General features: G+C 38.3%; 1 protein-coding gene and 1 non-coding gene across 2 annotated transcripts; both read right to left on the bottom strand.

The window, feature by feature from the left end:
* Positions 1-15,051: 15,051 nt before the first annotated feature.
* On the bottom strand, positions 15,052-42,651 carry Slc5a7 (solute carrier family 5 member 7). Its single transcript, XM_069988437.1, has 8 exons — positions 42,474-42,651; positions 38,289-38,402; positions 37,441-37,596; positions 31,621-31,769; positions 28,290-28,433; positions 23,147-23,300; positions 18,945-19,162; positions 15,052-17,511 (listed from the first exon to the last, which is right to left on the bottom strand). The coding sequence occupies exons 1-8, from the start codon at positions 42,649-42,651 to the stop codon at positions 16,882-16,884; spliced, it is 1,743 nt and encodes a 580-aa protein (XP_069844538.1). The 3' UTR covers positions 15,052-16,881.
* Positions 42,652-65,885: 23,234 nt separating this feature from the next.
* On the bottom strand, positions 65,886-66,011 carry LOC138804397 (U6atac minor spliceosomal RNA). The gene has a single exon (XR_011365232.1). It is a non-coding gene; the product is annotated as a U6atac minor spliceosomal RNA (small nuclear RNA).
* Positions 66,012-72,089: the final 6,078 nt, after the last annotated feature.

The raw sequence follows: 72,089 nt of genomic DNA, 5'->3' as shown, positions 1-72,089 counted from the left end.
GAATTATGGGAGGCATACTGGTATTGGAACTCCACAAAGCCACTTCATAGTGTTACATAATTTTCTTTTCTTTTTCCTCTTTTTTAAATTGTGAAAATACTGTACAGAGGGGTTACAATTACATGGGCAAGATAATGAGTACATTTCTTATCAAGCATTGTAGCCTCCTCCTTTGTTTCCCCTTCCCATCCCTTCCCAGCCTCTCCCTGTCCCCCCGCCCAATCCTCCCCCCCCAAAGTTGTAAAGTTCATTTTCGACACGACAACTTGTACTTCTCATTGTTGCAATGGGTCTACCTGTATCCTTATTTAAACAACTTGTTTTTCCCATTCCCCTCCACAAATTATACGGACATCAAATACAGTGAAAGCAGGGGTTATACTGTGGGTGAGGGACATACAAAATAACAAAGAAATAATCTTATAAATGCGTTAGAAACAAATGCATGAAAGAAAAAAACATTTAAATACATATCTTAGGGTTCATTTTCCTAACATCACCTTATCTGACCTTTTCTGCTTGACTCATACATATACTAAATATTGCAAATAAGGGAAACCATGGGACCTATGTTTCTTTGGGCCCAGCTTACTTCCCTTAATATAATTTTTTCCAAGTCTTTCCATTTTCTAACAAATGGGGCAATGTCATTCTTTCTGATGGAGGCATAGAATTCCATTGTATATATATACCACATTTTCTTGATCCATTCTTCTACTGAGGGGCATCTGGGTTGGTTCCATATCTTAGCTATAGTAAATAATGCTGCAATAAACATAGTTGTGCTGGTAGCTTTAGTGTGGTCTTGTTTGTAAACATGCTACATAATTTTCAAGTCTTGGCTCTTTTAACCTTGAGACAGAGCCATTGATCACAAGTGAGGCTGTTCAAACAAAGAGGTAGGATTTTATTCATTGTTCAGTGAAAAGCAGGAACCAGGTTTCAAATTCTGATCAGTTCTTCTGTAGCATATGAAAGAAATAGGGGGAGATGCTGCTTTGGATGGCATGACCCAGGCAAGTAGATGGCAGAAGATTTCTGACTTCCAGGAAGAAATCTCTATGTCTGCAAGAATTCTGTCCAACCCTTCCTGCTTACCCATGTCTAGCCAGTTCTGGGAGTTTCAGCAGAAATTGTACACTGTCATTGTGGGCAGGAAGTTTATTATGGAGATGTATTTTAATGAGGTAGTAATGACACAGAATGGCAACCACTGGTGGCAGCCAACAGTTTTAAGTGGCCTGAATTGTTAGATCTAACACATTGTTTATCATAGAAACTCCCCTCTATGAACAGCCATTCTTAGTGTGTGTATTGGTCCTAGAGAGCTGCCCACATTAGGGCTCAGGAAGGGAAGCAAGGGAGAATGGTTGTGAAAGAAGACAGGGCAAGGTTGCCTGGGAGGGCAGGGGAAACATTTGAGCTTCAGCCAGAAGGTTCTGATATGGCCAAATATGGAAAATATATACATATATAATATTAATATAATGGCAATATGGGCCATGGAGGCAACTACATCACTAACATTTTCTTTAGATTAATGCTCTAATCTTTGTGGAAAAATGGTCAGAACTCACCTTTTAATACACATTCTAAGATATTTAAACAAATAAGTATTTCAATAGCCTTATTTCTTTGTATTCCTGAGAATATAGAAAGCTATAAATGGTTTATATAAATATATATTGAAATATTCATATACTTATATGTATAAATTATATTTCTATGGATTCTGGATAAGACCATACCAGTAAAAGCTTTTGTATGCAACTTTTATAGTAAAATTGAATTTTCAGTGGAGTGAGATCTTAATATCATAGAAAACAAATAGAGGTTTGAAAGTTCACATTAGTTAGAACCAAACAATCTGGTAGAATTAAAAAGAAACTCCTAACTTCCATTGGCTTAATGACAATTGGCCATGCAATGTTATTCTCTCTGTAAATCAAGCAAAATTGTTCTGGGAAGAAATAACATCTGACTTAAGGGGTCTTTATAGGACTTAAATGCATGTAGATTCCAGGATTGTTTCAATAGCGCAGATGATAAATTTGAAAAGACAACCAACAGTTAATATTCTCTGTCTGTCTGTCTGTGTGTCTGTGTGTCTGTGTGTCTGTCTGTCTGTCTGTCTGTCTGTCTCTGTCTGTCTCTCATCTATCTATTTTTCTGAAGATTTAACTAAAAGCTGGGCCCTGGTAGCTCCTGCCTGTACTCAGGTGGCTGAGATTTGAGGATGATAGTTTGAAGTCAGCCTGGGCAAGCAAGTCTGAGAAAAACTTATCTCTGGTTAACCAGAAAAATGCCAGAAGTGAAGCTGTGGCTCAAGTGGTAGAGCACCAGCTAGGACAAGGGGAGAGGGAAGACTTGTCATCAAAGATTGAAGGATAACTTCCATCTTTAATTCCCCACTTAAAATATGTACATTTCCATTTTGTATAGTTATAAACGTTATTCAATTTTATATACAGATTGAATATCCATAATTTGACAATAAAAATGCTTCAGAACCTGAAACTTCTATTTTTTTGGTTGGTTGTGGGGCTTGAACTCCAGGCCTGGGCACTGTCCCTGAGCTCTTCAGCTCAAGGCTAGTGCTCTACCACTTGAGCTACAGTACCGATTCTGGCTTTTTCTGCATGTGGTGCTGAGGAACTGAACTCAGGGCCTCATGAATGTGAGGCAAGCACTCTACCACTGAGCCACCTTCCCAGCCCCAAGAACCTGAAACTTTTTTTTTTTTATTGTGAAAATACTGTTCAGAGGGGTTACAATTACATGGGCAACATAATGAGTACATTTCTTATCAAGCATTGTAGCCTCCTCCTTTGTTTCCCCTTCCCATCCCTTCCCATCCTCCCCCTACCCCCCCATTCTCCCCCCCCACCAAAGTTGTAAAGTTCGTTTTCGACATACCGACTTGTACAACTCATTGTTGCAATGGGTCCACCTGTATCCCTATTTAAACGATTTGTTTTTCCCCTTCCCCTCCACAAATTATACTGACATCAAATACAGTGAAAGCTGCGGTTATACTGTGGGGGGGGGGACATACAAAACAACAAAAAAATCTTATAAATGTGTTAGAAACAATCGCATGAAAGAAAAAAACATTTGAATACATATCTTAGGGTTCATTTCCCTAACATCAACTTATCTGACCTTTTCTGCTTGACTCAGACATATACTAGATATTGCAAATGAGGGAAACCATGGGACCTATGTTTCTTTGGGCCTGGCTTACTTCACTTAATATAATTTTTTCCACGCCTTTCTATTTCCTAACAAATGGGCAATGTCATTCTTTCTGATGGAGGCATAGAATTCCATTGAGTATATATACTACATTTTCTTGATTCATTCATCCACTGAGGGGCATCTGGGTTGGTTCCATATCTTAGCTATGGTAAATAAGGCTGTAATAAACATAGTTGTGCTGGTAGCTTTAGTGTGGTCTTGTTTGTGAACATTTGGGTAAATGCCCCAAAGTGGGATTGCTGTGTCATAGGGGAGCTCTATGTGGAGTCTTTTGAGGAACCTCCATACTGCTTTCCAAAGTGAAGAACTTGAAACTTTTGATCATTAATATGACTGTTGAGTTGACACCTGGTTCCACATGAAAGATTGCACTTGAAATATGAAAGTGCACTCAAAATACTGAATGAAATTTTCTGGGATCTCTATGTATAAGGTATGTGTGAAGTATAAATTCACTTTGTATTTAGACCTGGTTATCATTCCAAAGATAGTGATTATGTATATATAAATGCCCCCAAATTGGAGTATCTGTTATATGAAACAAACATTTCCAATGAGAGATATTCAGCAGATACCAGTGCTCACACCTCTCATCCTTGCTACTGAAGAGGCTAAGATCTTTGGACTGTGGTTCAAATCCATCCCAGTTACAAAAGCCCATGAGACTCTTATATCCAATTAACCAGCAAAGAGCTAGAAGTGGAGGTGTGCTTCAAGTGACAGAGTACCAGCCTTGAGTGAAAAATTCAAGTATGAGTAAATCCTCAGTACACACACACACACACACACACACACACACACACACACACACACACACACAGAGAGACAGAGACAGAGACAGAGACAGAGACAGAGACAGAGACAGAGACAGAGAGAGAAGTGCCCATTGTATATATAAAGTTCAAATCCTAGATTTAATGCTCCATACATTAAAAAAGAATGTCTACTTTTATTAGTGAATTTAGAACATTTCATGCTAAAAAGAGCTAGCTATCCATGAGTCATTTTCAAAACACTGTCTCCCTGAGAGTGCACTTAAGAAGGAAGGGGTGGTGGTGTCTGGTACCAGGGCAGAGTACCCAGGCCTTTGCCATCTTCTGCTGTGTGGTGTCTGGCTTGCTGAATGAGCGGATCTTCTTAGGTCTGTGAAAGGCAGCCTCCACTTCTGAAGGACAGAGAGGATTGGGCATGCCTCAGAAACATAAGAATCCTCTGGAATACTGAGCTAATAAGCTATTTTGAAAGACATTTTTGAAGGTTTTTCACATATTTTGCTACATAACATTAGATTTTATCCTGAGCTTGAGAGGATCAATAATTTTAGGTTAGACTTGGCTTCATCAGGGGAAAAAGTATCTACAATATCTAACAAATCCGAAGTTATCCTTCTTATCCAACTGGATACTGTATCCATCCATTATTCCCAATTCTCCAAACTCTTTTCAGCCTTTTGTAACCACCATTCTATTCTCTACTTCTCAGATCATATACAGTAATTAAGCTCCATGTATAAGTCAGAACATACAGTTATCCTGATTTGACCATCACCTAGTGTCCATTATACAATTTTTAAAGTCCTAGGTCTGAACTCCTAGGCTTCTTAGACAAGGAAGCAAACTAACCAGTGTAAAAAAGAGCTGGACACATGTCTCAGTGGTAGAGTGTCTGCCTAGCAAGCATAAAATCCTGAGTTAAAAAACCAAACCAAACCCAACCAAAACCAAAACCAACAATAAAACCAAAACAAAGATGGGAGCAGGGATGGTAATTTTTTCTTCTACTTTTAGTTAACTCCTGGGCCCAAGTAAGGAGTTAGTACTTGACAGCAAAAGCAGGTTAAGTACCTGATCTTACTCATCAAACTGTATGATTATGTACCAAATGAGAAGACTAAAAATTCATAAATGGAATATATTTTAAAGTATAGCAGAATCTTACATTTGGGGAGTTGAGGGTTTAGTTCAATGGTGGCAAGAGTAAAACAAAAAACAAACTGTATATTTGCTGAAGCCAAAGAAACAAACAGATTTCTTTTCTTCTGACAAGGAAAATTCTCCTCTCAAAAGGATGAGATCAAGCCAAAATACTTACCTTTCCAGGCATGGGACTTTTTTATTATTATACTTATGGACAAATCTTAGTTACACCAGAGACAAATAGCATTTTTAATAACGAATGAATATAGGTCTCAGGGTATCTTACCAGCTGGGCGAAGGTGACAGTGGGAATTAACAGGTAGAAGTAGTTGTAGTGATGGTGGTAGTGGTGATGGTGGTTGTGGTGATGATGATGGTGGTGGTGATGATGGTGGTGGTGGTTATGATGATGGTGATGGTAGTACTGGTGGTGATACTGCTGGTGCTACTGCTGGTGGTGGTGGTAGTAATGGTGATGGTGGTGATGGTGGTGGTGCAGGTGGTAGGGTTTTAGGACCCCAGTTGCTGTCTATGCAGCAGAGGTCTAATTCTCGGTGAGGAACTTTACAAGTGATACTGTTTTGGTTTGGTTTGGTTTCTCATTCTATAGATATCTCCTTAAATATAGATCAAAATTTAATTAAAAACTATATAATAGCATGTACAATGTGCCAGGACATATTTCAAATACTTTATTATTATTGTTATTAGTATACACTAACTGTACATGGGAAGAGGTGTTTCATTGTGACATTTCCACAATGAGTACAATGTATCCTGATCAAACTCACCCTTCTATTATTCTTTACTACTCCCCTCTGAAACTATGTCAACATGTTTCATTCTTCTAAATTCATAGATGAACATAAACTACTTGGACCATATTCATCCTCATTTGCCTTCTCCATTCACCTTCCCTCATCCAACTGACATCCTTGTGAGAGAATCTCTTACTTTGCCATCATACATTTTTAAGTGTGTGTTAATTATGCCAAGGAATTTTGCCATGGTATTTCAGATGTGTGTATACTATATTTTAATCAGGATAACCCTCTCTCTGTATATCTTTCCCCACTATTCAGCCATGTATTGATCAAAAAATTTTACTGAAATTCCTTGTGCTATCTTCCTACCTGGTTGCAGTGTATTTTGAAGTTATTAATTCACCCTCTATTGCTTTCTCTCTCTCCTTTAAGCAGTCCCATAGTTAGATTCATGTCCTATTGTTCTACTTGTATGTGTGTATGTATGTATGTATATATATATATATAAGTATACATATATATTTATATATATGTATATACATACATAGACACAAGTACATATCTTTTAGGTCTGTTTCCACAGATTAGTAAAAACATGAAATATTTGGTTTTTAAGCTTGGCTTATCTCACACAACATCATCTTTTATTCACTTGTTTGATCAACATGGAAAGTATGGCAGAGAGAATGAAAGTATTGCAATAACAATGAGCAGATTGCCCAGTCATTCTGTGAATGGTAGCCAGCCTCTAGCATCCATGATTTTAACTATGCCACTCTGTGTACATACAAAAGCATCATTTAGAAAATTTTAAACACATACATTGAACTTCACTATTAATGTATGAATCAGTTATGGCTAATCATTTTTGGTCCGTCTGGTATTAGGATTTGAACTCAGAGCCTTGAGCTCTCAACTCTTTTGCTCATAGATGATGCTGTACCACTTAAACCATGCCTCCAGTCTATCATTTTGCTGGTTAATTGGAGTTGGGGTCTTATAGACTTTTCTTCCCATGCTATCTTTGATCTTTGAACCTCAAAGTCTTAACCTCCTGATTAGATAGGATTATAGGCATGAGCCTAATTTTTAAGGGTCAGTATTTTGTAAGGTTTAGCACTAGAAGTTTGTAAAAGTTTGTTTTGTTCCAATTAAAAAATGTAACCAGCAATTGTGCAGAAAGCAGTGAAAAATCAAGGACAGAATTCAAAGTATCCACTGTGTATACTAAGGACCATCTCAGAGGAGGTATTCTAGGTACCCATGTGGACCAATCTAAGCTCCGAAATTGCAAAAGTTAAAAACACTTTATCTTAGGAATTGAAATATATAGAAAATAAGATTCAAGCTGGGTGCCAACAGTTTACACCTGTAATCCTGGCTACTTAGAAGGCTGAGATCCAGATGGTCCAAGTGATTCCATTTTTGAAGTAAAAAGTTGTGCTACAGGTATGGCTCAAGTATCAGTCTAGCAAACAAGATATCCTGAATTCAAACCCCAGGACTAACAGAAAGAGAGAGAAAGACAGAGAGAGAGAGAGAGAGAGAGAGAGAGAGAGAGAGAGAGAGAGAGAGAGAGAGAGAGAGAGAGAGAGAGAGAGAGAGAGAGAGAGAGAGAGAGATTCTGATAATCCTAAAGCAGTGTTCTGAAGAAGGAAAGGTTGTTCTATTGAGCAGACATTGTTTATTTATTACAAGGCAGTAAAAATTTCTTTGTGGGGAAACTTCAGTTGGAATCAAGATCATAAGCAGGTGTTTTGCAACCAATAGGAGACAAAGAAGACCATAAAACAAGAGTCTCATAATCTCTTGAAATGCAACTTGAATCTCTGGGCACAACATCAGGTGGTAACTGAGTTCTTATGCTGGGCAGTAGCTGGAACCCAGCAGAGTCATGAGTCCTAATGGCCTCTAGTTCTATTTTGAAAAACTCTTTCAATGTCTCTGTCATTGTAATTTTTCTTTGTTTTCGTATAAGCATGACAAACAGCACATACATTTTCAGAAGGAGAGCAGTGCAGGTTGAGAGGTCAATTCCCTTTAGTCAATGTCTTTGCCTTTAGCATCACAATTAATGGCCTTGCTCTTTGTTCTTGTCTTCCCACTCACCTCTACCCAGCATCAGAGAAGTGTTGTGGAATATTTCACCAGAGGTTGAATATTCTAAGAGTAAACATGTCATTCAAGATTTACCCAGTGTCACTTTTCACTCATTGTCATTTCAAGTGATGAAAATATATCCACACTAAGAGTTGTTTCATAGATGTTTCTCAGAGGTGGAAAAAGGTCTTTATGGGCCAGGCACTGGTGGCTCATGCCTGTAATCCTAGCTACTCAGGAGGTTGCGACCTGAGGATCATGATTCAAATCCAGCCTAGGCAAGAAAGTCCATGAGACACTTACCTCTAATTAACCACCAGAAAACCAGAAGTGGAGCTGTGGCTCAAAGTGGTAGAATGCTAGCCTTTAGCAAAAGAGTTCAGGGACAGCACCCAGGCCCTGAGTTCAAGACCCACGATTGAGCCCTTCCCTCTCTCAAAATCTTTATGAACATATTGGATTTGTTGATATGTGACTTATAATTTATTCTACAAATTTCACAAAGGTTATGACTATATTAATGAAAATATGGATACCAAGGAATCCTGATGCCTGGATGACAGGTAGGAGGTTCTGATTTATGAAATATGGAGAGAACTGGGGCCCTGGAGTTTCACAAAACATCCAAAACTTTTACTAGGAAATTGTAATCTGCACACCAGCAAAGAACCACAAACATATGAACCATGATTCCTAGATTCCACCACTTTCAATTTATATTAACAGCTCAAACGGATCTCAGTGAACCTCTATGTATGTAAGTTCCATACTTGTTGATGTTGACTACGAATTGAGACAAAAAGGTATGTTTGTTAAACACATATAAATTTTGTTTGTATCATTCTATAAACATCAGAGTATAAAAAGTGTTTTACAGTTATACTACATTAGTATTGGAAGCCCTCTGGAAATAGTTTAAAGTGTATAGGAGGAGGCACATAGTTTCTAGAACCTATGGCATCATGTAAATGTTTAGAGTGCTGTTTAATTAATCATGTCCAGGTGAAATTATTATTATTATTTTTTACTATCAATTGGGTTTGCTTGTAGATTTATAGGCACATTCGAATGAGTATATGAGCAAAACCGTGCCGCCTATGTTTTTTGGGGTCTGGCTTACTTTGTTTACTGTAATTTTTTTCCAAGTCTTTCTATTTCCTTAAGAATGGGGCAATGTCATTCTTTCTAATGGAAGCACAGAATCCCATTATGCACATATTTTCTTGACCCATTCATCCATTAAGGGTTGATCCCATATCTTGACTATGGTAAAGAATGCTGCAATGAACATGGTCATGCCAGTGGCTTTAGTTTGGTATGGTTTGTGATCAATTGGATAAATGCCCAGGACTGGGATTGCTAGGTCATAGAGAAGATACCCTTAGGAGATTATCACAGGGGCTCAATAGCTATGTGCATATGAACATACAAAATGATGGTTATTGAAATGAACTCCAAGAAATGGAGGCAAGAGATTTTTTTTATTGTACTGTTTGTGGTTCTTGCTTCCCCTTGTTTCTTCTTTCCCTTTTTCTTCTTTCCATTTTTGTTTGCTTTATTTCCTCCTGTTGCTGTTTATGATTTCTGTACCCTTTGTCTTATATATAAATGTATCTGATTTGGGGAGGGGAAAGGGAAGCACAGAAATGGTGGGACAAAGGATGAACAAATTCAGCAGTGAAACCACTAGACATTATGCTGGAAATGAACCACACAACGTTGGGAGGAGGAAAGTCAGGAGGTGAAAAACTAGGAGAGAATGAGGGAGGGGATGAAACTATTCAAAAGGAAATGCACTCATTACCTGGCTTATGTAAGTCTTATCTCTCTGTTCATCATCTTTACAACAATTTTTTTTTTTTTAAAAAGAACCGAGGACATAGGTGCCACTTTTGCTACAGGGATGGCCATCCAGTCCTTTTGGCCTTTATACAGTGGTGGAGGTCAGGGACGCTGGGACGAATCCCTGGGTGAACACCTACTGAATCACCCACTGCTGCCCTGCCCCCATTCTGGTTTTCTCATGCATGTCAGAGAGCTTGTATCCCAATTAATGGGTAGAAATATTTGGAGTCTGACTCCTGCTCTCTGAGAAGCTGCTTTTTGTGTCTCTAATACCTTCTCTCCTTCCCATGCCCAGCAACACTGCCCTCATTCAAATCTTGTTCTGTCTCCTCTTCCACTCTACAATTATTTCCATCAGTGTATACTTGTTCAACCACTTTGGAAAGTAGTATAAAGATTCCTCAAAAGACTCCACATAGAACTCCCCTATGACCCAGCAATCCCACTTTTGAGCATTTACCCAAACAATCACAAACACGGCCATACTAAAACTACCAGAACAACTATGTTTATTTCAGCATTATTTACCATAGCTAAGATATGGAATCAACCCAGATGCTCCTCAGTAGATGAATGGATCAAGAAAATGTGATACACACACACACACACACACACACACACACACACACACACACACACAAATGGAATTCCATGCCTCCATCAGAAAGAATGACATTGCCCCATTTATTAGGAAATGGAAAGACTTGGAAATAATTATATTAAGCAAAGTAAGCCAGGCCCAAAGAAACATAAGTCCCATGGTTTCCCTTATTTGCAATAACTAGTACATGTGTAGGACAAGCAGAAAAGGCCAAAAGCTATGTACATATGACCATTTAAGATGATGTTACGCAAAATGAACCCCAAGATAGGGACACAAATATCTTTTTTTCTTCCTTGCTATTGGTTCTAATGTATTTATAATGCACTATGTGATTTTTTTTGTTGCTTTGTATGTTCCTCCCCCACGGTATAACCCCTATTTTCACTGTATTTGATGTCGGTGCCCTGAATCTTATAAATACAGTTCTCTAATTCTAGGAGGGGAAGGGAAAAAACAAAATGCTTAAATAAGGTTACAGGTTGACCCATTGTAACAATGAGATGTACAAAACACTATGTTGAAAAGGAACTTTACAACCTCAGCGGGGGGGTAGGGGGTAGTTGTGGAGGTGGGAGGGAAGGGATGGTAGGGGGAAAACAAAGGAAGAGGTAATTGCTCAATAGGAAATGTACTCATTACCTTGCTTATGTAACTGTAACCCCTCTGCACAACATTTTTACAATAAAAAACATACAAAGAACCCAATTATTTCCCATCTACTACTCTACTTTCCCCTTTTTATATTCCTAATTTGCTCACATGCAGTTTTTTTGTACCAGTCCTGGGTCTTGAACTCGAAGCATGGGTGCTGTCCTTGAGTCTTGACACTCAAAGCTAGCATACTAGCACTTGACCCACAGCTTCTCTTCTGGCTTTTTTTTTTTTATTAATTGGAACTAAGGTTCTTACAGATTTTTCTTGTTTGGGGTAGGCTTTGAAGTGTGATCCTTAGATCTCAGCCTCCTGAGTAGCTAGGATAACAGGTGTGAGCCACAGGCAAATGTTCCTACCTGGCATGTAAAGTGGTAAAAAGTGTGACACATTACTGTTGCAGTAGAACTAAGGAAGTGTGGGAGGGAGAGGTTGACCAATACGGTTGTTAGATTTTAAGCCCAAAAGGTGCAGACAATTATGTTATTTACAGACTATGACTTGAAACCAAGAAATGCAAAAATCAAACAAGAGGTGAAACCAGGACAAGGGCATCATCTCTCCTCAACTCCAGGTTCAGGAGATGAAAGCCAGGCATCATGGGGTCTCAGCATGCATGCTGAAAACTGACCTTTTCATTTAATTTCACTTTTTGAGTTTTATTTTTTTATCTTAGACGATGGAAGAGAAAATAATGTTAGGGTGCTTTGTTAAGTTTTAGGTACACTTCTAAATAATTGTGATATCAGATTTTTTTTTATAGACTAAGTAGAGAAAGATAAGGAGCCTGAGTCAAATGTATATCCTAATTTGGTGTTCTAATTTTATTTTTTATACCTCTAGCTTTAAAATATACTTTTTGGGTCTTTGTAGTTGTCTTTGAAAAAAACGAAATGTAGAAAATGTTCATGAAATTTGTTATTACTTAATAGACATTTTATATCAACTAAAATAAAATGCAAAGAAAGTTGTTGTAAAGCTGAATGCTATGTAGGTTAGATTTTTTCCAAGGGCTAAATTTGGACTTAATGTTGATGGGCAGAAATGGGATTGTGTGTGTGCTCAAGCTCTGTGAACATGAACAAATGCCTTAAAACTGTGATGGATTTGCCTGGATTCAGCCCACATTGTTCTCTGTACTTAAGCCAGAGCTCACATTTTATGCTGGTGGCCATGTTTGTACCTGGGCCATTTTAACCTAAATAGAGTAATATGATGAGATACTTTCTTGACTTCAGTGTAATCACATGTCCTATTGATCTCAGTAGTCATCTGGAATTTATTTGCACTTCCCAGAACATAAATATTTATGAACTTTAAAGACCAAGCACTCTTGGTAGGTGATATTGTCCCCAAACCTGATATAAATAATGAGATAAACTTTGCTTGAGCCACTACTTGTTAAGTATAGTTTTTTAATAAAGCCACAGAAGACACATATGATCTAAAGGTGAATGTACTTAAAACATGACTCTACTTCCTTCATCCCTATGTCGTATCTGTATTGACAAAGACATGAATGTAAAACAAGATCCAGAATCAAAATGACTTCCTCAAGAGCTAGGTTAGTTTTGCCACAGATTTTCCAGTTTTGTATTTCTATGCTTTTTAAGGGTTTTCTACCCTGTAACTTTAAATGTGTACCATAATTTACTATGTTAGTAAGTGCCACTCACATTAGAGAAATGGAAGCCGTAATTGGCTAAGACCATATGAGTGTCAAAGCCACTCAACCACTTGAACCATTCCTTCAGTCTTTTTGACTGTAGTTATTTTTCCAGATAGGGTTTTACGTTTTAGCCCAAACCATTCTGGACTGCAATCCTCTTGTTTAAGCTTCCCCATAGCTGGAATAACAGGTGAATGACACCGTGACTAGCTTATTGGTCAAGATGGGGTCTCATTAACTTTTTGCATCCCAAGTAACTGGGTTTATAAACATGAGCCACTGCATGTGGCCATTTCTTAATTCCAAAAATGCCCTGTGTAAGGTGGTAGAATGTCTTTCAAGAAAGATAATTTTTATCTTGTTTTGAGATGTGATAGTATATATTGCCCTGACTGGTGTGAGGCGCGATATTTTTTACTGGACATGTGAATATCCTTCAGCAATCAGACAGTTTATTTCAATTTCTCTGAATACTCCAACCATCAATTATATATACCATGAAAGATGGTCCCCCAATTCAAACCTAGACAATGATATTCCAAATTGCAACAGCACACTTTAATATAATATCATTACATTTAAAACATTTACATGTACAGGTAAATCTACTTATTTTAAGCATAGCTTTATATAATATTTTGACAGAGAAAAATATATGTTTTAGGACGATTATATGCATCTGTCTTCTCAGTAGCAAACTTAAATTATAGATTACAGCACACTTGTAATAAATTATACATTAAAAATTTCTTGAAGACTAAGAAAAAAGGTCACAATTTATCTTTAAAATATGTTAATTCATTATTTCCAAATGAAAAGCTAATAGCAATTACATTAGATTCACTCATTTCAAGCTTACATTCATTTGATGTTTAGATAAAATTCATTATTTATAAATGCAGTAATGAAAGTGTGTTTTGGCACATTTGAAAACTTATTGAATCCAGCTACAAGCTTGATGGTCTGATTGTATAAGGGAAACACATTAAAATTACACAAAGAAAATGTTACAATTACTGGTAAAGAAAATAAAATATTGATTTAATTCTAATGCTCTATCCACAGGTTTTGCCTTCAATGGTTAAGACAGCCAGTATCTGAACTGCTTGGCATATTTCATTTTCTCTGAGGCTGGATTTTGAAAATCAGGTCCCCAAAGTGGAAGTAAGAATTCTGGGCCTGGACGTGACCTGTGATGTCAACCAGAGCAGGTCTTCTCCATCCCATAGTTTTCCCACTTCCTTGGAAACTGGTGTGACATTTACCCATAAATTTGCATAAACAAAGATGTTGAAACTCTTGTTTTAGTCCTTGTGGTCATTTTGTTCTTTAAAATACTATCATGCTAACATTTAACAAGTATTTGTGCATTTGATAATAAATAAAGTCTGAAAATATGAAGGAAAGGAAAAGAAATTTAAAGAAACATTTTTTATTAAACTTAATTATTTTATCTAGTTGTAATATTTTGGACAGGATAAAATTTTTCCTCATATCTTTCTATTGTTATAAATGAATGTAACGTAAGAATTTTTTAGTATTAATAGTTAATTCTATTTTACTAGATTTATATCTAGTAAATTGGACAATTGTTGAACCAAGAAAATAGTATAATGAAATATCTATAAAGATATTATTTGACCCCCTGTTGTACAGAAGTGTAATACATAATAGAAGGAAGTGTCTCAAGTTGAAGAAAAATTAGTGGCGATGGAGCAGATAAGAGTTATTATTTGGGAAGTATCCTAAGAAACACAGTGTGTCTGAAACACCATGCTTGCTAGGAATTACACTCCCAGCAATTAATTACATTTGTATATTAAATGTTTTAATCTATTGTTTCTGTCATTGATTTCCTTTCCTCGACTCTTCCCTCAACCCGTGTCTGAGTACTTACAAGTACTCTGTGATACTGAGCTGATGCTAAACAAATTGACAGAAGTTTTTTCTTTTTCTCTAGGTATATGTGATGTTCAGTAAAGATTTTTGGATACAGTGTCATTGTCCTTATCAAGTTTTGGCAAAGCACTGCAAATACATACCATTACAATATGCAAGATTATTTAATTACATGTTGTAAAAATTATCCTGTCAATTCAATTCACACTTTTTTAACAAAGGAGATATGTTATTTGACGTTTTGAAATAATGTCAATTAAAACCTATAAAAAGAATTCTAGGAATCAGGAACACAACTTTTTATACTTGATGCTAAAAATTCAACTAACGTCATTTCATTTATGAATGGAAAAAGAAGAAATGCTATTGAACAAAAGGTGCTTTTGTTTCTACAATTCAGACTGGCTTCTTATACTGGATCAAATGTCCAGATAGTTTTCATCCCCTCTTTTCTCTTTAGTTTTGTGGACACAGCTCCAGTTATTTTTATTATGCTTGATTAAAGGTAAGCATTTGAAATTCTATAATAGTTACAAACCATTATGTGTGTATGTGTATGTGTGTGTACATGTATAAATATGTATATATACATACTGGTTTTAACTCCAGAAAAGTAGCAAAATAATACTTAATGATCAACCTCAAGAAAATTAAGTACATAACACATGTTGACATTTATGGCTTCTTCCTTTTCTATCACATTTTATAATTCAATAGGTACTTTTTGTGGTGGTGATTTGTCTTGGTCCTGAAACTGACTGATGTAAAAATATGTCACTAAGCAGATACTGAACACTAAACTTTCCTACTAGGGAATATCTAAAAAGTGAATGAAGTTTGTTTTTCTAGTTTTACTATAAGGAGGTGGTTTAGAAGCAGCTGGAAATAAATATTCAATGAAATATATGTTAATTTAGCAATTTGGCTCTCATCAACCATAACTTGTTAGATAGCTAGCTTTCTTTACATAGGTTCAATTTCACTTTCAATACTGATTTAGACAATAAGCCAAGACATGCAGCAAAACTTTATATACTCCTGCTGAAGATAAAAATCTGCCCTTCCTCTCCTATTTGTTGTAATATCCTTCTTTATTTATTGCTGGAAGTTCACCTGGTCATCTTTCCATGCTCCAGGTACTCTTAGCCAATCCTATTGGATTCTATTTCCTTATCAATTTACACATGAAAAATGCCACTGTACAATGATTTGTGGGTGTTGGCTTTGCTTATGTTCAGCACAATATACACTATTGTTAAAGAATAATAGATTGTGGGGCTGGGGCTATAGCTTGGTGGGGAGTGCTTGCCTAGAATGCACAAGCCTGGTTCACCCCCTGCCACACACACACAAATAATGGATTACACATTTAGCAAATGGTGTAGTTTAGACCATGAAAAAAGGGTTTAATGAATAAAACTCAGCTGTGTAATTCGATGTACTGTTTGTTGGCAAACCCATGAAGTACTCAATAGCCTACTGACTCAACAGTGCATTAGCTAATGAAGCTGATCAAGACTATCCAATCTCAAGTCAGGGGCCAGTTACTCATGTCTAGAATCCTAACTACTCAAGAAGCTGAGAGATCATGATCACAGTTTGAAACTTGCCTGGGCAGGAAACTCTGAGAGACTCTTTTCTCCATTTAACCAGCAAAAAGCTAAAAGTCGAGCTGTGGCTCAAGTAGTAGAGCAAAAACCTTGAGGTGGGAAAAGCTAAGAGACAGTGCCCAGCCCTGGAGTTTAAGCCCTAGTAATGGGCACAAAAATAAAAGGAAAGAAAAAAGAGAGACTCTATCCAATCCCCCTTTTCTAGCCTTGCCATTGTATTTTCTGTTTTCATAATAAAAATAAATACTGTTTGGTCACTTGTTTCCAATTGGGGTTTTGTTTGAATTTATATACCTAATACAATTATCTAGCATTAAAATAAAAAAGCTATGAGTGAGAAATTAATTTGTTGCTTTCAAAGCTGCTTTCTTGTCATTTGGCTTCCTTGTACAATTGCATGTGATCTTTCCTGAACTTTTCCTCTAGGATTTATCTTTATTCTCTGCAGGATTTTTGTCTGAATGTAGCTTCTATGTTTAAAATTGGTGGGTTAATATGCTGCACACACCATCTTTCCGTGACTATCCTATGATATGGGGAAAGCAGCATTTTGTTTAAATAGGGGTCATTGTAAATTATCTTCTGTCCCAGACCCTTCAGGACTGGAGTCCACGTCAAGCAGGGCCTCTTTATTGGTGAAAGTTGAGCTGAGGGTTAGGCTCTGTCGAGGCTTCACAGGTGCCAGTTCATCTAACTTAATATTTTCATTTCTGACCAGAATCGTCTTATCCATGTTTTCTTCACTGTGTCTTGCAACAACAGCATCAAATACATCTAATTTGGGTGGTAAGGTTCCACTTTCAAACAGGTATTTGGCTAGATAAGAGACACCAATGTTGACTAAGAATGAGGTAGCCATGGCGAGTGTTTTAAATGGGAACCGCTGGTTATAGATACCATTCTTATCAGGGTAATAACCTGGGTAGAAGATCAAAGGTTGCAGGTACAGGTATGGCTCCCCTCCGGTTATCCTCAGGAAAAGCCCAGAAACATAACCAGCTGCAGCCCCATATGTGTTGGTGCCCTTGACGAAGAGCACACACAGCAGCTGGGGAAAGATGATGATGTAGACCAGGTCAGAACTGAGGTACCAGAGCCCATACACCGTCTTCGTCAGCAAGGCCATGGCTGTTGCAGAAGCTCCAAACACAAACACGGTGATTCGCATGACCCAGACGATTTCTTTGTCTGATGCCTGTAAAGACACAGACATAGGGTCAACTTTGTACCCAATGTATGTATTCATGTAGGGGAAGGGAAGAATACATTTCTGTACTTGGAAATTGGTCTAAAGTAGTACCTGGGTCAAATGGCTCAGTCTGTGAGCCAACCTAACTGAAACCTGAAACACTGAAATAAACAATCTGGGTGGCTTCTCCTACTCCTGCTCTGTGGTCATTTTGGTGGGTATCTGTTTCTGTATGCATGAAGCTAGGCCATGGGAATCTTCCTTTGAAAGTATAGGGGTTGAGAGAGGATGAGTGAACAAGGTAGCATCCAAAGCTAATGAGACAAAGGTAGGATTCCCTTGAGGGAATCGTTCTGTGCCTGAGAAAGCTCAGAGCCCCTTACTGCATCCTTCATAGGCATGCTAGCATCTTTAGGGCTAACCACTGTCTGGTGCCATAGAGAGGCTTTTCCAGTGTATAGTTGTGGTTGTGGTGATTTAGGAGATCGAGAGAGGCCAAGCTCTAGTCAGGGAAAACTCACAGTCTTCCAAGAACCATAGTATCAAGTGGTTCTGCAACTGCTGGATTCAGGAAGGAGAATTTAACAAGAAGGAATATCTTGTGATAAAGAAGTACTTTAGAGTTTGAATGAAGAGTATTCTAGATTCCATAAAAGTATGTGTGAAAATTTACCATGCTGTGTCTCTGCCAGACTCCTCCCTCTCCTAATATGTATAATCAGACTAAGCATTTTCCTGCATAGTTTAAGTTACACTACTCTGTTATCAGAAAGAGAAGTTTACAACAACATGACTGACTTCCAGGGAAACAGTAATATGTTCCCTTTAGTATTAACACATATGATACCATGTATTGATAATACCCATTTATAGCATAAGCGGGTTGTATGCAAATGTAGTGTCAGATTTTAATATAACCTATTAAAACATACATATAGATTGAGCATCACTTAATAAATTTCTTGGGAACCAAAGTGATTTGAATTGCTTTCTTTCTTTCTTTCTTTCTTTCTTTCTTTCTTTCTTTCTTTCTTTCTTTCTCTTTCTTTTGTTCTTTCTGCATAGTAACATGCATAGTGAGATATCTTGAGAGTGAGATAAAAATTTAAAAATTTACATTTCACATACACTTGATGCACATAGCCCCAACATAATCTTATACACCATTTTGAATAACTTCATGCATAAAGTGAATTTTCACAATGTGGAATTTCCCACTTCTGGCATCATAGCAATGCTCATAAGATTTTTGGATTTTGTAGCATGCCAAATTTCATATTTTCAAATTTGAGGTGTCTAACAGCACTAATTTGAAATACTGCATATGATATATAAAATGAATAATATGAATACAAGAAATAATATGTGCACAATAAATATGATGATCATAGTAATACAACAACAAAACCAATAGATGACAAAGTGAAAAATGGTCTTACATTTTGTCTGAAGGAAAGCTGGTAGATATTCCGAGCAAACATTGAACTTGCTGACAGGATGGAAGAGTCAGCTGATGACATAACAGCAGCAGAAACAGCGCCAAGGCCAAAGAAGGAAATATACACAGGGCACAGGTATTGAAGCACAATTGGGAGAATCATGTCAGCTTCTTCATTGGTCTTGGGATCTGGAAACCCGTAGGTAGTCTGGTTCCAGTCTGTTGAGTAGAAAAAAAACAGCCATAGAAACAACTTTAAAAAAAATCAATGTGGGGGTTGTATCCTTAACCAGGTAGTTTTGAAAACTCAGAATCACATTTGCAAATCTACTCTGGTGGGCAGCCCTTGTGCTGGGCATGTGAAGGTGTCTGACTCATCCCAGCTTCTATGGGAGTTCGAGATCGTCTGCTTGGAGCCATTGCTGAGACATACCCTCCTTTTCTGCAGTAGTAGAATTGCCTTATGAAGTAAATGCTCTTAAACTGAATCACAGAGTTTTCTTTCCATCACTTAGGGCCAAAAGGACGTCATAGTCCCTTCCGCAATGCCTAGTGATCTGTGTATGCAGGGATAGAAAGCACAGTGACTCTCCTCACCAGTTCACTTTCTGATTTTAAATGTGGTTTTGGAGCTGCATCTCCATAATTTTCTCCTCACTAACTTCCATCATGTGATGTTAAGCTATGTTAAGAACAGTCCCTTTTATTGAATAATGTGCACTTCCATGAAGCTGAGGTTTTTCAAGCTGAGAATAGTAAGGAGACTTAAAACATGAATGTGTCTTTCATATTCAGCTTTTGTGCTGTTTAGTTATAGCCTCCATTGAGGAATACAAGGAACTTGTAATATACATTTTTGTTTGCTAATGTTCCTTAATGTTATCATGATAAGACCAAGCATAGGTGATTTCCTTTGGATTCTACAGTTTGATCTTCTGTAACTTCCCATTACAACTGGCATTAAAGCCAGGCTTGGATGATGCCAATTCTAAAAGCATAAATGAAAACTTATGAAATGAGAAATAACTCAGAAGGCATACTCAATACAAGAAGAAAAATAAATAGGTTTTATGCTGTTTTTGCCAGTCTGATATTCTAATACACACACACACACACACACACACACACACACACACACACACACACACACACACACACACACCCCGAATATATATATATATATATATATATATGTATATATAATCAGATCTGGCATGAGTATATATATCATATACAGTATGAGTCTTTTGCTTTTGAAATAAATACTATATTTTTTCTCCAAAAGTAGACACTGCATACAACCTCTATCAGTCCCCTTTTAATTTTTTTAATCATAGAAAAGTCCTTTTGGTGGTATCAAGGTTTGAACTCAAGATCTTCAGCTTGGGCCAGCACTCTACCACTTGAACCACGCTTCCATGCCATTTTCCCAGCTATTTTGGAGTCTTGTAAACTTTGCTATTTAGACTATCTTTGAACCTCAACCATCTGCTCTTATTCTGTGGAGTAACTAGAAGTATAGGCATGAACCACTTTTACAATACTGTTGGTTTATCTTGTGTGTGTGTGTGTGTGTGTGTGTGTGTGTGTGTGTGTGTGTGTGTACATGCAAGTGTGTGACAGTACTGGGCTTAAACTCAGAGCCTTAGGTTCTTGCTTGTCTTTTAGCTCATGACTGGATCTCTATCACTAGAATCATACCTCTTGTCTCTATTTGTTTATCTTTTGAGTGTTTTATTCATATCATGGATGAATAAATGGAAAGCTGCTTTTAAGAACTAATAGATCCAAAAAATCTCCAGATATACATCATTTTTATAAAACACAATGGGATGGAGGGTGGACTTTTCCTGACCTATTCAAATTATCTGTCCCTAGAGAACTGTTTTGAGTTTAGCTTAATATAATACATTTCCATTAAATGCTCTTAAAAGTAGTTTTATCTTAACATTTAAAATGTTTGTAAGAAATGTCATGTCAAAACCAGCTTTACAATGTCGGTGTGTGGGGGGGAGGGGGGTATAATTGGGTGTGGGGAGGGGGGAGGCGGGGAAGGGAGGTGAAGGGTAAACAAAGGAGGAGGCTGCAATGCTTGGTAAGAAATGTATGCATTATCCTGCCCATGTAATTGTAGCCCCTCTGTACAGTATGTTCTCAAATAAAATAAAATAAAATTAAAAAAAATAAAAAAAAATAAAATGTTTGTAAGGGGGTAGAGATGTGGCTTAAGTGGTAGAGTGCCTGAATTCAAATCCCAGTACCACAAAGTAATGTTATAAGTATGTCTCCAAAGTAGAGAAAATGCTCTACCTGCTGCAAATCTCAATAGCTCTCATTATGGTCATTATGGCATGAAGTTTAGGACTCCCTCAATTTATTGAAGTTCTAATTTTCAAGTTGATGATACATGTTTATCTTAACATATACTTATTGACTGATTCCTCTAAGGGAGGAACCCCTCTTAATAAACTAATTATTGAAAGTACAAAGCTGGAATATCAGGTTTAAGTGTGGTTCATAGGGGGTCCTGACGGCAGCAAGCACATATCTCTTGAGCTAGTGGCTCTTAGATTTGGCTTTCTCTCATCTCTCACTATCTGGCTCTGTCTTTTTTGTTTTTCATTGGCAGGACTGGGGTTTGAACACAAGGCTTTTATTTATTTTTTGGAAGGGTTCATTCTTTATTATATATTTTTTATTGAAAAGATGCTGAACAGAGGAGTTACACTTAAATGAGTAAGGTAATGAGTACATTTCCTCCCTCCTTCCCACTAAAATTGGAAAGTTTGTTTTCAACGTAGTGAACACAGGGCTTTTAAATCGCTGGCCTGTCCCTTTAGTCATACTCCCAGGCTACCAGGCTGTCTTTCTTTGTTTCTTTTTTTTTAAATAAGTTTTTTTATTGTGAAAATACTGTACAGAGGGGTTATAGTTACATGAGCAAGGTAATGAGTACATTTCTTATCCAGCATTGTTGCCTTCTCCTTTGTTTTTCCCCTACCATCCCTTCCCTCCTACCTCCTCAACTATACCTCCTGTCCCCCCCCCCACATCCCCACTCCTGCCTAAATTGTAAAGTTTGCTTTTCAACATAGCATCTTATACATGTCATTGTTGCAATGGGTCAACTTGTATCTTATTTAGACAGTTTTTTCCCTTCCCCTTCCCTAAATTATACCAACATCAAATACAGTGAAAACAGGGGTTATACCGTGGGGGAGGGACATAAAAGCAACAAAAGAATCACATGGTATCTTATAAATATGTTAGAAACAATAGCAAGAAAGAAAAAAAACATGTTCCTATCTTGGGGTTCATTTGTTGGCCTGGGGCTTGAACTCAGGGTCTAGGTGCTATCCCTGAGCTTTTTTTGCTCAAGGCTGGAACTCTATCACTTTGAGTCTCAGCTCCACTTTAAGCATTTTGGTGGTTAATTGGAGATAAGAGTCTCATAGACTTTACTGCCTGGATTAGTTTTGAGCTGTAATATTCAGATCTCAGCCTCTTGAGTAGGTACAGTACTAGGTGTTAGCCACTAATGCTTGGCCTGAACATCTATCTTTAATTATTAAAATAAACTCACTGTAGAGTGGGCAGAAGTGAGTATTTTTAATAGCCAGGTGATGTCAGTGGGAAACATGGTTATGAAACACTGCTGATAGCTCACATGAAAACAGTTGTATGCTTGGCACCAGTGGCTCAAGCCTGTAATCCTAGCTACTCAGGAGGCTGAGATCCAAGGATCTCGGTTCAAAGCCAGCCCGGGCAGGAAAGTCTGTGAGACTCTTATCTCCAATAAACCACTAGAAAACCGGAAGTGGCACTGTGGCTCAAGTAGTAGAGTGCTCGCCTTGAGCCGAAGAGCACAAGCCCCATGACTGACCAAAACACACACACACACACACACACACACACACACACACACACACACACACACACACACAAACAAAACAGTTGTGATTATTCCAGATTTGAAGAGGATGTGCTCACAAATGTCTTATCCTTGAATGAGCAATCAAAAGCTGTGGATACCACTGAACTATGATATGATTGGCAAATGCTAAAACAAGGGCATAGATGGAAGCATGAATGAGGAAGAATTACCCCTGTGGGGGTTCAGAGAGAAGTGTGACTGGGAGCGCACCTGATTGGGGGTGGGGCTGGGTAACAAACCAGCCACTTGGTAAAGATATATAGGTTTACCTGTTGATGCTCCAATGGCTCCAATGAGTATGGCTGGAAGAGCCATCACTAGGCACCCGAAGGCCGCCAGAAAGGACAGCACCTGAGCATAGGTGGCTGAGGATGAAGACAGAACTCTCTGGAAGTAGGCTTGCCATGGGATTCCACCCAGCATCTGCAGGAGAACCCAGGGATGCAGAGTGAATTGAAGGGAATTAATGACTATTGAATTATTTTAAGAAAGACATTCATAATAATTTATAACAGTCATAGAATAGGGCTGTGAACAGAAAATGCTTTGTAAGCCATAGATTTTGCTGTGATCTGAAGTTTTGTCTTTCTCCCACATTTGTCTGTTGCATTTTTTTTGTGCCAATCCTAGGGCTTGAACTCAGGGCCTGGGCATTGTCCCTGAGCTTCTTGGATAGCACTGTACCACTTGAGCCACAGTGCCACTTCTGACTTTTTCTGTTTATGTGGTACTGAGGAATCGAACCCAGTGCTCAGAAAGCACTCTACCACTAAGGCACATTCCCAACCCTTGTGTGTTGAAAATTTGAATTAGTTACTACATACGGGCCTTTAGGAGACAATTCCATTTTGAGGGATGAAACCCTCATGAATGCTAATAGTGCCCTTATATAAGAGACCCAAGGGAAGTTGCTTCCACCTTCTATCACAGCACAAAGGTTCCTTGTGTGAAGGATTGGTCCTTGTCAGACATTTCGTCTGTGAGTGCTTTGATCTTGGACTTCCAGCCTCTGGACTATGAAAAATAAATTCCTATAGTTTATAAGTTATCCAGTCAAAGACAAATTGTTATATCCTGAGCAGACAAAGATAATACTATTGCCATGATTCTGATTACAGTTTCCTCAAATTGTGTTTCTTTTCTATTACAGAGGACAATCTTGACTTTTCCTTAATTTACCTACTTGAATCTGTATTGAAATTACCTAGAAGTCTTCATTTTGTTCTTATCTAGAAGTTTCAACTATCATAAAGGATTTTCAGAAAAGAATTAAGATACTGAACTTGGAGCTATGAAGTGAAATGTAACCAGACTCTAATAATATAGAGGGTGATGTAATGATTTTAAGGGCACAAGGCATGCTTCTTAATCTGGAACATGCACTTCTTTGTGAGAATCAATGCCTTATGGTGTTTTCTAAAGGTGTATGTACAAGGCATTAGAGAGAATACAATGGGCTGTCAAAGGGATTACCAGAAGTTCTATTTATACTAATTTAATACTTATATCCTAATGCTACATGACATTAAAATTACATTACATATCATATGCTAGCACAGTGTATGCAAGCAGTTAAAAATGTATATGACTACACTGGAATTATAATTAACACACTAATTGTTAACATAAAATGAAAAAAAAATGAATACCACTAACTGTTACTTGAAAGGTGTCCAAGGAAGCCAACAGGAGGGGCAGATAGATGAAGACAGAAAGAGGAGGGAGGAAAATGCAATCATAATATTAAATATTATAATACTAGGAAATTAAGAAAACTGAGCGAAGAAGTTTGGTTGGGAAGGATGAGAGAGAATGATGACATGAATCAAGCACGATGAATCAAGATGCATTGTATGTATAAATTGATTTGTTGAGTTGTAACCCCTTTGTATAACCACTTAAAATAATAAAAAACAAAACTGGAGATATTGAACTATAATTTAATTGGATTGCAGAGGAACAAAAAATTGAGAAATAAAGATTTGGAGTGAAAGAAGGGGTGGCAAAAGAGGTGGTACAGAAACAGCTTCATGATAAGGAGGAAAACCTACAGAAATGGCCTCCAAACCTGTCCTTGGGCACTGATGTAGAGAAAAGACAGTTGCTGGGAGAGAAACTATGAAGACCTAAGAAAAGGACCACAATAACCAGGGAGCCGTAGGACCATTGCCCCTGCCTATGACCAGAGTCAGGATGGATAGCAGTGACTGGAGAGGAGGCTGAGGATTTCTGTGCTCTGGGTTATTGCTACTCCTCTGATTGACAGAGAGATGCTATCCAACAAATACTTGTTATATAAATTAGTGGATGGATGGAGGAGATTGCTGTGTGACCATGTTCTGAGGTTTCTTTGTCTGTCTTTCCTATTGAGCTCTAAATTCTGGGATGCCGAATGTATTTATTATTATTTTAACTGTATGAAGCAAAAAACATGACAATGAATTCAGAATAATAATCCTTCTATAAAAGCAACATATATTCAAAAGCAAAAAATAGTTAAAAGACATTCTAAAATTCATAATTCAACTACTCAAGTATATATGAATTTTTTAATTATGGTGTGTGTGTGTGTGTGTGTGTGTGTGTGTGTGTGTAAGTGTGTGTGTGTGTGTGTGTGTAAGAAAGTGTGTGTGTGTGTGTGTGTGTGTACCAATCCTGGAGCTTGAACTCAGGGTCTAGATGCTGTCCTTGAGATTTTTTTGCTCAAGGCTTATGCTCCTACCACTTGTGCCAGTTTCAGCTTCTGAGTGGTTAATTGGGGATAAGAGTCTCAAGGACTTTCCTGCCCAGGATGGCTTTGAATGGAGAACCTCAGATCTCAGCCTCTTAGGTGCCTGGGATTATAGGCATGACCCATGGGCTCCTGGCTCAATTGTATAGTCTTTCTAAAACTTTTCTTTCATTTTCCACCTTTTCTTTCATATTCCACCTTTATTTATATATCACTAACATCTTCCATGAACCATTGGATTGTAATTTACATGCCAATCACTCTGGACATTTAGGTCATTTGATGTTTTCAAGTAAGGTACAAGTTGACCTCTGTTTATGAACAGACTGAATGTGCTGCTCCTATGTCTTCGCTCCCAAACTTCACATGTTGAAAACCAGAATCCAATGTGATAGGGTTATGGCAATGTGTGTGGCTCTCAGGAATGGAACTAGTGTCCTTTATGAAGAGTCTAGGAAGTTTCCTTGCCCTGCTTTCACCGCTTGAAGACACAGTGGGAACCCAGCAGTCTGTACGCTGAATAAGGTTTTCACAAGAACCCAGACACACTGGTGCCGTGAATCTTGGACTTTCAGCTCCTAGAACTGTGAGGAATTAACTTCTGTTCATGGTACATGGCTGCTGCAGCTCTATGAGTTAAGGCTGGTGGGAATTTGGGGACTGATCTTGGAGGAGTGACAGGTGGGCAGGCTCCCAGCTGGGAGGCCAGAGAGAGGCCATCATAATAGGGCAGGTGAAGGGAGCCAGAAACCTAATACAGAGGTAATGCAGGAAAAGTGGGGCTGGAAAGGACTTTGACAGTATCATTAGAAGGACTTGATGACAATCACTTTCATGTAGGGATTCACCCATGACATCTGGAAGATCAAAGACCACTGGTGAAGCATTTCAAGTAAACAAAGGAGGAGGCTGCAATGCTTGGTAAGAAATGTACGCATTATCCTGCCCATGTAATTGTAACTCCTCTGTACAGTATGTTCACAAATAAAATAAAATTAAATTAAAAAAAAAAGAAAAAAGAAAAAAGAAATATACTCCCTACCTTACATATGTGACTGTAAGCCTTCTGTATATCACCTTGGCAATAAAGTTAAATGAAAACAATTTTTCCTTCTCTGTTTTTTTTGTCACACTCAGATTTGAATTCAAGGTTTTCACTTGTTGTCAGGCACTCTACCACTTCAGCCATACTTTTCAGTGGTCTCTTCCCTGATTGTTTTTGAGATAAGTTTTTGCTTTTTACCCAGGTTGGCCTGAAATTGAGATTATCCTGATCTTAGCCTCCTGCATAGCTGGGATAAGAGGTATACATCACCACACCTAGCTGTTGGCTGTAATGACATAGCTTGAACTTTTTGCCTGAGCTGGCATTGAACTATGATCCTCTTGATCTCTGCTTTCCAAGTAGCTAGGATTATAAGTGTGAGCCACCAGTGCCTGCCTGGTTCAGGACTTCATAACACAATTTGTTCATTCATTCAACATCTGGTATTTCATTTCAATGTGTCTCACATTTGGAATCATGAATGACTTAGAGCTAGGAGGCATTCAACACTGCATTTACTTAATTTAAGGAGTAGTCTGAGGATTTAAGTGTGGTATAGGGGAAAGAGCAGTGAGGTCTTGATATTCTGCTTTGACTCTCAGTTTGGGCAATGCTGTGATTGTCAACAAACTTCCTACCTTTTTGTATCATCTCCCTGTCATTATCTGTACTTGCCATTGTGTATTACTGTGTACAAACAGTATTGAACCCCTTATGCCTAGGGAAAAATCACAATTGGAAATTACTTAGAAAAAGGAAACCAAAGGATTTCTCAATAATCCTCAGGAAGAGAAACTCTATAATGGACTAGACTATTAGAAACATCTGCCCCCCTCCCAATTTCCTGCTTCCTTACTAGCAAATTACTTTGTAAGAAACACACACACACACACACACACACACACACACACACACACACACACACACACACACACACACCCTTTTCATTTTGATATTAGAAGTAAGCTATTTCTTATGTTGAAATCAAACACAGTATGCTATTGTCATGCATAACTTCTCTAATTAGCAAAATCACAAATCTGTTAGGTTCTTTCTTGTTTTCCCCTCTTCCTCAAAGTGTGGTCTGCTATGGTTTCCCCCAGGCCTTGCCCTCCCTGCCAACACCTTTACCTCAAGATGAGGCATGCTTTCAAACAGTCTCTCTCCCAAGGGCTTCTGTCTTGGGTATTTCCTGAGTGGCACCCCCTGCCCCAATTTACCTCATGCACCTAGGGCTCCAGCACCACTGAAGCACTTACTCTGACATTCAAGACTGAATGAGTTACTTATTTCAGCCAATTATCTTTCAATGCCTTGACCCAAAGCATAATAGAAATCTTTAGCTGATTGGCTTGCTGGTGGAGGTTCCTGGGCAGGCATGGATTCCTCAAGGTATATAATTACCTCACAACAGAGACATGGACACACCATCCCTAACAGCACAGTGCTGCTCCTTTCTGACCTCCTTTGCCACTGTTAGCCACATCATCAGCATGTGGCTCCAGTAGAGAGGAGTCAATTTAGAAATAGCCATAAGGCACAAAACAAAATTTAAAATATAAATATGGAAACCTTGGCGATGTCTTTGAGTTTAGGAACAATAAGATTGCACAGCTCAGGTCAGAGAATCACTTACCAACAACAGAAAACTATCAAGCCAAGTGTAGACTTCATAGGATTCAATGGTCCCCAGCCAGGGCTCCTGGTATTTGGCATGCACGGCGGTGAACCCAATGTCGCTGACTGCAGGGTGTGACAGCGCAAAAGGGACACTGATCCACTGGAATGAAGAGTGACATTGCAGGCTTAGGCTATGATCTAGTGTAGGCAAAATTTATATACTGGGTTTATTTTCTCATAGATGATATAGCTAAGTAGCTCCTCCTACTCATGCAGAATAAGGACTAATGTCATAGTTTCTGAGCACACTATGAAGTGTTAATTTGGGGGGGGGTTGGTTATGGGTCCTGAGCACTGTCCTTCAGCTCTTCAGCTTAAGGCTAGCATTCTACACTTGAGCCACAGCACCACTTCTGGCCATTTCTGCTTATGTAGTGCTGAGGGATTGAACCCAGGGCCTCATGCATGCAAGGCAAACACTCTACCACTGAGCCACCTTCCCAGTCCCTGAAGTGTTGATTTAAAATTTAAAACAACACTTGTCTATTTCTGTGCTTGATTATATCCTATCATAAGAGAAATCACTAGAAATCTTGGGGAAGAAAACATTCATTTGGCATGCACACATTTTTGTGTCTTCTCTGTTAAGGAATTAATGTGACAAGGGAAGAAAAATGGATAAATCTGAATCAAGTCTTCAAGGATGGCCCATTACTTGTAGGTACAAGAGGAACTGAAGGTTTGTGGTCTGGACTTAAACAGGATGGCACCGTGGTGAACTCATATTAAGATGAAAACCTGTAAGGTTGGAGATGCATTGAATCCAGTTAACCTACCAAAGTTAAGGCTTAGCACCAGAACATGCTGTAGAGTATTGGTAGTTTCTGTACATGGGGATGTCTGGAAGCTGTATCTTGCTGCGTTTGCTCGACTTAAAAGAGTATCATACTGTATTTTGCTAGTCTAGGAAAAGACTCAAAGTTACAATTCAAAATATGATTTCCACAGAATGCATTTGGTTTTGCATCACTATAAAAAAAGTGGTCATTTGAAAGTTGAGGACCATCTGTACATGAGTGTACAGATTGTGTAATATGTGTGCATAAGCCCACATCTGTTGAGTGACAGGTTTTGCAGGCATGGGCTTGGGAAAATTGAATTGATAAAGACAGGTGAGTTAAGAGAATTTTGAGTTGTAGGCTAAATAGAGTTGATTTGATGTTTTGTTTTATAGGAGTTTAAAAAGACTTCAGTGAAATGTTTTAATTTTAGTGTCACAGATATGAATAGCAGGTTTAGAAGACTAGAGGACAGTCAGAGGGCTGGAGATGGTCTTGATGCCGTCTGACAAAGACCTGGTGTCTAGCATTGACAAGGGGAATGGAATGATGCTGTGACTGAAGGGATAAATCAACAGCTTTTTAGTTATGGTAGAGATGAGAGACCAGAGGCAGAGAGGAAAAGCTAAGAGAACTTCAAGTTTTCCTCTCTGGAGCTCCAAGGGTGATGATAAAATTTACAGAAATAGAGAATTTGAGATGAGCTGGTTTAATGTACAGTTTGATTTAATTAATTATGTATGCATGTACAGCAATTAAAGCTTGAAAACAAAACATATTTAGTCAGTCAGTTCAACAGTGCTTTTCAGTAATGCACAGTACTTCACCTTATCAATGTGGTTACATTTTTTTATTGTGAAAATACCATAGAGAGGGGTTATAATTACATTTTGTAGTAGAAACATAGTCTATCATCTACCCATCCCTGTGTTTGCCCTGCCATCTTTACCCTTGCACACTTGATTTATGCACCTGTGTGTTTTAAGTTCTGGCTTCATGCAAAGCAATGAGACATCACATATATCATCAATGGATAGATTCATTCCCTGGGGTTGTGTTTCTTGGAATAACAAGTACATCAGTTAGGAGCACTGCCATTGCCAAACTAACCTTGCCTCTGATGTTTGGAAGAGAGATTTGTTTCTGCATCTTATTTTATTTCTGAAAATTCGTGATGATGCGAAGTAAAAATCACAATTTCTGTACTGTCAACTTGATTTTGGTAATTTAAAAAATTTGCTTTTTTTAAAAAAAGAGCAAATTAAATATTCTCAAATTCAATTACATATGAATGAAACTATAAAAATGCAAATATAATGTCCAAGAGAAGAAGTGAAAATATGGTTTTGCTAGTATATATAAATTTATAGTTAAACTACAAACCTAATTATAGTTAGTTTCTTTTTGTTTTTTCTTTTTCTTTTTGTTGGTCATGGGGCCTGAAATCTGGGCCTGGGTGCTGTCCCTCAGCTGTTCAGCTCAAGGCTGGTGCTCTACCACTTGAGCCACAGCTCCACTTCTGGCTTTTTCTGCTTATGTGGTGCTGAGGAATTGAACCCAGGGCCTCATGCATGCGAGGCAAGCATTCTACCACTGAGCCAACTTCCCAGCTTTAAGATATTGATATTATTATAGATGTTAGAAAGTTAAAAGAAAGAGTAAGAGAGTCATTCTTCACATTCAGTCTCTAAATAGCTAGTACAGAAAGTAAAAGCAAATGAAAAGCAAAAGCTTTATAATAGAAAAAATTATTTTAAAAAACCCCAAAACAAGATGTATCCAGGGAATTACTCTGGCCATCTTGGGAAAGTGAGTCATGGCCTGAAGTATTTACTTGTTCTGTCTGTGGTCTTTGCATGAAGGCAGCTGACATATGTATGTATTTGCTGCAATCACTTATGTGGACCTATGATGACCGCACCTCTTCCTTTTTACTTAGTTTGCTGTGTCTTTGGTGTTGGGGATTATTATATGCAATATAATAATAATTATTATTATAATCTCCTTGTTTTAAGATGTAAGACTCCAAAGATTCAACATTGATTAGATTGTGTTCAACACACCCAAAGGTGCTTTAATATTAATTATATTCATGTTTCACAATGGTATAGTAATCTACTTAATACAATACATACGACATAATTTGATCTAGGATTTAAGAGCAAAAGATAATAAATCTTTCTAAGTCCTTACATAATTAAGTTCTTTATTTTTAAGTCCCACAAAATGATGGTTAATATTTGACATTTACTGTTTTTCCAGTGGGATAATTTCTATATCCTAAGCGTGATCTTATAGATATAAGGACAGATAAGAAGCATGCAGAGGTAGTTATTAAGTTTTTTTAATCTAGTCAGTTCAGAGAGAAATTTAAAAATTTTAATAGCATTCACTTGCTATGATGGGAAGGATGTTTCTACTGATTTGTGCTGTTAGTATAAAATGCCACGTAATCTTTTACTTAAAAAAGAAAGGGAGGAGGAAAAAATCTGTGGTGGCTTCACTTACTAGTCCTACAAAGATGCAGAAGAGCTGGACCACATCTGTGTAGGCCACAGAATAGAGACCGCCCACCAGGGTGTAGAGAGTAGCAATGAGAGCTGAGATGATGACAGATGCATGCACGTCCACGTCGATGATCACGCTGATGGTGGCCCCTAAACGATAATAGACAAGCAAGAACTGGGATCAAAGGGCTTACCTGGGTACTGTTTCCTTGGTAGCATATACTGCACACTCAGGGACAGCAAATATACTCTCTGTGTCATATAGGAAATGTGCTGGATGATAACAGCTAAAGTGAATTGCTAAATGGAAATTTGCTTATATTAGTAAATTGAGTATATATATATATATATATATATATATATACTCAATTGAATATATATATATTGAGTATATACATCTAGATACATATATTCAGTTGAGTATCTATCTATCTATCTATCTATCTATCTATCTATCTATCTATCTATCTATCTATCTATCTATGGAATACTATCTATCTATCTAAAGTGATCCATACTCTTGCTTTTTAAAATTGGTCTTTTGCTAACAACAAATATTATATAGACAGATTTATATGATTATAGAATAAATAGCTTGATATACTCATAAATTTAATTCAGTTTTAAGGATTTGCAAATATTTAATTACTGATAACTTAGACTTCCATAAATATATGCAACAACCCATTAGAGAGAGAAGCTTTTCTGAGAAGTATAATCACACATTTCTATATTTTACAATGAGAATTCATTTATTACTGTAATACACTCCAGTCTAATAGTCAGAAGTATTAGAGCCATCCCAGACTAGATAAAAGGTATCATAGGTATCAAAGAATTGAGACAAATTTATAGGAGAAAAATAATATAATTGGTAAACTGCATTTATCAATTTTCTTCCTCAAAATTGCAAAAGATTATTCTGTTGGTGGAATATGCTAGTTTTACTCCTACGATGGGATCCCATCCATAAATATGGTAACTTAAGGTAAATTTGACCACGTTGGTTGTGTTTGTTGATGTCTATATGATGTTTGTTGATATCTGAAGTTCTCAGGTTGATGCCTCATCACTCATTGCTTTACAAATCTGTTTTTCTACTTCCCTCAAAACAACATAATTTGCATTTCCTGTTATTAAAACAGCGATGATAGGTATACTAGGATGAATGCAACAAACCTTTGCTTTTTTGGTGTTATCAATAGCTACACAGTTTCCTTTTTCTCCTCCATAATTGTTATATTAATAGTGTGCCCATTGACAAGGTATGAAAATCCATTATTTCTAAGGGAAATTCAGGATCTTTTGATTTAAGATAGGCATATTTGTAGTTTGGCTCTGGCGATACAATCAAAAAACAAATTAAAAAGAAGTTCATACCTAAGAAAACTGAGTTACTATATAGATATTTTAAACAGGTTATTTTCCTCCTGAAGTATTTCTCTTCATGTTGAAGCATTAGTGGTCATGTTTTGTTATTATTATTTGGTGTAGTTCTCTACTTCAATTCCAACTTTGCATCCTGTGAACTATGAGCAGTTTGATTATAGAAGAAAGATCACAGGACTGAGGTTTGTGGTCCTTATACTTTTTTGTTATAGAATTCTCTCTTCTTTTCTTATCACTATTATCATTGGGTGAAATTTTCTCTAAAATATTTCCTGGATGATGACAACAACAGTAATGATCAAAACAGTTATACTCCTGGATCTGCCTGGAAGTAGCAGGCTACTAATGTAGATATAAAAATAGATCGAATATTAGAGATAATAGAATTTTGTTCAAGCATTGTAAGTTGTTCTCCATGCAAACTAAGAAAATAGTCTATGATTCTCCTGTGTAGAAGGTGACACTTTACTCTTGGGTCAAAATGGCAAGCAGGCCTGGCCTGGCAGGAATAAGTTTGTGCTGGGTACTGTTCAAAAATGGTTTTTGGAATGCTGCATGGCTCAACACACTGAGGTATTGTCAGACAGATGATATAGAACTTGAGGATGAAGGTGGGAAAGAAGCCATCAGAAGGCTCTCTGAGGAATTCATAGGGACAGAATCCTGAAGTCAGTGAGCTGGGCCTGACCACAAACATCAGATCCTGACCAAGTAGCAGTGGATAAACTGGGCAGAATAAATCTCACCTTGAGCTGTGTCTGAAAAAAAAGCTACTTAGGAGAGAAAAGAAAGGGAAGAATGGGTCGGCAAGTAACCATGCACTTGCCATGTGTGGATACAGCTGTCTTCAAACTATTTTTTTATCAAGATAATTATTGTTGAATCTTAGAATCCAACAATTATTTGTTTTATTGACATTATTTAAAGAAATGTATATTGAGCCAGGCATTGGTAGCTCATGCCTATAATCCTAGAAACTCAGGAAACTGAGATCTGAAGGATTATGGTTTGGAACCAGCCTAGGCAGAAAAGTCTACTAGCCTCCCTTTCCAAAACAATCAGCAAAAAATCAGGGCTGGAGATGTGACTCAAGTGATAGAGCACTAGCTAAGCAAGTGGTAGGTCCTGAGTTCAAACACCAGTACTAAGTAAATAAACAAATATAATCATAAATTTTCTTCTGTTTCTGTAGTGAGTTATACATTTATAATGAAGTAAAAATTCATAAATCTCATAATTGTTTATTCTTAAGTATTTCGAATTATTTTTATAAATTACACCCAGAAATTCTGTTTAAAGAAAATAAAATTTAAATGCCCATACTAGATTTCATGTAAGAGCAGTAATGTTTATATACGTGTATTTTATATGTGTTGTGTAATATGTGTATGTGCATATATGTGTATGTGTGTGTAAAGAGACAAAGATACTGAAATACACACCAGCATATATACATATATGTAAAAATAACTAATTATAACCAAGTTTAGAGTTTAGCCTCTATGTTTCCTACTTGTAAAATGTTTTAGACACATTAGCTAATAAATCCTATACCTCTTTCAGGGCTCTCTTATACAAATGGATCTTTATTCAGTCAGAGTGAACATTTTGTATTGGGTTAGATATTTAGCCCACTCCTTGTGTGATTGCTCAGCAGGAAGCTTATTTTCAAACCCAAAACTTCTGTTGTAAAAACCAATGGCAAACAAATTCCCATTGCTTCTCAGCTAATGAGAGTGGGGTGGGAGGAGAGCTATAATTTTGCATGTAATTTTATTAGGATTTCAGTTGAGTAGAATGGCCACCTAGCACTAGTGGAGGAAACATTTCCCATCAATTCACTGTGACAGATTCTCTCCTTTTCTATATCTCCACTTTGTTTTTACAGTAAGAGACCAAGAAAACATTCGATTATATTTTGGGGGATATGAAATCTAATATAACTAATATCTGATATTATAGAGATCACATAAGATGATAATACCCATGACAAATTTACGGTTTGGAATATAGGACATAGAAGAAAATGCATAACTTTACTTTTACTTTGAGCCCTTAGAGTCTACAGAAGATTTAAGCCCTGAACTTCCACTTGTTAGAAGAGATGAAAAATCTTCATGTAGATGAATCCCCAAAGGGCCAAGGAGAGCCATAGCTCTCTCAGAGAAAGGCTATGGAGCTGTGGAGCTGCGTGCTCTGTGGACCTTCAGCAAACCCTCCACCCTCAGCCAGGGCACAGCTTTGCCTTTGATCAAGCTGGGTACTAAGCTTGAAGATCTCCCACAATCCCACTGACTCAGGGCTGATGAGTGAAGCAGAAGCACCAGGGCCCATCAAGTGTCAGGCCAGAGAAAACCTGAACCCATTGGAAAGGAGAAAGTGGGTAGCGGGATAATAAAGGGAGAGAAATCAAGACCCAACTTAAACTCATGGACCTGTTATGAAGTTTGGTTTTAAGGAAAAAAGAGACATGACGAGATCTGAATTGAGAAGGGGAGTCTAGAAATCATGTGGAGTCCACAGGAGTTGAAGGGCAGAATGACAAGCTTGGAGATGGCCTCATTGATATCTGGGTGAGGAGGCTGTGGAGTGGCCTGGCTTGTGGGAGCAGAAGCAAGGGTTAACAGGGGAAGGAAGGTGGTGATGGAGGTGAAAGTTGTAGTTAAGGATGGGCTGTGGAGCTGAGCCAATCAGCATGCAAGATGAAGGTGGGTCAATGGCAGGTGAGTCTGCGCACCTTCACAGGAGAGCTTCCATCTCCCAGTTCCTCAACAGACTAAGTATGATCAGATCATCAACTGGCTCGGGGATGAGTTGTTAAGAAGACATTGAAACTGAGGGTAAGAGGATGGGGATTCTTTCTTTTTTTCCCATAGTTTTGTGACTACCTGCCATAGCATTTAGCTTTTATCAGTATCAGTTTATTGAAATGTCTGAAGTTACATAGTTTTGTTTATATCACTTGCTTTTTCTGTCAACAGGGTTGGTGATGTAGCTGGAATATTATTTACCTTTGGGATGCAAACTTGGTTTTACATTGGTTTTCAAGGACACATTTTACAAAGGCCAATATCTCTGGACATATTAATCCTTTTTAAAATGCATACAATACTGAGAAATTTAAATAGTTTTGCACATGTATGCTATGTATGTGTATATTCAGATCTATCTATTACACACATATGGGGGATAATTAGGGTTTAAACTCAGGACTCAAGCTTGCTTAAGTAGGTGCTCTTACTGCTGAATCATGCCTCCAGTCCTTATCTTTTGATGGTTATTTTTGAGATAGGATCTTGCTTTATGCCTAGGATGCACCTGGGTGAGATCCACTGATGTCAGGCTTTCTGTCTTAGCTTACAAGTTGGGATGGAGTTTCTGGAACCTTTCTGTCTGGTCTGATCTCAAAGTGTGATCCCACTGATCTTATCCTCCCATGTAGCTAGGATTATAGGTAATAACCACTTATACTTGAGTTAAATATGTTTTTGTATCAATCATTAACATCATGGTTAGAGGGAAAAGCAGAGTGAGATTAAAAAGTTCTCATTTCACAGAAAATGGAAAAAATAAAGGTGTAACTCAACAGCTTAAACTTACTTAACATCACCATTTACTTCAGTTTTCAAAAAATTTGAAAAAACTACATCAAGTAGTTATGTTTAATTATTTGTGCTTTGTTCAATATCATGTATGAATTATAAAAGATAAAGGTAACTTATTTTTAATGCTGGTACTGGGGATTGAACTAGGGCCTAGGAACTGTCCCTAAGCTTTTGATCAAGATTAGTGCACTATCTATGTACTTCTGGCTTTGCTTGGAGATTAGTCTAATGAACTTTCCTGCCTGGGTCAGCTTTGAAATTGGATCCTCAAGTCTGAGCCTACTGAGTTGCTAGAGTTACAGGTGTGAGCCACTGGCATCCGGCTTGAAAGCAACTCTTTATCATCATAAAGATAACTCCTGACAGGTGCTCAGGCCTGTAATCCTAGCTACTCAGGAGGCTGAGATCTGAGGATTGCAGTTCAAAGCCAACCCTGGGCAGGAAACTCCGTGAGACTCATAATCTCCAATTAACCATCAGAAAACCAGAAGTGGCACTGTGGCTCAAGTGGTAGAGCGCTTGCCTTGAGCTGAAGAGCTGAGGGACAGTGCTCAGTCCCAGAGTTCAAGCCCAATGACCACCACCAACAACAACGAAACAGATAACTCCTGGTCATCACTGTAAAAATAAAGTCCAAATTAATGCTGTATATTGCAGCTATATTGCAAGTAAATGCAGAATTTCTGTGAAGACTTAAAAATAAAAAATATGGCATGGGATATGATTTTAAGGATTTCTAGGACAGCAAGACTAAAGAATGTTAGATCGTGTATCAGGTGTTCTGGAATCTGGTGATGCAGTAGGAACCCAGCTTCTTTGATCCTTACCTAGTGCAGAGAAAATGGCCGCAGCCCAGAACATCTCTCCCATCAGTGCAGGGATGAACAGGAGCCCACCCATGCGTTTCCCATAGATTTGCTGAAATGGGTCTAACATGGTCACATATCCCCTGGAACGCATAGGTTTGGCAAAGAAAAGACCACCTAAAAGAAATTAAGCATGTGTTTGCACAAAAATAAAAGAATCACAATATAGTAGCCTTTGCCAACCTATATCCAGTGTTGAATCAGTCTGAAATATACTTTGGATACAGTGCCAAGGAAGTATTTAGCATGTGCATATATTACTACATGGTATAGCCAATGGCTACTTGGATGATGTAACTGGAGCATTTGAACTGAAGAATACAACCCAGGATGGCAATGACTAACATACTTGATATACTTCCATCTCCCACCACTACATTTAGACATTCTGAATATGCACAAGACCCAATAATAGTATTTTGAATGGAAAAGCAAAGGAATTGTTACATAACACTCTTGACTTTTTATTAGTTCAATTTACAATAAAGAAATTCAGGTACAATAGAGTTGATTCATTTTTTAAATGATATACCCATACTATTTGGAGAAGAAATAAAACATAATTATGTTGCAAAATTTATTGTTCTGATAATCAAAAGACCAAAGGAGTAAAAAAAAACATTCTATAATCGAGAAATCGCATAATCTAAACATTGTGTTCCTCTATATGCCAATTTCTGATAAAAAGCTTTTTAGAAATTCTGGTACCATTTTCCCCCCATAATAGTTATTCACACTGCTTGACTTCTTATCCCACTTGTTCTTTATATTTCCCCAGATGAGTCACTAAAATATCAACTTCCACTTACCTAAAACCAGACTAAGAGAATATCCAATGGGTGCCTGAGCCCAGGCTAGACCATAATCTGGTACATAAACGGCTTCAGCTGTCCCATTGATGTACCCTCCTCCGACCCAGGTGGCTGAAACACAGTGAAAACTGTCATATCCCAGACCAGACTGTCCACCTTAACTGCTAGCGGATGTGGCCAGTAAATACCTTCAATATGGCTAGTCCACACTTAAGTGTTCTGTGAAATAAGTGTCTTCAGATAGTTACAATTTTGGTGCACATTAGTGGAAAGAAAGAGGTCCAGAAATCAAAGCAAGCAAGCATCGGTTAAAGAAGAATGCTGGACATGCTGGACATGAAAAGATTTTCTGTACTGATCATACATTGACATGAAGACATATCAACTGCATTAAGTAAATTATATTAGGAACCTTAATTTCTTATTGTGCTTTCTTTATTCTTATTATATCTTCAAAACAAATTTGTAGAAAATTTACCATTAAGATTATATAGCTCACCTTAAATATCTATTGAACTGTGCTGTTCTCACGGCTGTCCAGAAGCATTTAGTCATCAACTTTTTTTTAAACCAATTATTGTATGTTGTAAAGTCCAAGATTATATATAAAATGTGTAATGTGAATATTTCTCTTCTCAATAACTCTATACTTTTCCCCTGTCCCCTGTACCACTGGATTATGTATCTTCATTTCTGAGTCCTCTTATTTGAATCATATTGGTATTTTTACATTGATCATGACTATTTTCTGTGAGACCTGGGTATACGTGAGGGTAGGCATGTACGTACATGTGTAAGAATTGGTGTGTGTACATGAGTGTGTGTGTGTTTCAGAAAGATTTCCATTAACAGTCGTTTCTTAAACACTCTGAGAAAATAGGATCAGGCAAATGTGATCTTGATCACAACTAAGTTATACTCAGCACCATAAATAAACTGCTAGATGGGTGGAGGGAGGAGAGATGACACATCTCTTCCAAAGCATTGTGAAATGACTTTATTTTTCTCTTCTCTCTTCTCAGGAATCCAAATTTACTTAGAGCTGAAACCAGCATGGAGAAGTTAGAATGTTGTCTGCACACTCACTCATATTCTTGATCCTAATCTGTATCTTTTAATTTGGTATTGATATTTCATGAAAATAGTAAGAGTCAGATCTTCTTCAGATACATTAAATAACTGCAGCATACTAACTTTCTGGAGGGAAGTCAGGGAATCAAAGAAAGAAAGATTTGGTAACACATTTGTCACAAGGATGATTTATAAGTTACCATATTGTCTCAGAAGACAATATAGTTTTTGATTCCTCATGAAAAACACAAGGTTAGAGAACATTAAGTCTTTGCAGTTTAGAGACTTTCCAGAGGATAGTCAAAATATTTAAAATAACCCTTGTATGGAATTTATGTAATGTTATGATGGTCACAGGCTGCTTATAATGGCTCATGCTGCTTATGGGATGTGCAATTGAATTCTCAGCTACATCATCCCATTGGGAATACAAATTAATTCCCTTAAACATCATGAGTCAAATAAATCACTGTACTGAATACCATCTAAGATGAGTACATCTTTTGTTTTCATTCCAGAATTTATTTAACCTGTGTGTGTGTGTGTGTGTGTGTGTGTGTGTGTGTGTGTGTGTGTGTGTGTGTGTGTGTGTGTTTGCTTGTAGTAGGTCTTGAATTTAGGGCCTGGGCTCTGTGCCTTAGCTGTACCGCTCAAGGCTAGCATTTTACCACTTGAGCTACATCTTTACTTCAGGCTTTTTTGGTGAGTACTTGGAGATTAGAGTTTCAGAAACTCTTCTGCCCTGGTTATCTTCAAACAATGATCCTCAGATCTCAGCCACTTCAGTAGCTAGGATTACAGATGTGAGCTACTGGTGCTCAGATTATTTGCCTTTTAATTTAATTTAAAATTTACTTTTTTCATCATTTTTGATTCTGCATAACATGGACTAGAAGAAATGAATGTTTTCCAGGCTCAGAACCTGAGACTTCATCTTCCTACTGAGGTAAGTGGTGCTAGCACATGGGCAATAAAATAGATGGTTCAGTGGAATCATAAGCAAAAGGCTACTAATGATTATTTTTCAGAGGGTAGCTTTCCTGTCCCTTGTTCAAAAAGAAATTGGTGCCTGAATGATTGTACCTATTATATCAGAAGTGAGGACTGGGCACTTATCATGATTAAATAAAACTCTCCATCATTTATTGATCTCCTTTCTATAGTAGAATTAGTTTCCCATGCTTTCATATTTTATGTCAAATCATGAATGAGGACTCAAATTCTTTCAAACAATATGCATTTTAAAAGAATCAATATCTTCAACTTCTGGTATTTTTAATAAATATATGCAAAATATGCAAGTGCACAAACCTGACAAGATTTTAATAATATGGTTCAGATTTTATTTTTTTAAATTTTTTTTACATTTTTTATTGGTTCAGATTTTAAATGACTGATGATATCAACCCAAGGCTCTTCTGAGTTTTGATGCAAAAAAACTTTTAAAAGTTAGCTAGACCATGATGTCAGTATATAAGAAATAGAATCATTTGAGTATTTTTATATACTTTCATTATTTTTTAATTGTTGGTAGGATTGTAGTTTGAATTCAGTGCTCTGCACTTGCTAGGGCTTTACTGCTGATCCATACTCCCACACCCTATTTTTTAAATACACTTTAATAGTACATTAGATTGAAAATAAAGTCTGTGGTAAAAGAAAATTCTGAACTGTTATCTTTATAGTATCTGAAATAGAATAATAAAGTCCTAGAAGGTTATAATCATTTGCAATGAATAAAGCAGTTTCCTGTATTGCAGCTCATTTATTCTTCTAAGCGATGTTTGCGACCTAAGGATCTTCACAGAGAATCTCAGAGAGACCAGTGAGGGTTGTATGTTTTGTAACATGGAGGTGCTCAGGGTGTGGTTGCCAGAAGACCTGATTCTGACCTGATAACTGGACATTCCTGGATTCTTCCTCACCCTGAAGTCTTCTCACAGCAGTCTTAGAACAAACATACAGACACATCTGTGGTTGGTGAAGGGTTAAGTGCAATGTGAATGTTTGAAAGGTAAAATACACAGTTATTATAGAACCTGTAGATTTCAGATGGTCAAAGTTAAGTGCTTCAGAATATGGCTACTGTCTTCACAAATTAGCTAGGTATTAATCTGATACTCATGATGAATCAATCTTAAATAGCATTTCAAGACTGACACTGGGCATTATTTGGTTATGATTTCCAATGGGATATTTTTCCAATGAGTGCTCAGAGTTTCTGTCAGCTTGGGTTATAGCTAAATGTTTAAATGACTCCTAAGACTGAAATGCAACATGTTATTAGGGAAAGGTGCAATCAATTGTGTTTAAGATATAATTTTAAGGATTTTTAAAAGTCAGAATTATATTCAATATCCAAGACAAATATCAGAAGAGAAATCAGCTTTGAAAAAAAACAGAGCCAGCTCAATGCTAAGGAACTTCCAAACACAAAGATGGGTAAGGGAGGCGCTGCAGCTGGTGGTGGCTGGGAATTTCCTGTGAGGACACACCCTAGCCTTCCCTTTTATACCAGGCTCCCTGAAACCCCACTTTTAATACTGCAAAGTTCTAACCTATGAATACTTCCTGCAGGAAATTATTCGATGAGTTTCTGAACAGGACATCTTTCAGTTTGAAATTGTATATTGATTGCCTTCAAGTTGATTTGTTTCTGCTAAAACCCATCATGAGTTAATATACTTGACATTCATCACTTAAGAGAACCCACGTCATGCATGCATGAGGGAATACTTTGGTACACAATCACATTCATTAACAGATGCATAATTTGAAAGACAAGGACCTTTTGGCATTCTCTGCCTCTTTGTTTTTTCTGTTTCCTCCTACTAATCAGTCCTATACTTGTTTCACTGATATTTGACCCAGTGAAAAGATGATTTTGTTCAAGTACCATAGAGTTGAAATGACTCTGTTTTCTAGTTTTAAATTAAATATACACTTGTCCCCTTAAAAATTGTTTCTTAAAAATCATAACTAGTGAACAAAAAGAATCGCCAGAGGACAAAGAGCAATGCAGATTTTTGTCACTCTGACACCACTTGCTGTATAATCAAACCAACCAACCAAAGGGTAAACTGCAGTCAAGCAGGGAGCCCCGGAACCTACCTGTCATGGTAAATCCACCAACCAGTAAACCAATGTCTCGGCCACCAACGATTATGGCTTCACTGCGCTCTTCTGCGCTACCGCTGTTTTTGGTTCTCCAGGCAGCCCAAATTCCAACCAGCAATATGAGGAGGTAGAACACGATAATAGCTATCAGTCCTTCCACGTGGAATGCCATTTTTTATCTAAGATAAGATCCAGGTTCCTCCGCAGCTGGCTACTTCATTAAGACTTCTGGAGAAAATATAGGGATGTGCTGTAAAGTAGCCAAGCATTCACTGTGCCTACAGAGATGGCCAGGAAACGATCAGCTGGCTCATGAGAGATCCCCACTTAAAGGAAGACTGCATGGTAATTGCAACCCCGGTTTCCTGCCCAACAAGTGGGCACCAACTTATCCTACTTCTACTTGACAAGTTAATATCAATTTGAGTTTTCAAGAAACAAAAGGAAGTACTATTTAACAAATGGAACCTGAATCACTTAGTGTTTCATAAATCCTTTCAATGTAAAAACTCATCTCATCTTGCATCAGTAATTCTGCCAAGAGGTAATTCTTAAAGAGAACTGGATGTATTCTCTTTGTGGAATTAAGTTACTCTCCCAGAATTATTCAGAAATGTAAGTGTGTCACAAAGGAATACACAAAGAATTAAAATGATATATAAGCCTGCCTTTCTTTCCCTTTCTTTCTTGCTCTTTCTTTCTTTCTTTCTTTCTTTCTTTCTTTCTTTCTTTCTTTCTTTCTTTCTTTCTCTCTCTCTCTCTCTCTCTCTCTCTCTCTCTCTCTCTCTCTCTCTTTCTCTCTCTCTCCTTCCCTCCCTCCCTTCATTTTCTTCCTATCCATCCTTTCAAACGATTTCAGGAAATGACTACAAAAGAAAGTCGATGGAAAATTTTCTGAAAAAAAAATCCAGATAATTTAAAAATGTTACTCTATTATTTCCAACAAGTTCCTGAGGTTCAGATTTCTGAGACAAGGGATTTTGCTGTTTAAGAGGTCTACACTCTGGATCGTCGTTTTTTCCTTTGTTAATTTCATCCCCCTCCTCACCAATGCCCTCCCTCTAGGAGGAAAATATTTACAGTAGCCATTGCCTAAAACCAGAGCAGAGGGTCAAGAGCATCTGTCTTAGAAGGCAAATGTTAAGTTCTACAGCTTCATCTTCTGGAATTCTCGTTCTCTTTTTATTGAGTTCCGCTCTGGCCACAGCTATTTCTCGCATCCCAACTCACATGTGTAAGTTTCTGGGAAAGAGTCGAGTCGGATATTCGTGCATGCAAGTGGCTGGTGGTGGACGACTGGATAGCACCAACCTCCCGGGACCCCCAGGACGCACAAGCCACGCTCGCGGGTGTGGTGGGCTCCGTCTTTGTGCGCAGCGATCAGCCTCTCTCCGGTCCCTGGGCTTCCCGAACCCCGTGTCCCGCCTGGCCTGCTGCGACTCTCCGGCACCCAGACTTAGCGGCTCGCCAGCCGAGAGCTACAAGTGTGCGACACTGACCAGCCCGTGCACAGCCCGGAGGTGAAGAGCCGCCCGCGTCCCTCCCTTCGGTCACCGCCCGGTGCCCCTGGCGGGCCGGGTGACCGCTCCGCGCCTACCTGCTGCTGTGGCCGCGCGGGATGCGCTCCGCCCCCCCGGGCTGTGCGGTGTGCCGCAGGCTGCGGGACGGCTGCGGGGCGGGCTGGGGCGGGGGCACCTCCGTGGAGGCGGGGCCGCGGGCGGCGTGGGGGCCGCGGAGGGCGCTGCGCGGGGAGAACCGGCGATCCACCGGATTATTGGGCAAAGTCCCTTATAAGAGCGCCGGGCGGGGGCGAGCGTCAGCGCTGGGTTGCGGACGTCAGAGGAATGAGGAGCTGGGCGTATGTTGGGGATCCTGCCCTCACCGGGTGCAGGGTGTGACGGAATTCACGCCTTAGGAGCGGGGGGGGGGGGTGTGGGAGGAGGAGGGGGAAGAGTCTACGCCAGTACCTCCTGCCTGCCTCGATGTCCCCATCCCATCCCGGGCCTACCCTTGCCCCTCTCCAGGAAAAATAAGAAGGTGCCATTCCCAGCACCAACTTCCCTCTTCTGTGCCCCAGCGGGGATGGGGAGATGGGAGGGGCTCTGAGGACTAGATTGCCAGATGCAGAAGATCGAAGTAGGGTAGAGAGCAGGGGAGGCTTCCTGGACGTGTGCGCCTGGGGGTGAGGGGAAGTGTAGAGAGGAACAGAGACAGGGAGGGAAGGAGAGAGGGAGGCAGGGAGGGAGGGAGAGAGAGAGACAGAGACAGAGACAGAGAGAGACAGAGACAGAGACAGAGACAGACACAGAGACAGACAGAGAGACACAGAGACACACAGAGAGAGACAGAAACACAGAGAGAGAGACAGAGAGACAGAGACAGAGACACACAGAGAGAGACAGAGAGACAGACAGAGACACACAGAGAGAGACAGAGACACACAGAGAGAGACAGAGAGACAGAGACAGAGAGACAGAGACAGAGAGAGAGAGATCTCCTTGCTGTCTCTGGCAAATCTCTGATGGAAAGTGATCCCAGAATTCCTTTGATGGATTCTTTGAAGAAGACATGTTAAGAAAGTTTAAAATGCACTTTTTGGGGGGTTGTTTCTAAGCATTTATATCCCTCCCGTTTATGAAACAAGATCACAATAAAAGACTCCAGGAGTTCCCCCAAGCAAGAATGAGGTCTTCACACAAGCCAAACAAAATGAGTGTCCTAGGTTGCTTGCTTGCTTGGATATTCTCTGTGCCAGTTTACAAACATCCACTGGATCACATTAAAACAGCTCCGTGTATCGATGTGTATATTTTGTACCTAGATTATTTGTATATCCACTGATATAAATCCATGTCGAGACTTGTCTTTGTATGTCTAACCACACAGATATCTATGTATGTGTATACATGGATGCAGGAAAAAGAATTGTGTAAAAGAGACACACCACAAGTGACCAGCCATAGGCACCTTCTTAATTCTCTTTGTATTCCACCCGCAGCCTTTCATGCAGTGAAATCATGTCAGAATGAGCTGGAGAATTTAGATACTGCCCACCACCAGATCAAGCAGCAGAACCAACTTCCATGGTTTCACATGGGATTTAGAAATGATCTCTCAAGTTGGCACAATTGTTCCTTTTTGTTCTTCTGATAAGAATAATGACTGCATCCAGCTGCCTTGTTTAAAGCAAGAAAGCATAATGGAATTCAAATAAAAATGAAGATGGGATAGAAAGTCTGAGTGGACAGATAGCCATAGAGGGATTTATGATTAGTTAACTGCTTTTGTAGAAAAAAAGCCCAGCAATATGTGAAAGTCACCCTGTTTGCACAAAGCAGGGGTGTAGTACAAACAAGTTTAAGGAGCTAACAGAGGGGCAGCAGAAACGAAATTCCATGCAATTATTCAAGTGTTTTTGTTTTGTTTTGTTTTGTTTTTGGTTCTGGGGCTTGAACTCTGGGCTTGGGCACTGTCCCTCAGCTCTTCAGCTCAAGGTTAGTGCTCTACTACTTAAGCCACAGTGCGACTTCTGGCTTTTTCTGTTTATGTGGTTCTGAGGAATCGAACCCAGGACCTCATGCATGCAAGGCAAGCACTCTACCACTGAGCCACCTTCCCAGCCCTATTCAAGTGTTTTACAAGAAATTCATTCATCCATTGTGTGATTGTTTACTCAATTTCTGATTCTGATTCTGGTCATGAGTTAATTTATATATTTTTTCTTTCAGAATATACTTAAATATGATGGTGACGCACAAGCTTATGGTTGCTGGCATCAGCAGAGTCAGGCTGAAACAGTGCAGTGGCTAAGGTCAGAAAGCCCAATGCAGGCCCAAAGAGGGACTGGAGGTGTGGCTGTTCTCAGAAAATGTCACCACAAATTTAGGTCTGAGATTCAGGAGTACAGCCAGGGCGTACATTCTGGGGAAGGATGGGAGCAGGGCACCTAATCCACTTTGAGAAGCCAGACATGCCAAGCTCTAGATTCAGTGCCAGGTTTGAATAGGGACAATGACCTTGAAAATGGCCCTAAACAAATCTCTGGCTTGACAGAGCAGGTGTCCTTCATGACAAAGTGCCTCTGTTGAAAATGACAACTAGTGATGTATTGAGTCTAGTTCTGAGGAGACATTTGCTCATCTGCCTGGTCCTGTGATCTGCTATGTCTGGCCTAAGGATGCTGCTGCATGTGTTTTCTGTTGGGGAGGGGGTTCCCTGGAAGAAATGCCTTCCTTTGTTGTTTTCCATGTGCCTTCCTCTACTTTTTTGAGGATCTCTGCTCATGCTTGGACTAGGAAAACATGCATCAGCTGTTATACTGGAATTCGGGGACCCCCAGAAGACCACCAGAGACCATGATGAATGTAAGCAACAAAGAGCCGGTTTATTGCAAGCTCCAGCTTGGTCCTCTGTGCACATGGTAACCGGTGACACTAAGAGGCCCCAAGCTCAGGGTTACAGCACTTTTTATACATTTTTTAGGGCGGACAGGGACTTTGCATACATCATAGCATCTTGTAAGATATCGCTACACATCGTGGGAAAGTCATAAAACAAGTCTATATTATAATTGGTGCACTACAAAGCGGGAAGGACCAGAAACAGGTTGTTGGTTAGACCAAAGGTTGGCTTGCACTACAGGGGAGTCTCTAGGAGAGACATGCTAAACTGCATAGTTCCTTTCTCAAACAAACATCACCTGTGGTGATAATTCCTAGGCCCTGGGGAGGGCAGGAGCTCTGGTTCCTTATCTCCCTAGGACTTTACTGCCCCAACCAGCTGGAGGGGCATTGCAGCTGTGGGGATAATTTCTAGACCTCCAGGAGGGGAGTTCTGGTGCTCTACCTTCTGAGGACTTTGCCCCCTTGGTCAGGGCTGTAAACCCTTTGAAGTCTTTTACTAAGCAACTCTAGGCTCCCAGGCTGACATTCCACTACTGAGTTACTAAAACCAGTCACAGTTAAAATCATACAAAAACCATAAAATCATCTAGCACAAAGCAATTCATATAGAAGCAAAAATGAGCAGTTAGTAATCATAACTTCTAATTTCTATTACATTAAGCATTAATCTTACTCCATGCCTTTTAATAAATTCATTCAGGGGATGCTTGCCTACTTTGATGAGGGCAGTCCAGTTTTCTGCCTCTTTCACTCCACTCCTCAAGGTTTTAGCAGAGTTTTTAGCAAGCAAAGGTACAGAAGCGAAAATGGCTGTTAGGTGCTGTCTATATATATTTTTACGTTCTTCATAGTGAGAAATTGAATTCCAGGTTTAGGCAATAAAAGGCAGGTTTTGCATTCATAAACCACTCACCTATTTATTGAATGTCTTCTCAATGCCTTTTCTACTCCAAACACAGAATGTTCCTCAACACACATCTCCTGAAAAAGGAAAAAGGAGAAACGCAAACCAACCCTCTAGTTCTGTACAATGTGGCAAACTTCATATACAGAGATTACAGTGGAGAGCACAAAGAAAATTATTAATCAGACTGAGGGATTCCTCCTGGAGGTGGGCAAGATTTGTTATTCAACAAACATATGGGTGCATCTTCTATATGTCAGGACTTGTGACAACAGCCTTTAGATCCTCAAGTAAACCACTTTTAACTCTTCTAGCAAGAGGACCTGAGCTGAAAGATCTCCACCCTAAATGAGCGTAATGCTTTGCTAACAAATCAAGATGTTCCAGAGGCCCATTATACCACAGGCCTCAAATACTATGAGCCAAAGTCTAGATTAAGATCTTCATGGCTATTTGTGTGCTATTTGAAGTTGGACTGAGAGGAGGACTGGCAGTAATCCCCTTGCTAGCGTCATACATGAAAGACACATGTAGCTCCCCACTCTTCTCCCTTGTACACTGGGTGGAAGACACAGGTAGCTCCTTTTTCCCTCTTCTTCTTTATTGATGCTCAGGCTCCATCCACAGTCCTCAGTTCTGTTTGAATGACATCTTCTTTCTCCATGCCACCTTGTTATGAAACTAACCATTTTCACTACTCTAAAAGATTCCTCACAGATAGGAATCTAAGGAGATCTTTCTTGTTCCCTTTAGAGGCAGGTATGGGGTAATATATTCTTCTCAGACTGGTCCCTATTAGCTATCAATTTCTGATTGATTACATGTAGTTCTCCATCACTCTCTGAACTCTGAAAAAGGGAAAAATCACATTCTATTCATCTTTCCAGTCATCTTTTAAGATAAGACCTGTAATATAACCAATAAAAAACTGATGGTACCAATTGGTTTTATGCTTATAGAAGTAAAACGATTAGACTCAAAATGAAGGAAGATCTGAAAAATCACAAATTAGAATCTTAAAAAGAGGAAACTGAGGTTTGGAAGAGGCAAAAGTGGCAATTCTAATGGTAGCTAGTAGCTATTCAGAAGGCTGAGATCTGAGATTGAGGCTTGCCAGCCTGAGCAGAGATATCTGTGAGATTCTTTTTTGTTGTTGTTGTTGTCAGTTGTTGGGCTTGAACTCTGGGTTTGGGCACTGTCCATCAACTCTTCAGCTCAAGGCTAGCACTCTACCACTTGAGCCACAACACCACTTCCAGCTTTTTTTTTCTGTTTATGTGGTGCTGAGGAATCGAACCCAGGGCCTCATGTATGCGAGGCAAGCACTTTACCACTGAGCCATCTTCCCAACCTTATCTGTGAGATTCTAAACTCCAATTAACTACCAAAGAGCCAGAAGTGGAGCTGTAGCTCAAATGGTAGTGTGCCAACCTTGAGTAAGAAAGCCAAGTGAGAGCATGAGGACTTGTGTTCAAGCCCCAGTACAGCACTTAGAGAAAAGTGGCCATTCTAGTGGTTATGTGTAGATGATGGGTAATCTAGAAATCAACTTGATTAGACTGAGAAGTGCCTAGGAGATTAGGCATACACAACTGGGTGTGTCTGAGGACTCTGACCTAGTGAATAGGTTAATTCATGATGAATTCAAGTCTTGATTAGGAAGTGGTAAAACTGTGGGAAGTGGAGCCTGACTATGGGAAGTAGCATGTCAATAGGGGCTAAGTCTTGCCCCATCCCTTCTTGCTATTATTCTACTGTTTCCAGTCTGTCATTGAGTGAGCTCTTTGCTCTGCCAAGCCTGTTCCAACATGATGGACCAAAACTTCTAGAACCATGAATAAAATAAACCTTTGATCTTTAAGATTTATTCTGTCACAATCAACAGAAAGTCTAACATGGTACATATACATCAATGTAGGCTTAATTTGCATAAAGTCAGAGAAACAACTAATGGCAGATAGAAAACAGAGTTCCACTTGATATGTATGTTGTGTTTCTACAGTTTGATATTTCTCCTCCTCAATCAAATAATAGTTTCCACCTAAAATCTTTAGTTCTCATATCTAGTTTTGGAATTATCAAAATAAAAAATTGAAGGAAAAAGCATAGTTGTATCTGGAAAGATGATGTGTCAAGAAAGAAGAAATAACACAGGGAATAGTTAAGAGGGAAAGCGGGCAGTTTTTGGCAAAGCATCTATTACACAGAACTGAGCTCCTTGTAATAGACCTCTACTGCTGACAATAACAATAGCACTAGTATGAATCACTTGGATTTCAATGGAAATGAAATTGCCTATCAAATGCCAATTTTTCCTAAATGTGTCCTTGTAATGAGTGGCATATGATGACTAATGCTCAAACTTTAAAAACGAACAGTTATATAAGAATTGTATAGTTGTATACTTCCATGCATTTTAAGGTCAGTGAGTTCTCTTCAGTGATGGTACCATAATTATTCAGTACCACTGTTGTTATAGTTCTTGGTAATTGCAGAAGTCACTTTTGTAACATTGTATTGTGAGAATACTCAAACAAATTCAGGCTTGAAACATAACACAGCACCTGTATAACCACCACCAAGATTCAACCATTAACATGTTTAAAATTCATATTTATTGGTCCATCTTTCTATCCATCGATCAGTTTTCATTTACTTGATGCTTTTCAGTGATAATGGCATAACTTGACTTTAGCAAATGTATTATTAATTACAGTTCAAAGGTTGCATGCTGTTTTTTTTCTATCAAGGTAGAAATTTATGCACAGTGGAATGCATGAATCTTGTGGTTACTAACTGAATTTTTAAACTGTCAAAGTAACTCAAATTCTGACTAAGATAAAAACATTACCTTTGCCCAATAAATTCTCTTATTATTTTTTATGAGTCAGTCTTTGCAGTTATCCTTCAGAGAAAAACAGCTTACATTTGCATTTCCAGGAGACTAATCATGACACATCTTGTCTTGGCCTGCTGATCATTCACGTATTTTATTTGGAAATCAATTATCTATCTTATTTAGTGTACCTTGGAGATATTTTGGGTTTGACTCCATATTACTATAACAAAGCAAATATTGCAATAAAGTGGGTCATATGAGTTTTTCTGTTTGCAAGTACCACGAAAGTTAGGTTCATACTATACTGTGATCAGTGTTGTGTCTAAAAATGCATATATCTCAATTTAAAACACTTCATTGCTAAGAAATGCTAACAATCAACTTGGCCTTCAGTGACTCTTAGTCTTTGGTTGATGGTCTTAAATCCTTGATGGCTGTTAACTGATAGAAGTGGTAGATCATGAAGGTTTGGTAGCTGTGGCAATTTCTGTTTGTTTGCTTGTTTTTGATAGGGTCTCAAAATATTCTGTGGATTACACCTGGTTTCTTGGATCCTTTTATCTTTGTATCAGATCATTTAAAAATTTTAAATGTATATTTTTTATTGTAAAGATACTTTACAGAGGGGTTACAGTTACATGAGTGAGGTAATGAGTATATTTCCTATCAAGCATTGTTACCCCTCCTTTGTTTTTCCCCTATTATCCCTACTCTCTCTATCTCCCCAATTCCTCCCTCCCCACCCCAAAGTTGTAAAGATCATTTCAACATAGTGTTTTGTACATCTTATTGTTACAATGGGTCAACCTGTATCCTCATTTCAGCATGTTGTTATTTCCCTTCCCCTCCCCAAATTAGAAAAAAATATATATACAAAATTCAGGGCACTGGAATCAAATATAGTGAAAAAGGGTTATACAAAGAACATAAAAAAGTAACAAAAATCATATAGTACATTATAAATACATTAAAAACAACAACAACAAAGATAAAACCTCTTGCATCGCTATCTTGAGGTTCATTTCCCTTAGCATTATCTTATATGGTCATATACATATAGCTTTTGAGCTTTTCTAGTGTCCTAGACATATACTAGTTATTGCAAATAAGGGAAACAATGTGACCTATGTTTCTTTGGGTCTGGCTTACTACACTTAATATAATTGTTTCCAAGTATTTCCATTTCATAACAAATGGGGCAGTGTCATTCTTTCTGATGGAGGCATAGAATTCATATATATATATATATATATATATATATATATATATATCATATTTTCTTGATCAATTCATCTTCGGAGGGGCATCTGGGTTGGTTCCATATCTTAGCTACAGTGAATAATGCTGTGATAAATATAGTTGTGCTGGTAGCTTCAGTATGGCCTTGCTTGTGATCACTGGAGTAAATGTCCAAAAGTGGGATTGCTGGATCATAGGGGAGCTATATGTGGAGTCTTTTGAGGAACCTCCATACTGCTTTCCATACTAGTTGAACAAGTTTACACTCCCACCAACAATGCAGTAGGGTTCCCTCTTGGCCACATCCCCTCCAGCATCTGTTACTAGATTTCTTGATTATAGCCATTCTAACTGGGGTGAGGTAGAATCCAAATGTTGTTTTCATTTGCATTTCTTTTATGGCTAGAGAAGTGTCTATTGACCATTCTTATTTCTTCTTCAGAAAAGTCTCTCTTTAAGTCTTTTTTAAAAATATATTTTTATTGTAAAAATACTGTAAAGAGGTGTTAGAGTTATATGAGTAAGGTAATGAGTATATTTCCTAGCGACCCAATTTGTTTATGTAGGAACTCAGAGCTATACATTTGCCTCTGAGTACTGCCTTTGCTGTGTCCCAGAGGAGCTTGAATTTGTGTGTTCATTTTGTTAAGTAATATGAACATTTGAATTTCATTTCTAATCTCTTTATGAGTCACTGTTGGTTCAACAGTGTGTTGTTCAGCCTCCAAGTGTTAACAGGATTTTTGGTGGCTTTTGGTGTTGAATTCTAATTTTATTTCCTTGTTTTCTGAAAGAATGCAGGGCATAATTTCAATGTTTATGAATTTGGACAAATTTGCTTTGTGAGCTAAAATGTGCTCTATTTTGGAGAATGTTCCATGTATTGCTGGGAAGAACTTATATTCTGATGCTGCTGGGTGAAATATTTGGTAGATATCTGTTAAGTCTATTTGATCTATGCAATTTTTTAGATCTGAGGTTTCTCTGTTGAGTTTTTGCTAGGTTGATCTATCCAGTGTGGATAGTGTTGGGTTAAAGTCCCCAACAACTATTGTTTTTGGATCTATGTGAGATTTGAGGGAAAGTAGTGTTTTTTTAAAAAATAAATTTGGGTGATCTGTTATTTGGTGAATGGATATTTAGAATTGTAATATCCTCCTAAAGGAGAGATCCCTTAATTAGTATGTAATGACTTTCTTTATCTCTTCTTGCTACTTTTAATTCGAAGTCTATTTTATCTAATATTAGGATTGCTACTCCTGCCTGTTTATGGGGTACGTTTACTTGGTAGATCTCATTCCAGCCTTTCACTTTCAGAATATATTTCGTTTTGTGGGCAATGTGTGTCTCTTTAAGGCAGATGATAGAAAGATCTTGCTTTTTGATCCAACTAGATATTCTATGTTGCTTAATTGGAGAGTTAAATCCATCAATATTGAGAGTTAGGACTGAGAGGTGCTTGGCAATTCCTATGTTATCCACCTTCTTGAGGGCTGTGCCAAGTGGGTTTTTCCTATGATTCTTGTATTCTGTTTGGGGGCTCTTTCTTAGCCTTAATCATGATCTTGTTTTTTTGTTATTTGGTTTTTTTCTATGTGTAGGACATCTTTAAGTATTTTTTATGGGGATCATTTTGTGGAGATATATTGTTTCAATTTTTCTTTGCCCTGTAAGATTTTTGTCCTTCCATTACAAAGAAGAGTTTAGCTGGGTACAGCATTATTCGTTGATAATTGTCTTTAGTGTGTGGTATACATCATTCCATGCTCTTCTTGTTTTAATTGTCTTTGCTGAGAAATCTGAGCTTATTCTAATTGGTTTCCCTTTATAGGTGATTGATCTTTTTGCCTTGACAGCTTTAAGGATTCTTTACTTGTTCTGAATTGATCCTGTGAAGATTATAATGTGACAGTGGGATGTTCTTTTCTGTTCTGGTCTATTTGGACTTCTAAAGGCTTCTTGTCTCTGAGTGAGCCTATCTTTTTGCAAGTTTGGGAAGTTCTCTGCTAGGATACTGTTAAATAAATTTCCTAGACCTTTAACTTCTGTCTCTAGGCTTTCTTTACACCCACTAGTCTTAATTTAGGCCTTCTGATGGTGTCTTCTAAATATTGAATAGATTTATCATCTTTCTTGGATTTCTCTTGAATACTTGTCTGTTCTTTCTCTGTAATGTCTAGGCTCTCTTCAGTCCCAGAGATTTGATGTTCTCCATTGTCTTCCACTGTCAAGACTTTCTACTTTGTTTTTTTTTTATATCCTTTCCTCCTAATTGGTCAGATTTGATGGCTTCAAATTCTTTGTTGTAGCTTTGTTTTAGATCTTGTATGGATTTCTTTACCTCCTTAATTTGGTTTTCAGTGTTCATTCTCCAATCCCTTAGTTGATTGGTTATAGTTCCATTTGACTCCCTTTCCTTCTGTTGGACTTCATTTAGCATTTTCTTTGTGGCCTCCATGGATTCCTCCAGCTTTCTGTTTGTGGATTCCATGAGCGTCTCTATTGATCTTTTTTTTTTAAATTTTCATCACACTCATGTAATCCCTCAATTAATCTGTGGTTAGCCTCCTCATGCTCATGAAATTCCTGTATTAATCTTTGGTTAGCCTCATCATGCACACATTTCACTATCATGCTCACAGAGTCCTTTGCAGGCTTTTAATCTTTTCATTCAACATGTTTACCAGTAGTGTTTGTAGAGCATTTCATTCAACATGTTTACCAGTAGTGTTTTGGGGACTCTCCTCTGGATTATTCATTAACTGCTCTGTTGCCTGATTATCATGAGCAGGAGTTGAAATACCTGGACTTGCATTTTTCTTGTGTTTCTCTAGCTTGTTCTGTCCATTTGGGAATGAAAGCAAAACAATTCCATATTAGGACACTATTTGAGGGCAACATCAACCAGAGCCCTGTAGTTGCACAGATTGTTTGATGCAGTCAAAATGAGAACAGATACAATCTAGTTCAAGAACAAACAACTAGTGATCAAGACTAAGAAAATCAAAGGAGGAGTCAGCAGACCAGAAATTAATAGGCTTAGGGAGAATTGTGAGGAGCAAATAAGAATAGAGGAATATGGGGAGGGAAAGAGAGAGAGGGATTATAACCAAGACCTAAATTCAGAGAGAGGAAAAGGATAGAAGGAAAAGAAAAGAAAGCTACAGAAAAAGAAAAAAATGAAAAATAAAAAATTTAAAAATGAAACACTTAAAATTATGTAAGTATAATGAAATAATAATACAATTAAAGGAATTAAAGCTGAGAGTGTGAATTGAGTAATTGATATCTGAATAAATTGTTCATACAATGCAGGATAAGGTCTAGTAACCAAAGACGAGTATATATATGAGGATGAACAGAACAACAATTAAGTAAAGCAAAAAACAAAACCCACCAAAATGGAAAAGACTAAAAAGAAAATTAGAAAAAACCTAAAATAAAAACGATGAACAAGAAAGAAAACAATTTTTTTTAAAACATAAAAAATTAAATTAAAAATAGGTAGAAAAAAGAATTCTTCAGTTCCTTTTTTGTCTTGGGGTGAGAGGGATCTTGAGTTTTCCCTGTGTCTGTAACCATCTCTTGGTGGAGTCTCTGCTTGTGGTGTTTGGTTTTCTTGTGGCTTGACTGGTTTCTTATTTAAGTTTGTTTGAGCAAGCAGAATGAAGCTCTGCCTTACCAGGAATTTTATGACCCTCCTTCCAAGCTAGTTCAGTGAGAGGGCGATCTGATTTGAGTATCACAAAAGAGGGAGTTGGTTGTTTCCTCTTACTTGGAGTTGCTGTGGTGGACCTAGGTTATGGGTAGGGTTGAAGCCTGTCAGCAATGAGTAGCTTTTCCCTGAGGGGTAGGTCCTGAGACACACAGCCCAGCTTAGAGTCATTTTCAGAGTTTATGTGTATTGAGTTTCCAATTGTTTTTCTTTAGCCCTCCTGCAGCTAGGTCTGCTGCCTGTGCTGCAGTGGGGTAGAGCAGCTTCTGGCTCTATTTACCCAGTGAAGACAGTCACTCTTCCATGGGAAGGCACTTTTCTGCCTCAGAAGGGCAACTTTCCCTCCTTGGAGCTAAACCCCGCAGGTCTGGTTCCTTTGACCTGTTGAATGGCTCCTATTGTCTCCTTCCAAGACCTGAGTAATGTGCTAGCTGCTCTGGCTTGGTCTTTGTTAGTATCAAAGTTGGAGTTCTCCTCCAGTGGTAGGGGAGGGGCTACCTTCCCACTGCTGTTATGTGAGAAAGAGTGAGAATGTCTATGGGGGTATTTATGCCTTTCCCTTGGTTTCTGGGCCATCCATGGACTGCAACTGTCTGTGGTCAGCAGAATGAAGATTTCTGCTGTCAGTTCTTGTTGGTGGTGAGTAGAACCTGATTGCACACTGCCTCTAGCCCCTTTGTCCCAGGCTCTCTCTGTTGATATGGCATCTGTGGCAGCAGCCACCACTGCCACTGAAGGCATGGGTGAGTGCTTGAATCTGTCTCCTTAAACAAGCTGCCTAAATTTTTCCTCTCTGGCCAAATTTTCTGTACTATGATGGCACACTTGGTGTGACTCTCTAGCCTTGGACTTTTCACTGGAACACTAAAACTGGTTTCTGTATCAAATCTTAGTTTGAGTCTTGCAACAGCTTTTGGTTTGAAATCTTGTTGCAACCTACTTTGTGCTCCTTAGTCCACTGCAACTGGGAGCAACACAATAAGGAGATGGGACCATGCAACTGAGATTTGGAGTACCAGGGGAACTGTAGCCTTCTACCAGCAACAGATATGAAGTTTCCATTAACCAAGATTCTTGTTGGTCTTGTGCAAGGAAGTAAGGTACAAACTTCAACATATGACAATACTTTGTATACAAGTGGTAGATGAACTTATTCTGGGAAGGAGAGCTAATCAGTAAAAAGCCTTCAATTTGCATAAATCTAAGTCTAGTTTAGGCTCCCACATGGTATAGGGTGGAATTGAGTTTCCATTAAGCCAGGACCTTTCCTTTCCAGATAAAGTCTCAGCATTCCGAGAGTGTATTGGGAGAAGTCATTCCAACTCCCAATCCTTTCAGGGTCTCACAGCTTGGATTTTTGTGCTCTCACAAAATCTGGCCTGCCTAATATCTTTGCTCTTTGTATAACAGTAATTGTTCTCATCATTTCTTTTCTACCTATATATGTACTTATGTTCAAAAAGTATCTTAAGCAATTCGAAAAGATATATTTTGGCAATCTCTGCATTTTGGTTTCCATAGTTTAATTCACTTACTTTTGGAGTGATCACTAATAAGGAAAGGATGCTTGTGATTTTTTTTGTTGCTTTGTATATTCCTCCCCACATGATTATCCCTGTTTCCATGGTATTTGATGTTGGTATAATTTGGGGAGGGGAAGGAAAAAAAAACCAAATGTTTAAATAGGGATACAGGTTGACCCATTGTAACTACTGTTGAACACTCTCTTTCTCTCTCTCTCTCTCTTCCTCTCAACCCTCCTAAACTCTGCCTACATGCTAGTAAGGGCTAAAATTAGCTTCAGGTAACCTCTCCCTTCTTCCAACAAAAGGTACTGGGTGGGATGAATTTAACTCCCATATTCTTCAACAAAAAGTATTTGATATGCTAATATACCTGCTAGCAAGCAACCCCTAGAAAATGTTGCCCAGCTAATGTAATTTGTTTAAAAATTTGTCTTAATAAGATTGGCAAAAATATCTCTTGCCACTAAAAATTCAGGAAAATGTAGCCAAAGGAAAAAACAGACAATTTTAACTACCTTGGGAAAGGAGTTAAAAAAGTTAAGTTGGCTGTGATGTATGTCATTCCTTATGTCAATCTATGCTAGATGTTAAATGTTGTACATCTGATCATGATGGGTAAACTAAGGCTAAAGCTTTATTTCTCTGTTTTCTCTTCTGTGCACTGATCAACTCCCTTTAAGATCAAGGGACCAGAGTGACTCTGGATGCAGTTTGCTCACATGCATGGGACAATGTCCAGGCAAAAAAACAAAGTTGTCATAGCTGCCTAAACTAGTGGCACCAGCCTGCATAAACCAGTATGAACCAGGTGTTTAACCAGTATGTGTAGAAATTTTGCAGGAAAACAGCAGGAGATGCTACAATCCATACAAGCTGGGCCTAGCCCAGACCCTGGCCTTTTTCCAACATATATGACCAAAGCCTGCTGATTTGGCGTGAAAAGCACAGCCACTTCAGATCCACTGAAGCTCAAACCTTTATATTGGCCAGATTTGTTTTTGTTCCCTTCCACCTTTCGATAATGTTAATCCCCACAAGTCAGATCATAAGGGGTGATTAGAAAAAAAATGTGATTTGATTTCTATGCCATTTTGCAATTGGATGTATTTCTAAAAGGAAAAAAATATGCTAAGTCTAGATTCTTGGTACAGTGTTGGTGCTCGCAATTGCATTAAGGAAAAACTGTTATTTGTTCAAAATTTCTTAAAGATAATTCAGACTACAGAAATAAATGGCCATTTTAACTATAGGTCAAGAGGTAATGGGTCCTGCCCAGTGTTTCAAACGGGTATTTAAATGTAAATTATAGTGATTTTGGGAAAAGGGATTAAAATGGTGTCCCCTTTGTAAAAAAATTGGTAAGTTGAGTGGCTGGTTTCCTAGAAAAAAAAATTGTAAAGTAAATGTTTGTTTCAAAGTGGAAAAAGATAAATTAGAATTACCAAGATGATTAATTGCTATTTCACTTTGCCCTTATTGTAACAGTTTCCAACAGGCCCACAGCAAAAGACAGAGGATTCTTACAAGTTTTGTCAGATATAACTTTTGCCCTTAATAAGTTCCAGGTTAAACCATGCTTATAAAAATACTTCCAATGACCACCTTTGTTGCTTTTAATTGGAATAAAAGACTTTTTTTTTTTTTTTGGTCAGTCATGGGGCCTGAACTCTGGGCCTGGGCACTGTCCCTCAGCTCTTCAGCTTAAGGTTAGCACTTAACCACTTGAGCCACAGTGCCACTTCTGGGTTTTTCTGCTTATGTGGTGCTGAGGAATTGAACCCTGGGCCTCATGCATGCAAGGCAAGCACTCTACCACTGAGCCACCTTCCCAGCCCAGTAAAAGACTTTTAAAAGACTCACTGATCTAGAAACTGTTGTTTGAAGCAAGCCTAGGCAGGGAAAGGTCCCTGTGAGATTGTCATCTTGAATTCACTAGCAGAGTGCTGGAAAAGCAGAGTTGCTTTGGGGCTCAGAGTGGCAGTACTAGCTTTGATCTGGAGAGCTGAAGGACTGCACTCAAACTCTGAGTACAAGTCCAGCGACCAACCAAGGAAAATGCCAAAGGTGTGTTTATCTCAGCATGGAGAAAGATACTCCAGAGACCCTGGCAATGTTGGAACATCCAAAGGCAGTTACAAGCCTCTGCTTGGATGACAGAAATGGTGTCAGATCCTGGAGTCACTTGTGCTTGGCCCTTCAAAAATTGATCAGAGCCCTGAGGTCATGGGAAGGTAGTTCATAAGCATGCCTTTATAATGTCCATGTCCGTCCATTTCATAACTGGGCAGGAACTTGCTAGTCATCTGTGATAGTGGGTAGTAAAATGGTAAGGATGTAAAATGTAGGGGATAGTTTAAATCCCAAATCCCCTGTGTATGCTATTTATATTAGTCTCTGACTGGTTACTCCCAATCAGTCCATTATGATGTCCCCGACCCAGTTGCCAAAATTCCCTAGACACCTCCATCCTGCCCTCACTCCAGTTATTCCTGCTTCCCTGTAATGGGCCACAAGTGGGCTTATGCTCCAAATGGAACTTTTCTGGCCCAGAGTCAGTGTGTGTTCTCCTATGTCATTCATGTTAACTGACCTTGTCACCTTGTCAGCTTTTTGCCTAACCTTTCCAAAGGTTTCTTTTAACCAGAAAACAGGATACCCCTGGGAACAAGTCAAGGCCATCCTGTTACTACAGGCAACCAGAGACTTCACTTACACTGCCCTGCCTTACCCAGTACAGACACAGACCCTAAAGACCCCAGCTCCAGTGATTCCTTGATGTTCCCAGGCCAGCAGGAAGTAGCCAAAAGAGCCCATGATACCCATTGGTTCTGATATTGTCATAGAAAAGATGAGGACCTTTACCAACCAAACTGTTAAGCAAACTCTTCTTGGACATTACCTGGCCGAGCAACAAAACAGCAACTCCTAACTATTTTGCCTCTTTACAGTAGGAAGTAGCTCCAGAAGAAATGACCTCTGTCCATATCCCTGGCCTGGTACCCCTATTTTTATTAAACAACAAAGTGAGGAATGTTAGTATTATCCCCACCTTTGGTCCTCAGCTCATCCTAGACCTGAGCTCCCACCTGCCCTAAATTTTCCACCATACAGCTGACCACTCCCTCTCTTTGCCCAGACCTACCTTGCACACACTTACCTCACTTCCCCACACCCCCAGGCCTACTTGCCACCTGGTTTGGGGCAGATGCTTTGTGTACCCTCTCCCGGGGAGATATGGATCCTCTAATAAATATTATAATAATCTTTCTCCTGTGTTTGCCTGCCTCTGTGTGTTTCCCTGGTTTGGTCATGAAAGATTCTCCTAGTACCTGTATGCCAGCCAGGAAAACAAGTCCTATTATCAACCAAACATTCTAACACTTTAATCTTAGACTTCCAGCTTTAAAAACTTTAAGACAATAAATGTTTGTTCCTAAAATATTTAGCCAGTTATTGCAGCACAAGCTGCCTAATACAGATGTCCAACTATGGACTTAGTTGCTTCTATAACAAAAACATTAAAAACTTTGAATGTGAGAGCTTGAGACACACCTAGAAAAAGTCTGTATTATACTTAAGTGATAAGTTATAAACAAACTGGATATTAAAATAAATTCAGAAAGAAAAGAAGAGAGCTGTGGGAAAATCCTCTTCAAGAATACATATGTACTTCTTTTAACTCTTTTTTTTTGTCTTTTTTTTTTTTGTACTGGGAATCGGACCCAAGACATAGTACTTGCTAGGCATGCACTTTGCCACTGAGCTACATCCAAGAAGATCATTAGGGCTCAATAGCTGTGTGCATATAACCACATAAAATGCTAATTGAAATGAACTACAAGAAATGGAAACGAGTTTTGTTATTTTACTTTTTGTGTTTTTCCTAGTTTTTCCCCTATTGTTGCTGTTTTTGATATCTGTACCTTTTGTCTTATATGAAAGCTTATCTGATTTAAGAAGGAGAAGGGGAAGTACAGAAATGTAGGACAAAGGGTGAACAAATTCAGCAATGATATTCAGTAGATACTATGTGAAAATGAACTATACAACTGGTGGACATATTCAGCAATGATACTCAGTAGATACTATGTGAAAATGAACTATACAACTTGTGGAGGAGGGAGGGCTGGGAAGGAACAAACTGGGAGAAAATGAGATAAGAGTTGACATTGTTCAAAGAGAAATGTACTCAATATCTGAGTTATGTAACTAACCTTTTTACATCAACTTTACAATGAAAATTTAAAAAATTATATATATGTCATCCAGAATAAAACGTTGGTAAAAAATGACTAGTTGCAGCTAGAGCTTTGGGAATCATACTGACAACCCTGGAGGGCTGAGTTTCGAGTCAACAAAGGACTGTCTTAAGATACCTTGCATTTATCTTTCTAGATTCTGGATTTTCTTATTTGGTTTGGAATCATTATCTCTTTCTTTTCCCCAGCTCTTCCCATGTGCTGATGGGAAGGTCTATTGTGTGTTTTTCCACCACTGTGCTTTTAGTCACACACTGGTCTGGGTTCACAGTTTCACAGCTTGAGTCAAACTTCAAGTACCATACCAAGTACTATGGCTGACTCAGATACTGTTTAGATAAGGGGACAGATGATGGAACTGGTGATGAAATGGATTAAGCCTTTGGTGTTGTTGAAAAGAGGTGAATGTGAGAGGGCATGAATTTGATGGAGGAGAGTAGAGTATGATGTACTGAATTGCTTCCCTCTGAATTTCTTATGAAAAAGCCCTCATGACCAAGGTAATAAACTTAGAGCTTTAAGGTGGTACTTAAGGTTAAATGAAGTCACAGGGTATGTGTTAATATGATAGATCTATTGTTCTTACAAAAGTGAGAGAAGTCTGAACTCTCTCTCAGCATGTAAAATGAAAAGATAGGCCCCGTGAAGATGAAGCTACCTTACATGACAGAAAACATCCCCAATCACCATCCTGGAAATCAACCTTGGTGGCACCTTGAGCTTAGATATGTAGCCTTCAGGCCTAGGAAACAAAGAAACTTCTGTGCTTAAGTCACCCAGTCCTTTATATTTTCTTATGGTATCCCAAAGAGTTCAATGTATCTTTTTGTACTTATTCTATGGATATTTTTGTGATTTCCATAGAAATTATATATAAACCCTAAAGTTATCATAATATTACTTTAAGTACTAACAACTTTAATTACACACTAAAACTGCTGTTTTTCCATTTATGCTATTGATGTCACAAATTCTATTATCATACATGTGGGCATAATAACAGGTCTATGATTTTAGGCATTGTTTTTGAAAACCTGTACAAAATAAAAAAGTAAGCTATAAACCAAAATTAAAACAATATACTTGCTTACCTATATAGTTATCTTTAAAGAGACTGTGTATCAGCAGATTGTAAATAGTATTTTTATAGGTATTTCATTGAACTGATGGATTGCTTTTTGTCTTATAGCCATTTTTACAATGATAATTCTGCTGATATATGTCTTCTTCAATGTTTTTTCTTTCATGTTTTGAAGCTTTAATTATAGATGCCTTTCACTATGTTGGGTTTATTTCTAACTAATTTTTGGAAGATATATGTTTTCTTAATGGAGTTTAAAATTTTTTAAGGGTCTAATGACATTTTTCATATTGTTTTCTTGTATTATTTAGTTTTTATTGTATTTTATTTATTATTTAGTCTTTATTTATTTATTAGTTTTTATTTAATTTTATACAGAAGGGTTACAGTTACATAAGTCAGGTATTGAAGTAAATTACCTTTTGAAGAGTGTCACCCTTGATTTCTTATTATACACATTTGCTAGGCATGCAAGCCCATGATTTCAATCCCTACTCATAAGGTTAATAATTACCAAATTTGACCTCCTGAACCAGGCGTCCAATCTCCTGTCAAATACTTCTTGTTTTATGTCAAGACCCTCAACATTTGTACCACCTTCCTCTGTCCATTGAGCTACTCAAACTATTCCTTGACATCTATCATTTTCTCATCTTCTGAATCACACATAGCTTTCTCCATTCCCTTCCCTAAAAAAAAGGTTTTGTAATGTCCACATTTTTCCATCTGCTTTTAACTCTAGCCAACATGATCTCTCAATGGGCCACTGTAATTAGGTTCCCATTTGGTCTCTCTGAATGTAATTTTCAATTTTTCCATTTGGTCCTTTATCCTCAAAGGAATATTAAAAAAATAAAATCTGATCCACTCTTTTTTTTTTTTTTTGTCGGGCGTGGGGCTTGAACTCTGGGCTTGGGCACTGTCCTTGTGCTCTTCAGCTCAAGGTGAGTGCTCTACTGCTTGAGACACAGCACCACTTCTGGTTTTCTAGTGGTTTATTGGAGAAAAGGGTCTCATGGACTTTCCTGCCTGGGCTGGCTTTGAACCGTGAACCTTAGATCTCAGCCTCCTGAGTAGTTAGGATTACAGGTGTGAGCCACTGGTGCCCAGCTTGATCAACTCTTTTTAAAAACACTTCAGTGACTACTACCTCCAAGATAAGGTTCAAAGTCTATAGTAGGCTGCAAGACCATCAATCTCTTCACCATACATATCATCTGAATTAACAGCCACAACTGTTTCTTTGCCATTTTATTTATTTATTTATTTATTTATTTATTTATTTATTTATTTATATACATTATCTTTAAACTGTTGCACACAGATTTCCATTCAAAATGTCTACTTTTTTATTGTGAAAATACCATACAGACAGGTTACAATTACATGGGCAAGCTAATGAGTACATAGGGGATGTGAACAGAAGGGAACCTTACTGCATTGTTGGTGGGAACGTAAACTTGTTCAACCACTTTGGAACGTAGAATGGAGGTTCCTCAAAAGATTCCACATAGAGCTCCCCTGTGACCCAGCAATCCCACTTTTGGGCATTTACCCAAATGATCACAAACAAGACCATACTAAAGCTACCAGCACAACTATGTTTATTGCAGCATTATTTACCATAGCTAAGATATGGAACCAACCCAGATGCCCCTCAGTAGATGAATGGATCAAGAAAATGTGGTATATATACACAATGGAATTCTATGCCTCCATCAGAAAGAATGACATTGCCCCATTCGTTAGGAAATGGAAAGACTTGGAAAAAAATTATATTAAGGGAAGTAAGCCAGGCCCAAAGAAACATAGGTCCTATGGTTTCTCTTATTTGCAATAACTAGTTTATGTCTGACACAAGCAGAAAAGGTCAGATAAGTTGATGTCAGGTGAAGCATTGTTATGTGTACAGTTAATCTCAATTAATATCACTCCTTCCATCATTTTTCTTCCCTTGGTTTCCTAGTTTCATTTTCACATACATACATTGAGTATTACAACTATGTTTATTGAAGAACTATTTCTGAATATTGTCCATACTTCTGCTTTTTTCTTTTACCTTTGGACTGTCTTAGTTTGGGCTGCTGTAACAGAATGCCATAGTCTAGATAGTTTAAACAGAAAACATCTGATTCTCATAGTTCCAGAGGGAGGAAATCTAAGACTAAAGCACTGGAAGATTTGGTGTCAGCCCCACCTTCTGGTTCTTGCTTTGTCTTCATATTGGTTAAAAAAAGGCTAGAAAGTGCTGTAGTCATCTTTTTTATTCTTTTTTCTTTTTTTTTTTTATTGTGAAAACACTGTACAGAGGGGTTACAATTACATGGGCAAGATAATGAGTACATTTTTTATCAAGCATTGTAGTCTCCTCCTTTGTTTCCCCTTCCCATCCCATCCTCCCCCCCTGCCCTCCTCCCCCCCCCACCAAAGTTGTAAAGTTCGTTTTCGACATAACAACTTGTACATCTCATTGTTGCAATGGGTCCACCTGTATCCCTATTTAAACGATTTGTTTTTTTCCCTTCCCCTCCACAAATTATAACAACATCAAATACAGTGAAAGCAGGGGTTATACCATGGGGGAGGGACATATAAAACAACAAAAATATCATCTTATAAATGTGTTAGAAACAATCGCATGAAAGAAAAAAAGCATTTGAATACATATCTTAGGGTTCATTTCCCTAACATCAACTTAACTGACCTTTTCTGCTTGACTCAGACATATACTAGTTATTGCAAATAAAGAAAACCATGGGACCTATGCTTCTTTGGGCCTGGCTTATTTCCTTTAATATAATTTTTTCCAAGTCTTTCCATTTCCTAACAAATGGGGCAATGTCATTCTTTCTGATGGAGGCATAGAATTCCATTGTGTATATATAGCACATTTTCTTGATCCATTCATCTACTGAGGGGCATCTGGGTTGGTTCCATATCTTAGCTATGGTAAATAATGCTGCAATAAACATAGTTGTGCTGATAGCTTAGTGTGGCCTTGTTTGTGATTATTTGGGTAAATGCTCAAAAGTGGGATTGCTGGGTCATGGGGAAGCTCTATGTGGAGACTTTTGAGGAACCTCCATACTACTGTCCAAAGTGGTTGAACAAGTTTACACCCCCACCAACAATGCAGTAAGGTTCCCTTCTGTCCACATCCACTCCAGCATCTGTTGTTATTAGAGTTCTTGATTATAACCATTCTAACTGGGGTGAGGTGGTATCTCAATGTTGTTTTGATTTACATTTCTTTTATGGCTAGAGAGGTTGAGCATTTCTTAATGTGTCTATTGGCCATCCTTCTTTCTTCTTCAGAGAAGTTTCTCTTTAAGACTTTAGCCCACTTATTTATTGGGCAGTTGTTTCTTTGAAGATTTGTTTTAGGGGGATTTAGTTTTTTGAGTTCCAGGTATATTTTAGATATGAGACCTTTGTCTGTTGTAAAATGATGGTTAGATGCCACAAAGTAGGTGACAATACCTTAACCGTATGGGTGTTGTCAGGCCCAAGAGCCTCTTCCATCCTTGTCAAGGGGAGTGCTAACCTTATCTCCTTTTGTACAACACTCTAGTCCTCTTTTATGGGTGAATTAATCCCATTCATGAGGGTTCTTCTCTCATGACTTAAGACCTCAAGGTTCTACCTCTTAATACCATTATATTGGGTTAGGATTTCAAAATATCAGTTTGTGAAGGACACAAACATTCAATTCCTAACACAGCCTGGATATATAGATTTCCAGCTCAGAAACGTTATTCCTCTGCATGGCCACCTCCCAATTACCTTTCCATCTCTGTTTGGATATCCTATTCTCTTGGAAAAGACCTTCCTAATAGCCTAATGATGGAGTTGGTACAGTAAGTTTTACTTTTCTAGCAATGTAAAGTTTCCCAGGACATCATAACAGTAAGGCCATTTTCCATTTGTACACTGATATTTCTATCTGCTTTTACTAAATCAAAGCAGCATTCTGCATGTCTGAAATTATGTTCTCTGTCTAGTACATCTAGTACTTGCCACTATGGATCATCACACTTGTTAAACAATAATGATTTTTTTTGTTGGTTGTGGTGCCTGAACTCTGGGCATGGACTCTGTCTCTGATCTCTTCAGCTCTACCACATGAGCCACAGCACCACTTCTAGTTTTTTCTCCTTATGTGGTGCTGAGGAGTCGAACCCAGGGCCTCATGCATGCAAGGCAAGCACTCTACCACTGAGCAACCTACCTAGCCCCATAATAATGATTTTTTAAAAGAAATAATGGTATTCCATTTTTAAAAGACAGGGTAAGAGAAATAATAATATGAAAATAATATGAATTTTTCATTTAGTAATAGTTTTGGTAAAAACAGTAGTTAACTTTAAAGAATTTTGAGCCTAGGTTTTAGAAGAATAAAGAAGAAACAAAAAGGAGTTCAAACCTTGACTCTGGTTCCTGGAAAGAAAAACCAGTTGCCAGTGTCCACTGGATCCAGACTGTCTTCTAAAACAATTTGTTTGTTAGCTGAATTGATGACCAGGATGTTATCTAAGATCCATCAGCCTTTATACAATTCACCTACATGAAAGTTTTCCTGCTTATATTGAAACAATGTTTTCTCCTTTGACATCTTTAGGAAGGTAGTGAATATAGATGATTGTGCTCACATTGGAAGGGGCTCTGTAGAAATATCATAAGTGTTGAGAAATATCATAGCATCATCCACCGATAGCCATGTTTATTTGCCAAGGTTTTGACATGGAGATGGTCACTGAAAATCCAAGGATGGCTATGGCAATGGCATCCACATCCAGGAGGTGGAAGAGGCTGGTGTCTGGGTTGATTCATGGGAGTAGCACAGATCCACTGAGTAGAACAAGGGTCAAGGGGCAAGACCTCTAGGTGAGAGCTCCAGGGCTGTTCATTGAAATCTTGAGCAGTTAGGCTGAGAGCTGGAGCATGGAGAGCACCACTAGGGATCCCAAGGGAAGTCTCTGCCTTTTCAATGTCATTTGAAATATATTGTCCTTAACAGGAAGAACTTCTGAAGTCTCAGGATTCCTGGAAGACCCAACATCTGGTCTTTTTTTTTTTTTTTTTCTTTTTTTTTTAATTGTATTTTATTTTATTTGAGAACATACTGTACAGGGGGGTTACAATTACATGGGCAGGATAATGCATACATTTCTTACCAAGCATTGCAGCCTCCTCCTTTGTTTACCCTTCACTTCCACATCTGGTCTTTTTTGAGTGGACACCATAGGTTCCTACTGACTCTCTTAGTGTCATGTTGGTCAACAGACTCAGCATTCTTCACAGACACAGAATTCTCCACTGACTCACAGTTTCTATATTCAAGGACAGGACTTGCTTATCATTTTCAAGGGAGTCTCAGGATCATCTTTATCTGACATGATTAGCACATCATCTCTCTCCTGCTGACCTCAACTTGGGGAGCACTGTGCACCCAGCCGGCACCACAGCTGCTGTTAACGTAGCTGCAGCCGCCAATGCCTAATTTTTTAAAAAAATTTTTATTGTAAAGGTGATGTACAGGGGTTGTAGTTACATAAAGACTGCAATGAGTGTATATCTTTTTTTTTTTTAAAGAAATTATAAATGGAATTTTACCCCTGATTTCTTTGTCAGAGTCTTCCTTATTGGTATACAGAAAAACAATTTTTTAAAATTTTGACTTCATATTTTGCAACTTTGCTGCAAGTGTTTATTAAATCTAAGAACTTTTTACTATGTTCTTTAAGGTTCTTTTAGTATAGCATCTATCATAAGATCAAGCACAAAATCAATCATCTGCAAACTGGGATTTGTTGAGTTCTTCCTTTCCTGTTTTTTTCTTGCTTATTATTTCTTTTACTTGCCTTATTGTTCAGACTAAGAATTCCAGTACTCTAATGAATACATACAGTGTATTGACTTTAGAGATGATTTAAATTTTTGACAATTTGATATTAGCTATAGGGCCTGGACACTGTCCCTGAGCTCCTCAGGTGAAGGCTAGCACTCTACCACCTGAGCCACAGTGCAACTTCTGGCTTTTTCTGCTTATGTGGTACTGAGGAATCGAACCCAGGGCCTCATGCATGCAAGGCAAGCACTCTACCACTGAGCAACCTTCCCAGCCCTGAGGAACGTTTATCTATCTATCTGTCTATGTATCTATCTATGTATCTATGTGTCTATGTATGTATGTATGTATGTATGTATGTATGTATGTATGTATGTATGTATGTATCTATTGTAAAAAGGTTGTACAGAGGGGCTACAGTTACATGAATAGGGTAATGAGTACATATCATAGTGAGCGTTGTTACCTCCTCCTTTGTTTTCCCCCTACTATCACTTTTCTCCGCATCTCCCCAACTCCTCCCACCCTCCTACCCCAACATTGTAAAGTTCATTTTCAGCAGAGTGTCCTGTACATCCATTATCACAATGGGTCAGCCAGAATCCCCATTTAGGCATTCCGCAATATCCCTTCCCCTCCCCAAATTACAAAAATGTATATACAAGATGCAGAACACTGACATCAAATCCAGTGAAAACAGGGGTTATTCCATGGGGGGAAGAACATGCAAAAGAAACAAAAGAATCACACAGTGCATTGTAAGTACATTAAAAACACTAGCGAGAAAGAAAAAACCCATTGTGTCCCTGTTTTGGGGTACATTGTGCTTCACATTATCTCATGTGGTCATATGTACATAACCTTTGACCTTCTCTGCTTGTCCTTGACATGCATTGGTAATTGCAAACAAGGGAAACCATGGGACCTATGTTTCTTTGGGCCTGGCTTACTTCACTTAACATAATTTTTCCATGTCTTTCCATTTCCTAACAAATGAGGCAATGTCATTCTTTCTGATGGAGGCATAGAATTCCATTGTGTATATATACCTCATTTTCTTGATCCATTCATCTACTGAGGGGCATCTGGGTTTGTTCCATACCTTAGGTATCATAGGTAAATAATGCTGCGATAAACATGGTTGTGCTGGTAGCTTTGGCATGACCTTATTTGTGATCATTTGGGTAAATGCTCAAAAGTGGGATTACTGGATCATTGGGGAGCTCTATGTGGAGTCTTTTGAGGAAACTTCATACTGCTTTCCAAAGTGGTTGAACAAGTTCACACTCCTACCAACAATGCAGTAAGGTTCCCTTCACTCCACATCCCCTCCAGCATCTATTGTTAGTAGATTAATTGATTATAGCAATTCTAACTGGGGGTGGAATCTCAACCTTGTCTTGATTTGCATTTCTTTTATGGATAAAAAAGTTGAGCATTTCTTAATGTGCCTATTTGTCATTCTTATTTCCTCTTCAGAGAAGTTTCTCTTTAAGTCTTTAGCCCATTTATTAAATGGGCAGTTGTTTCATTGAGGATTTGTTGTTGGAGGATTTAGTTTTTTGACCAATGGAATAGAATTGAAAACCCAGAAATGAACCCACAGACATATAGCCACCTAATCTTCAAAAAGGGAACTAAAAAAACAGAATAGAGGAAAGACAACCTCTTCATTAAATGGTGCTGGCAAAATTGGTGAATCACTTGTAGAAAACTAATGCTAGATCTTTATATATCACCCTGCACTAGAATCAAATCCAAATGTATCAAAGACCTCGGAGTCAAAGCAAACACCCTGAAAACATTACAGGACAGAATAGGAGAAAACCTAGGTCTCCTTGGCACAGGCTGAAATTTTCTTAATAGAGACCCAGAAACACAACAAATCAAAGAAAGGTTGGACAAATGGGATTGCATGAAACTGAAGAGCTTCTGTATGGCAAAGGACATAGCTAGGAAGATCAATAGAAAGCACATGGATTGGGAGATCTCCACTATCCATACAACAGACATGGGTCTCATATCTAAAATATACCTGGAACTCAAAAAATTAAACCCCCCAACAACAAATCGTCAAAGAAACAACTGCCAATAAATAAGTGGGCTAAAGATTTAAGGAGAAACTTCTCTGAAGAGGAAATAAGAATGGCCAATATACACATGAAGAAATGCTCAACCTCCCTAGCCATAAAAGAAATGCAAATCAAAACAACATTGAGATACCACATCATCTCAGTTAGAATGGCCATATCAATAACTCTAATAACAACAGCTGCTGGAGGGGATGTGGACAGAAGGTGACCTTACTGCATTGTTGGTAGGAGTGTAAACTTGTTCAACCACTTTGGAAAGCAATATGGAGGTTCCTCAAAAGACTCCACATAGAGCTCCCTTATTTGGAGAGCTTTTGGGCATTTACCCATATGATCACAAACAAGACCATACTAAAGCTACCAGCACAACTATGTTGATTGCAGCATTATTTACCATAGCTAAGATATGGAACCAACCCTGATGCCCCTCAGTAGATGAATGGATCATGAAAATGTGGTATATATACACAATGATATTCTGTGCCTCCATCAGAAAGAATGACATTGCTCCATTTGTTAAGAAAGACATGGAAAAAATTATATTAAGTGAAGTAAACTGGGCCCAAAGAAACATAGGTCCCATGGTTTCCCTTATTGGCAATAACCAGTATATGTCATAGACAAGCAGAATAGGTCAGATAAGATAAGGACAAAAGTGTTTTTTTTCTTTATTGCTATTGTTTCTAACATATTTATAAGGTATCTCATGATTTTTTTCGATGCTTTGCATGTCCCTCTCCACGGTATAACCCCTGGCTTCATTGTATTTGATGTTGGTATAATTTGTGGAGGGGAAGGGCAAAAATAAATCGTTTAAATAGGGATACAGGTGGACCTATGCAACAATGAGATGTATACGATGCTATGTCGAAAAATGAAATTAACAATTTAAGCGAATGGGAGGGTGAAGGCGAGTGGAGGAGGGAGTGTAGTTGTGGAGATGGGAGGGAAGGGATGGAAGGGGAAAAGCAAAGGAGGAGGCAACAATGCTTGATAAGAAATGTACTCATTACCTTGCTTATGTAATTGTAACCCCTTTGTCCAGTATTTTCCCAATAAATAACTTATTTAAAAATAACTGGACACTTTTGTGTATAAGCCATTTATCAGTTACTAAAGTGAATTTTTTTTTTGTCCCTCTTGGGGCTTGAACTCTGGGCTTGGGCTCTGTCCTTGTGCTCTTCAGCTCAAGATGAGTGCTCTACCGCTTGAGCCACAGGGCCACATCCAGTTTTCTATGGGGTTATTGGAGGTAAGAGTCTCATGGACTTTCCTGCCTGGGCTGGATTTGGACCTTGATGCTCAGATCTCAGCCTCCTGAGAAACTAGGATTACAGGTGTGAGCTACTGGTGCCCGGGTTAAAGTGCATTTTAATAGGCTTTCAGGCTGCTATAGGTAATAATTATATTTCACTTCATTCCTTTATTTTTTTGTTTCTTTACATAAAAGACTGTGGTTTTTCAGTTAAAATACCAAACAAAAAATAGAGTTCTGTTTATTCTTGATAATAATATTGATTTCCCTTTCTATGTGTATGTGAAACTAGTTCTATCATATAGTGTGTTACTTAAAAAAATAGCCTGGAGAATAACATTTTAAAAATTTTATTTGAGAATGTTCTCTATTAAATTTAAATTAGGCTTCTGTAAAGCTGAAGTTTTACATACATCTTATATTGATTGCAGAAGATTCCATTTACAGC

The sequence above is a fragment of the Dipodomys merriami genome, unplaced genomic scaffold, assembly GCF_024711535.1.
Source record: "Dipodomys merriami isolate MVZ:Mamm:240054 unplaced genomic scaffold, mDipMer1.0.p SCAF_36, whole genome shotgun sequence".
NCBI classification, from domain to species: domain Eukaryota; kingdom Metazoa; phylum Chordata; class Mammalia; order Rodentia; family Heteromyidae; genus Dipodomys; species Dipodomys merriami.
Note: the sequence above shows the minus strand (reverse complement) of the source record. Positions and strands in the feature narration are given on the sequence as shown.

Coding starts and splice junctions, on each gene's coding strand:
- Slc5a7 (XM_069988437.1), bottom strand. CDS start 42,651: ATGGCATTCCACGTGGAAGGACTGATAGCTATTATCGTGTTCTACCTC. Junction 38,403..42,473: donor TGGTGGATTTACCATGACAG/GTAGGTTCCGGG, acceptor ACTGTGTTTCAG/CCACCTGGGTCGGAGGAGGG. Junction 31,770..37,440: donor GGCCATTTTCTCTGCACTAG/GTAAGGATCAAA, acceptor ATTATCGTTTAG/GGGCCACCATCAGCGTGATC.